Source organism: Pyricularia grisea (assembly GCF_004355905.1).
Source record: "Pyricularia grisea strain NI907 chromosome Unknown Pyricularia_grisea_NI907_Scaffold_1, whole genome shotgun sequence".
NCBI classification, from domain to species: Eukaryota; Fungi; Ascomycota; class Sordariomycetes; order Magnaporthales; family Pyriculariaceae; genus Pyricularia; species Pyricularia grisea.
Window position 1 is genome coordinate 273,485 of NW_022156716.1, and position 67,518 is coordinate 341,002.

Consider the following 67,518-nt stretch of genomic DNA (forward strand, 5'->3'; position numbering starts at 1 on the left):
TCGTTGGAGCCTTTTCCAGTATCGTTATTTAATTTTTCGGTTAATGGTTAATTTGTTATTTTAATGCGGTGGGTCTGTCCCAATGGTTTCGTATCCGATTTTTTTAAGGCGTCCGAATTTGTGAGTTCGGGTAATTTGGCGTTTTGTCGGTATAAGTTAATTGGTTGCCTTGTCCCAATAGGTATTCGATTTCCTACCGTTAGGGTTCGAATGTTTCGGGGTTTTTGCGGGTACCAGCCTGCGTCGATTTTGGAACTATTGTGGGTTATATAGTTGTCGTTATAGCAGGTGGTCCAGCTTATTATGCTGTGTTGGTCAGGCTATGTCTGGTTATAGTTGGTGGCATTAAATCCTCGTGGTTTTTCGGTTTTACCCCTGAAATCCGTGGCAAATCCTAAAATGCCGTTATAGGCTTCGGGACAGTTTCGCGCGATATATCCTGGTTTATTGCATTTAAAACATTTGCCATTTTTGGGGTTTTTACGAGGTTGTCGGTGCTAAGTTGCGTTTAGGTCTATGGGTCCGCTATGTGTGCCGTACGCGGTACTGTGTTGGCGAAGCGGTTTGGGGTGTTGGTATTTGCGTCCTGTATTGGCTTGTCGCAAGGTTGGGCCCCATGCGCTGCGTTTTTCGCGTCGTTCCAATTTTCGTTCGTATAGTCGGTTATCGATTTTAACCGTTAGCTCCATATATTTTGTTAGTGTATCGGGTCGTTTTTTTTTAACCAATTCGTTTTTAACCTCTTTTTTAAGTCCCGCATAAAAGCGTGCTATTAGGGCTTTTTTACCTTATAGTAATTTGGCGGTAATTTGTCGAAATTTACTGGTATATTTGGATGCCGATTTGGTTTGGGTAAGGCGTACCAATTTACGTTTAGCCGTACGTTCCTCGTTTGGGTTGCCGAATGCTCCCCTAAGGTATTTTTCGAAATTGTTATAATCGTCGAAAATGCGGTTGGTCTTAGCTTTACGGTTTTCTTCCTTATTATGGTCCAAATAGTTTCGTAAAATTGGCTCGAACCAGGCGAGCGCGTCGTTTTTTAAGAGCGAGGCTACGTAGGTAACCTTGTTTATATTGCTATCGAAATTGTTTTCGTTAAAGTAAAGGTATGCCCGGGTTCCTGTAAGAAATCCCTACAGGGTACCTGTGGTGCCATCGTATGGTGATGGTAGAGGGTATTTGATATGGTTTTTATTAATTCGATTAGTTTGTTCGGTTATTCGTTTTTGGAATTGTCGATTTTCGGCTTAAAGCGTCGCGACCATTTAACGTAAGGCGTTAACGTTGGCCGGAGCGTTGGTAATAGAGGGGGTTTGAGGGGTGGTTTTGTTGGAAGATATTGTTTCGGCGGTATTGTTCGGTATATTTTAAGGCAAGGTATTGAATAGGAGCAATTAAAATGTTACGATTAAGGTATCGGGGTAACCTGTTTTCATAGTAAAATACAGTGGGTTAAAGCAATTGAGCGTTTGACTGGGTAATTGGGGTTTTTAATAACTGGGGGTGAAGTTATGATCGTTTTCAAGTAAGTATTGAGGTTAACTAAAATTTAATTGCTGCTAAGCAATCCTAAAATCGAATTTATTTATATGGTAATAAGCGTAATTTATATAAATTATATTCCAAATGTGATTTTTTTTAATTTGTTTGATTTGTGATTTTTAACTGAGATTTTACAGATTATAGAGATCCATTCTTTTGGCCGTCACGTGAGGTTACGTGAGATTTCGTGGCCTTGCCCTTAGGTAATCGTTGTTCTGCCGGTCGGTATTTCTTTTGGGCGAGTGTCGTCAGGAGGGGTGTGACCCCACCTGGCCTCTCTGGTACCGGCCCAACTATCTGGTCGTAACAAAGGAGCTCACGGGGTTATTATATTAGAGGTAAAGAACCATATTATCGTTGCGCAGGAATATTCGAGGATAGCTTTATTTTATTAAATAAATAAACCGGGCCCGGACCCGGATTTGTGGGTGCGTAGGTGCGGGTTAACCTAGGCGTCCGCTGTATCAATACATCTGCAAAAATCACACTTGTGGCTTCGCGTTTATAAAACACCATGTACTGAGAAGAATAGACTGTAGCTTGCTCTATTTGTTGGTACAATAGTGATTTAGATTGCTCAAATACTCACACCCATTTCTTGCGTTGTCAATAATTATCTTGTGCAGGATGGTAGGTGTTTAATTGATAAAATACACAATCCGTAACGGGACTAAAGGCAGCCGAAAACTTTATGTGTTTTTACGTCGGCTAAAAGATCTGATGACTGCAAACAAGGCAACAATATAAATCCCTTGGTCAGCCTATAAGCAGGCGACTAAATCTCGTGATGAAACCATGGTGCTATTATTTCTATTTCATTTACACGCGGGGTTTAAAAGTAACCCCTAAACTTTGACTTCCGGTCAGGTTAACGCGGGTCACCGACATATCTTTACCACCGCGATATGTCATTCGAAGGTATATTTGATTAGTGGTGTTATCCATACAAATCATCATACATTCGAAACCATGTGTTTAGGTGGATAATATATAAAACCGGAGATCGAAGTTCAAGCGTCGATCCTATACCATGTTGGCCCAAGAGGATTCTGCGGATCTTCCCATCTTGCTCTCACCTTATATTGTGGAGGTATCTTCCCGTCGACCATCTCAGCAGTTGTGCAATCAGCATTGACTACAACCCAGAAGTTGTAGCCTACTGTCCCGTTGGCACGACGTTTTCCACTTCAAAATTCGAGCCTCTTTTCTGAGGATTATACTTTAGTGAGATATTTTGGTCCATAAATGCATTTATTATCGAAATGCCTTATCCGTCAAGTATTTCTAAATATATCCGAGTCCCTTCGTCTTGTTGCCTTTTTTAAGCAAATTGAGGTTTAGCGTCTTTTATTATAATTGAAGAAAGATAACTATAGTTTGACATAAAACCTGGCATTACTTACTTTTCTTGTCCCCAAATCCCTACGTGTACACAGTGGTTGGAAAGAAATATGCAACGTATTCTTTTACAATTGTTTGTTTCTATACGGGATATCATTAGCATTAATGGACGCCAGCTTTTGGAATAATACATGATTCCTAAGTTCTAATATGTACAAGTTTATCATAGATTAAATAAGTACTTAATAAATATACATAAAAGTGTTGCAGGAAAAATATTTGGGTGGTTTTTTTTTTTGCGATGGGTGGAAGTGTATTGGGTTACAGCGACTTCAATGTCAACATTATAGCTGCGGCTTCTAATCAGTGTATTTGCATTTTGATCCGATCCAGGTTAGTAAGATAGTTATGTCAATTTCAGTACTTGTGCCAGAGCTTAGAAGTCAACTTATGGAGGTAATAAGAAATAAATCTTCACATAACTGTTTTTTGATTATTGTATACTTGCTATATTATATAGGATTGTTATTTTATAAACAATAAAGGATTCAAATCCATTAATACATAACCATCTAGCCGCATCCTGTGCAACGAATGTCCAACCTCGTCCAGTGGATGGCTTACCACGCCAACAAAAACCATCCCAGAGTTTCTTTTTCAGGTGGGGTGAGGTTATGTGCGTTCTTGTCACATTTGGCTTTTTCATTATCAATAGAGTGGTACTCAGCGTCAGAAGCTGGGCTGAGCTCATTGGAAGTTTGAGGACCACTCCACAATGCTCTCAAACCTTCTCGCGGGGTCAAGTTTCTAATGTGGTGGGTTGATTCCAGTGCCCAGAAATGTCTAAGCGTGTATTTCTAAGTCCCTTTTGAATGGAAATACGGACGTAATATATTGGCAAAATAAAATTTGTCTTTGACGCTACACAAATTTTTACTTCTATTGCGATTGGCTAATCACTAGACCTGATAAGGTCGGATGGTAATGTCCGGCGTCTTCCAAACATGCCAGCTATCAGCCTCTTTCGGGTCACTGAAGGGAGTTAAAGCTGCAAAGCGCATTCTGATACAACGCAAAGATGATTAGTATCAACACTGAAATATCTTCAGAGGAGACAGAAAATGTCAACTCACTTATAAGTCCCCGGTGCAATGTAGCTCCCATTAGCTAACTTCCCCATCCACCAAAACCTCTTCCCGAGCTCGGTCCAAGACGAAGTTCGCTCGATGCCCGTGACCGGGAACGGTGCTACGCGCTCTCTGTCCATGGTGGCCGGGTCAAAATTGAGCGCCCTACTTGCTGATAGTGAATACGTTGCCGAGCCTACGAACCCACCGGTTGCAACGGCTGGTGGGTACGACCATTGCGATTCGTTGTAGGTGGCGTCGAAGATCTAAGTGGCGGCGTTAATGCTACAATTTTCTTCCACGAGAGACCGAGAACTTGACGCGAGGGAATTTTGTCAAACTTACGTCCCATCGGAGCTCCTTGACGCCCCATTTGAAGTTGGTTTGGATTTTGGGGAAGTCTTGAGCTCGCAGACTGACGTTGAAAGCGTAGCTGCAAGATGGCAAGGGCGGGTGTGTCAGCTTCCATTTCGCCGAATTAGGCTTCACGATGAAAACCTACGAGTTGTAAACATCTATGTTTTGGTTTTGAGGGCCGGATCTCTGCACTGGGTACGGTGAAGGGAAGATTTTGTTTTTCATCTGAGCTTTGAGGTTGAACGCAGCCCCTGAGTTGAGCATTAGTATATTGACTGGCGATTTTCTTGGATAGGACATATATATAGTTTGTATGATGTGAAGTCCAGGTGTCAAAGGTTCACTTACCATAGTAGGGAATGCCCACATTCTCCCCGTTACTGGCCTTGATCAAGACCTTGCCACTGTAAACGGGCAGCTTGGATTCATCACCGACAGTCGGTGCAACGAATGTGAACCTGCGAAACAGCGTTAGCAGATGCCAGCAGACCAATGATCAAAAATTAGAGCACAAATGTCAAACGCGGCTAGACTTACCTAGCAGTCTTAGTCTCACCAGGCTGCACAGTAAAGTTTCCCTCTGGAAAAGTCACATTCGGCACTAAAGCAAACGGCGCCACGTCAAGAACATCAGCCAACAACCCCGACGTCCTGCCCTGCATGTTGAACCCGCCCGCAGGCTGCAGCTCAAAAGTATACGTCAGCGGTTCGGCACCACGATTAGTAACCTCGACGCTTTGACTGGCCCTAAAATTGACCGTATCGTTGAGCGCAAACGCGTCAAACGACACGGCCGTCACCTGCTCCAACAACTTGGTGGCGTTGACAAGCCCGCTGCCAACCTGCGCCACCGGAGCCGCAAAGCCAAAGTCGGTCGGCGCGGCCTGGGGCTGCATCGCCTGCCACGGCAGCGTCTCGCCGCTGCTGATGATCCGCCGCGCCAACCAACGCGCGAAACCTGGGCCGTGCGTCGTGCGCCCGCCGTGCTGGCTGATGTAAAGCGCCGCAACGCCGGCGAGGTACGGTGTGGCCATTGATGTGCCGCTCAGGACTGCGTAGCGCCCATCCAAATACGTGCTATAGATGTCGTCTCCCGGAGCGGCGACGTCGGGCTTGATCTCGAGTTCGTTGGTCCCGCCCCACGAGGAGAAATAGGACGGGATCCCGCCAGCCGAGTCGCGGAACCCGACGGCCCAGTCCGGGTCTGAAGGCGGTGTGAAATCGGCTGTAACGTTGCCGCCGGCGCGAAGGGCGGCAAGGATGGCGGTGCCGGAAGGGGAGTCGACGACGGCGAGCACGGATTTGTATTGGTTGTTGTTGACGGGCGCAAAGGGCCGGTTGTCGTTGTTTTGCAGGAGGATGGCGGTGGCGTTGAAGGGTTCGAGGTTTGCCTGGACGGTGTAGTAGGAGCAGGATTGGGTGCGATGGACGAGAACGATCGAGTTGGATAGATCGGGCGTGTCGGCCGGTAGGGGGTTACAGCCGGTAAAGGGGCTGGCTGCATCCAGGGATAGGGTGACGATGGGGAGACCGGTAAAGTTCCACAGGGGGCGGTTCGAGGATGGTATGTAGGCCATTAGCGTGGTGTTGGAGGTGCCGTTGAGGGAAAAGATTGCGTGCCATGGCTTGGCGGGGACGACACTCGTGTCGACTGAAGCAACAGCAAGGACGTCTTTGCCAGACGACCCGCTACTGGCGTACAGTGGGCCATCCTCACCACTGTTACCGGCAGCGATGGTCACAACCACGCCCTTGTCAACAATACGGGAGGCAATGGTTGCCCAGGCTCCGTCAGCCCAACCCGAGGCGCGACCAATGCTGGCTGTGATAATGTCGACGCCGGCCTCGTAGGCCATGATTGTGGCGTCAACCAGGGTGTCTTCGTCGGTGCCTTCAAACTAGAAATGGAGCTGCAATGTGAGATGGGAGTTCGTAGATATATATATATATATATATGCATAAAATTCCAGAGCAACTCACAGCGCCAAAGACTTTGAAGGCCAGTATTTCGGCTTCTGGTGCGACACCGACAAAGCTATGGTGAAAGGCATGGTTAGCAATCTCCATTGTTTTCATATCCTGCATTCTCATTCACTCACAAATCACTCTTCCCTGCGATTATACCAGCCACATGAGTACCGTGACCAAGATGATCCATGGGGTCAGCATCGGGGATTTTCTCGTTCGAGCCATCATACGCATCGCCAACCAGATCGTATCCTCCGGAAACCTTGAACCCGGCCCCGAGTCCCCCACCCAGCTGCCATAAACCAGCATCAGCATTTACAACACATGAGCTCCAGGCACGGGCCGATCTCAGTATCCAAACTCACAGCAGGATGGGTATATTCAACCCCTGAATCGATAATTGCAATCCTAACCCCCTTCCCAAACACGCCCTTTTCGTGAAGCCCATCTACACCGGTCGAATAGTGCACCGACCAATTTGTAGCGGCCGCATCGTCGCTGAATGCCAAACTTGGCTGCACAGGGGCCACCTCAACCCTGCCGACTGGCCACGCCCGGGCCGCCAACCCTCTGCCGTCACGCACAATACTGTCAAGGCTGTCCGCGTCGTCCGTCTCGACGCTCAGCCCGACAAAGACGTCCGAGTCGAACGTCTTGACCACGTTGCCGCCAGTCGCCGTGATCATTTCGGTCAGCTCGGACAACGAAGCTCCCTGGCCGCACTCGACGATTACTTTTTTGCTCGTCACTATCACCGCTTCGTCCGTGTTGCGGGGCTGCAGGGGTGCGGCGCGCTCCCAGGGCCCAAGGCGGGCTTGAGCCACGCCGGCGGCGAGGAGAATGAGTGCTCCTGGTTGCATGGTTGTCAGCGGAGATGGAGGGATTCCATATTTTTTGTCTTTGTAAAGGATGTTGACGAAGACTGGACGTTCGTGTATATGTATTTGTTTGTATTGCTGCTCTCGGCGCATTAACTTGCTCATTGGGGAAATTACCGCAACGAGTGGATTTCTTCTTCCTGCCAAAGGTGGAATTTGGCACCTTGATGGACCGGGAGATTTGCTTGATTTGGGGTTACTTGCCGCCAATTGCCAAGAAATGCAACCCTCAATTCAGAAGGTCGTTCGTGGGCAGCGGGCCCGGCGCACGGTTGGGCGTTGTGAGCAAGTCGGGTGGGCTTGCATTAAAGAGAAGATATCTGCCGTCTAGCGATAAATATGACATTTCAATTCCATGTGATGACATTCCACGACCAAGTGAATGATTTGCAACGCATTTAAATCTTTGCAAATATTAAGCCTACACATCCAAGGTAAGATATGTACCAAACATCGACATGTATATTTACAGCTACCACCGCACAGGTTCGCTTATTCATCTGGCCCGATTTTGCATCGCCTGGCTTCGCACTCGAGATCGCTGGCTCATGGTCACTTCATCGTTCTATGGGCCGCTAAGTCCTGCTTCTTGATATTCACAATGGCGTCTAAGGTGAAAAACCATGACCCGTCGCCATTTGTTCAATTGAGTGTATATTAAAGCGAGATGTAAAGAGCGAGCGAATAAGTGACTTGAGACAGGTGAGTATGGTGATGAGCAAGAAAGGAAACACCCGGGTTCTTGGGCGAAAGTTGCTGCATTAGATAGATCTGCAAGAGGCTAGCTTGATCAACGTTAACATTTATCATCACAGTCAACGAGATTGAAATGTATGTTGTTCCCTTAGTGGTGTCGCCTTCCATGGAGGAATTTCATCTCCATCTGCAAAAGTAATGCAAATTGTAAGAAGCTTTCGTCCTACCCAGGGACCCTACGTATGAAGTAAATGAGAAATCGGAATCAGCCCAGATAGAGTTTTCGACGACATTTAACACGGTATAGGGTACAGATGGTGGTCACAGATAGCAGTACCTGAGTCGTGATATCGAGCCCCAGAGCATTGTGTACTTCTTGTGCATACTTCCGGTCTTTGTGTCAAAAGGCCGTCGGCTTAAAAGCTTATTATGCAGCTTCGCCAAAGAATCGATATTATCCGGAGAAACCGCTTTCGGAAACTATAACAGCACTAAGCTGGATTGAGGGGAGAATAACGCAACGGTCGACCTTCCACAGTGAAAGCAAATAGGGAACACCCAAGGATTAGTTCATGTGATACTACACGATACCGGATGACGGGAAAGCGACAATGTCAGCGGATCGGCGGCGGCTCACTACCTATGGAACTTAGGTGTCAGCTTGGAGTCCTGCCCTGCGATAATTCTTTGCTTTTACGATTTGCAACCCCAGCTTTAAACTTTTGGGCCTCAGATACCAGTTCTCTATCATTCCCGTCGGATGATTATCGCCCATGGACCCATGATATAAGTATCTAGAGTAAAAGCTCGGTCGTAATGCACGTGAGGTCTGAAATCGACCCCTAAACTTGGGATGTGGTGATTTCACCAATACATAACATATATGTCGGTACATAAGGCCACGTAAAACCACGCAAAGCCACGCCAGAGATTACATATTTTTGCACGCACAACCCCGCAAAGATTTCAACCATTGGACGCACCATTTCCAGTTCGCACCACCTTCAATTCGCATTAACTGCGCCTATATTGTTTCAATTTGCTACCTAAAAAAAAGAGGTACGCGCGCAGCTGCTCTCTCGTCGCAAATAATATAATTGCACATGGTACCAATTGCAGAGGATGCACATTACAGATGTTATTAATAATGCCGATGTGCAGGTGCCGGTGTTAATAGCTTTTAGGGTTTGCAAGTGCGGGGTTTATAGGGTATTACCTGCGTTGTACCTTATGGTAATTATACGTACTACAAAATGGACATCATTTGGTATTTATTATAGCGATTTGTATTGGTTAAATGGCCAAGGCCGAGTTTCATTTGCCGAATATTCGGTATTATTCGTATTAGTTTTGGTGATTATAAAACTCGTTTACGGGTAGGGACTGTAGGTACAATAAGCAAATGGCCAAAGTCTTCATATTTTAATTACTCCTGCCTATTTGTTAGATGTATTATTTTTCACATAAAAAAATGGGTTGCCTGGACTTATGGGTGTTTTGTATATCAAACATTCGGATTCTATATTCATTTGTTTTACTGGGGATCCCATACCAAGGACGGTGATTATTGTTCCAACGTTATATTAAAGGCGGAATATTGTAAATCTGGTACACATAATACGCTTAACCACACATAAGCTTATCGTACTACGATTAGTATATTTCAACAAATTTAGTTGAACGGATGTCGAGCTGATTTAAATATTAACACCGTTAGCCTCATTCAAAATCCTAAAGCTGCCACAGGAGGCAGAATTTTTTAATGGCCATAAGGACTGGGTTTTTAAAAGGAACCATAGAAAAGTTTCCAGAAAGTTCTTTTCCCAAACTGCTAAAAATGGGGTCTTCGATTTGACAGACATGGGCCGATGCCCTGGTCAGTGCATCATCTGATAAGAGGGGATACGTGCTAAATATAAATCAACGAAGTTCTCAGGGCTTAATATATATGTTTAGGCCATAGAGTGCCAAGCTAGCAGTGACGTATCGTTTTTTTCTTCCTAATCACAGCGATCCGTAGGGGAGAAGCGATCGAAAATTGCGTCCTAGTCGTCTCTGATAGTCTGTTTAGCTCTGTCAGGTACAGAGGCAAAAAAAAGCATGGGAAATGAGAAAGAGAACCTTTATTCGCTGACTGACTCGATGACAAGGAATGCCTGCTGTAGTTGGGCATCATTTGACAAGCTACTCAAGTTTAAATCGGCCTCGAGTATCATTCGCTCAAAGCATATTTCGATGTCCAATTTAAGCGCGACCATGTAACTTTTTTATATCGTCACCGACCTTACAATAAACGCCTGTACAAAGCTCGTCTTCCGCCTGCGGCTTTAAGATACGGACTGAAGGTGCAAAAAATAATAATTCTAGCTAAACAACTTAGAAGCTACGCGGTAGATTAATTCGTTACGAACTTTTACTTGGTGTGGCTTAATTAAAATTCTGCTCATTCCACTCCTGTTTGCTCGTTCGCTTAATATATATAGATCCCCAGCAAATTAAAATATACGTCATAATAATTGCATCCATTTCTCAGCATAGCAGCCCTTTGATTAAATATTTTCAGGTAGCCGACGCCAGTTTTATTAAGTTTTTGTCAAACCTATTAATTACATGCCACTCTATATATTAATTTATATTTTAGTCCTGAACATTGTCTAATATGATCACTTATCCGTCGATCATATTCCAATATATGGCCCCTTTTCATGTGTGTTTTAATATATAAAACAGGTTTTTAGAATAATGCGAGTTAAGCCCGTAAATATTCCCTGGCGAATTAATTAAGCCAAGGTTTATTTTTACGTCTTCAACGAAAGAAGGCTAATGCCGGCGAACACTATTGCTTGGCATATTTTATTTGACGAAAAAGCAAAGTCTGTGTTAAATAGTATGAAATTATATTTAAGAGCCTTACCTCCTCAAATAATCCCAACTCTTCCTACCTCGCTTTCAAACTTACCTATAGTTTATTTTCCTCGTATCAAATCTTTCATTCGTTCCTACTTTAACATTGTTTCAATATATTTTTAAAAATGCGCTTCTTATTAGCCTTTACCTCCCTTCTTGCCAGCAATGCTCTTGCTGCTCCCCCTCAGCAACCCGGAAACGAACCAACAAACAGAGCACTTGAGGGATGTCGCTTTTATTGTCGGCATCGCATAATTCGTGGCGAAGCCCCCAAGGTACCCGGCACTCTTTTAAGCGACTTGGCCTCATGCCTTGCTCGGTGCGAGAGAGAATATGGGTCTAAATAAGGAGGCGGTTATTTCACATCAAGCCACAGCCGGGTGAATACCGTCACAATGCGTTTTTCTTTTCTTTTTTTTTTAAAAAAAAAAAATACAAAACTCCTAACAACTGCAAAACCACATGTCTTGTTTTATAAGGATAACTTTACGGCGCATACCACACGCACGTGCAGCGCGATGTACCTATTTTGTAACAAAGAACCTGGTGACGCTCCCGCCGGATTTAAGGGCCCTGTTAATCGGGTTTAACGCCAATATCGCCGCACGTGGTGGACTGCTGGAATATAAATAGACAATTTGCGCTTCGATCTTTCCGTTATGTGCTTTGAAATTTCACATTTTTGGACTCCAAATTGTGTTTTGGTTCGATAACCTGCGCATTATGACTCCTTTTTTTTATTTGGAATTGATTGCATGTTCCGGCTCGAAATCTTCGCATTTTTATCCTTATCGTCTTGGTTTTGCCTCCCCGTAATTTTCAACTGCTACCGAAAATGCCATATCAATTCTTTGGACTGTCTAACCATATACTTACGATAAAATGACCGCTAACGTCTTACATTTGTATATAAAACGCTACACTTTTAAAATAAATTTCCACCGAAGAAACGTTGTATTCTATTTTATATCACCTTACCTGTCATTTAAAAACCAATCAGTATTCCCGACTATAACCCTGTCCGAAATTTGTTATTTTTTATATTTAAATGTTTTCAATTATAAATATTATTGTACGCGTACGTGACCTATTGTTACTTATTTAAAATTGAAAGTCTATGACATTGAAATGTGGTTATTAAATTATTCGGTAATATTGGAATGTAAAAGCTGTAATTCCAAGGTTAAAAATGGGAATTTTATAACGTGTAAATTTAATACAATTAAGATAGTAGCGTATAACCAATAACGTTTTATCTAATTTAAGTTTCAACTAATATTATGTAAACGTACTATGAAGGCGATTCATATAGAGGGTGTTTAGAATTAAAAATGGCAGATAAAATTAAATCCCTGGAATTTAATTTTCCATTAAAATATTTATCTTCGGATCTAATTGGCGATTATGTTACGTTATTTACTTATTTATTATACTCCGTAAATCCCGTGGGGTATTCAGTGCTTTTATTTAATCCAATATTAAAGGAAAACTGTGCCCGAGCTGGGCCGGCCTGGGTTAAAAGGTAACGTTGCGTACCCCCTGTTCGGCACCCCCCCTGTTCGGCACCCAAAAATAACAACACTTTTATTTTTATCCTCCAACTTCTATTATAAATATCTCGATGAATCTTTCACTTTTGGATTTACTTTTTTCTAATCTTGATTCTCCATTTTCCAATGAAGCAATATACTGAAAAACAGCTTATATCTGCAATTAACGACGTCAATAATGGCAATCCAATTGCAAAAACCTCCCGAAAATGGGGAATACCTAGGTCTACACTTCAAAGTCGACTTAAAGGTTCTCAAACTTATAAAAAAGCACAAAGCCCTTTTCAAAGGCTTTCTACGGAACAGGAAAAGCATTTGGCTGATTGGGTACTTACCCAAACAGCTTTAGGGCTTCCGCCAACGCATTAAGAATTACGCTTTTTTGCCGAACGAATTCTTCAAGCCGCCGGAGAGACAAAAGGCCTTGGAAAACGTTGGATAACTCGTTTTTTGGCTCGTTATCCAATCCTTAAAACCCAAAGGCCCCGTCGAATAGATAACGCCCGGGTTAATGGCGCTACTACGGAGGTAATTAAATCTTGGTGGCTTTATATTACGAACCCGGTTATTAACGCTATTAAACCGGAAAACCGTTGGAATATGGACGAAACCGGTATAATGGAAGGTAAAAGATCTAACGGCCTGGTATTAGGGCTTAACGGGATCCGGCCGTTGCAACGGAAAGAGCCCGGAACGCGGGGTTGGACGATTATAATCGAATGTATATCGGCTACGGGCGTTGCCCTCCCTCCCCTTGTTATATTTAAGGGAAAAAACGTACAACAACAATGGTTTCCGACGGATTTAAGCCTTTTCGATAATTGGAAATTTTACGCAACCGAAAACGGGTGGACAAATAACGAAACGGCTATCGAATGGTTAAAAAAAGTGTTTATTCCGTATACCCAACCTTTAACCCCTGAAAAGCGGTTATTAGTTTTGGATGGCCATAGATCACATATAACGGACGAATTTATACTTTTTTGCTTGTAAAATAATATTCAACTCCTATATTTACCCCCTCATTCGTTACACGTTCTCCAACCATTGGATCTATCGGTTTTTGGGCCGTTAAAAGAAGCTTATCGACGTCAACTTGGATTTGTTAGCCAATTTTGCTGTTCAACAATTATTGGAAAACGAAATTTCCTACTTTGTTATCGAAAAGCCAGATTAAAAGCATTTATAGCAAAAACCATTCAATCTGGTTGGCGTACAACGGGGTTATGGCCGGTAAACTTGGTTAAACCACTTTTAAGCCCTTTTTTGTTAGAAAATAGCAATGCCAACGTTATAAAAGATAAAAACAACGGTTTGCAAAGGGATAAAACACCGGAAAGCCCAGCCCAAAAAATTAACGACCCGTCTTTACTTATTTGGAAAACCCTTAAAACGACCCGAGATGTCCGATTTCAACTGCAAAAACTTTCCCAATCCAATAAAACCAACGCTACTTTACGTCTTTTATTTGCAAAAGTCCAAAAAAGCTTCGAAGCTAAAGATACCCTTTTGGCTAGCGCCCAGCAAAAAATTAGTTTATTGGAAGTACAATTGGAGGCAATACGGCCGGTTAAAAGGAGGAGGGTGGTTCCGGATCCAAACGAGCTTTTGGTTAACAAACAGAACATTATTGGATTGCAGGAAAAGGATATAGAAAATTTGGAACCTTTAGCTGATGAAGAAGAGGTTAATGAACCGGAGAAGCGTGAAAACGATTGTATTTTTGTCCGTTGATAATTTTATATTTAAATCAGCTTATAAAAGTAGGCATTTCGTTGTTAGATTTTCAGGGTGCCGAACAGGGGGGGTGCCGAACAGGGGGTACGCAACGTTATCGGCAAAGGCGACGTGTTGATTTTAATCGCTGGGTTAGTTGGTTGTTATTTGTATGGAGAAATCCACAGACACCAAAAAAAAGTCATCGCAGCCTATAAAAACATATAAGGAACTTATGAATAACCATGAAACCCCATTTGTTCCCATTATTTCCGGGCGCCATCAGCGCCCATGGTTAAATTAAATGCCGATCGAGATGGTATATGTAATTTAAAAACGCATATAAAGCAAACCTTGAACGAACCGGTGATATTTTGGCAAAGGTCCAAAAAGCAACAGGGAAACCTATTGTTAAATGCAAAACCTACTATACCCTTCTAAGAAAAAAAAATCCACATCATTGGATTGGACGGGGTGATTTTTGTGCGGCTGCACTAGAGCCCAGCGATGTCTCTATCATGGGGGAAGAATATCGTCTTCATTTGCCGCAAATTCTAACCATAAAAATTATACCCTGATAGTTCATTAAAGTCGCCGCATCGCATAGAGATGGATTGCATGCCCATAATTTATCATTGCTGTATTTATACTCATTTTTAAAAAAACCGCCTTTTAAACTTCTTCGTATGGAACCTAACCCACCAACAGGTGTTTTCCACAGCGTTGAGCCAGTTCCCGCCTTCGACCTAGCTGGCTTCTACTCCACCAAAAGAAAGCCAATTGGGTAAAGGCCAACTTTATAAAAAACCAACCGAGCAGTTTACATTCCAAGAACATCGCAAGTTTCATCGTTACAATGCCGAATACACCAAGGACCTCCAACATATGCCTGGCCGTAGCCTCTAAACTCCGGAGTTCAAGGCGATGGTGCAAAAAGATCAAAGGGGTTCATCGCTTGCGTTAAATTGATAATATGATCCCCGTTGGGCCAACTATGCTTGAAATACCCGAGCATGACACAAGTTGGTTGCGCGGCACCTTAACTCCTCGCCACCACCGCGAGGGAGCCAGTCCCGCGCATCTCATACAACCGTCCTTCCCCCTATGGTTTCCCAGACCTCCGCTGCCTCTGCTGACTAGTTTCCTCGACGTAGCTCTCGACCCCATGCGGTCGTCCCACCAGGCCAATCAAACCCCGTTCATCAACCACTTTGACTATTCTAGACGTAGACCGCAATTGTGCCAAATTAGTGAGGGGGTATGGATGACCCAGTAGCCCCAAAGTCCAGGCATTTCCTCACGCATGCGTCCTCAAAATCATCGCCGTCCAAATTCCTGCCATCCGAATGGCAGAATCGATTCTCCATTATAGTGCAATCGCTACATTTTTCGTGACTTTTCAGGAAATCGCAGGCACATCGTGTGGCGTCATTAAGCTCTACACTGTTGTTGTCGGGCATGGCTTTGACGCAGAGAAGGTCGTGGTGCTTGTCGGCCGTTGCAGGATTTACCCCGAAGGTCAAGAGGATGACGATTGCAGAGAATGAAAGCTGCATTATGAAAGGTTTCGAAGTGGTGGGGGTGCTTGGAATTCGCGTATCCCAACTTTTTGATAGGGTGGCGGATCAGAAAAGGTAGACTAGGTCGAATGAAAAAGCTTGAATATTGGCAGATGGTTTTTTGGAATGGTTGTAGTGTGGCTGACCTTGGGAATAGGACTTGTGGTAGGTCTGTTCACCCTTTATGTAGGTAAAAATGAAAATGTAAGGCAGAACACATGAAGCAGACAATCGCAAAACTAAACGCATTCATATTGCTCACGAAATAAAACGCAATAAAACCTTAACAAGTCTTAATTTAATCTCCTCTACTAACGATACGGAGACTTTAGAGGCTTAAATTTTGTAAAAGTGTGATCTTCATAAACACAAAGGCATAATAGATGCTTCTCATTCACAAGGTTTGCTGATTCATGGACTATGATTCAAGAAAACCTAACCTCATTTGCAACCATTTTCCTCGGCGATATAAGAGTTTTCTTTTACCAAATCGTTACCAAATCGTCTGGCAAATAGGATCCATGTAAACCCGGGCCAGATAATTGGCACAACCCAGTATTCATGTCATATTCCAGAAAATTCTGTATAAAGTGAAGGGCCGAAAGGCAAATTTTGATTTGCTCAGTTGCTTTGGTTACTCTATAGCGAAATGTGTTTCATTTCTTACTCCGTTTCTCGGTATTGTTTTGTCAAGTCGGACCACCCGATTCCGAACACCTCGCCACCCCCAACACCCCAATACTTCCGGCCACCTTAAGTAATACCACGGCCCCGTTAATAACACTTCGGATTTCGATCAATTTTTCGCGACAAATCCTTTTTGTATGTAAATTCCTTAGCCAAGAATAAAATACAATTTCGAAAGAGGTGTTAATAACGCAATTGCATCGGTTTCCGGTGGTCTTTTAATTCGTAAGGTCTTTATATTTCATAAAATACCCTTTAATAAACTCCACTGTCGATTAAAAGGCGCCCAAGCCCATATAACAGCCAAAGAACCCTTCTAGCGACTGTGTGGTACCCAAGAAGCTTATTTGGTTTCTTGGGCATTAACATAAGCAGTTTTTGGGTTTCCACCATCCCATGAAAATCCCCGTTAATTCGCCGGTCGGGTCCTCCGGATTCGGGGGGATTTCGGGCCGTTTAAAAAAGTTGAATTACCGAATTTTTGGCCCGATACCCAGTATTTAAAATATGAAAACTATAGCGGATAACCTTTTCCCTGGTTAATAGAAATACAAATGCAAAGATTAAAGAATTGTGGCAATGGTTAAATGCTTGGGAGGTCCACGTTCTTAACCGGAAACCTGCGAGAATACAAAGGAGGCTCTTGCGGCTGGTGCCTGTGCTTATCACGTGGGTCCCGGATCTTTACCCCTATACAGATAAAATATGTAACTTTCGCAATTGTTAGGCATTTTGTACTGAAAAGCAAAACCCACTGTAGAGGTATCCACCCGGTTGTGATTGAGGAAACACTTGTTGTGAGATAATCACACCCCTAAATAATATTGCTGCTACAAATTCCTACTTTCATTTTCTACTTGGTAGGTGACAATTGAACAGTGGCCGAACTACACATCCTGATCGGCTTAACCGCATGGACCACAAGTCCCACACCGTGCAGGCTGACAAAATAGTCCGTCTATCTGGGCGACATAATCCGGTTGTTGAACAGGCGGCTGAATTTCCCTGGATCTAGTTTACTATATAGCATGCATGATTATGACCGGGGCAATTTATGCGCATGAAAATCTGTGACATATTTACTCTCTATTTTCTCTCTATCAAAAAGTACCAATGGCGGGAATAGAACAAATCATCTCAAATCGGATAGTGAATCATACATTGACCATGTATTCCTTGTTCCTTTTTCTCAGGGCAGACCCCCCTTTTCCTTGTCCTTGCAAAGCTCCTTCCCGTCAAGGCTCGACGTATTCGTAGCACAGATAATTCCCTTGAATGTCGAGGACATCGGCGATTGTCACGTTGGGCAGTTTACCAAACGTTTGGATAATATGGCCCAATGTGGTCTCGTTACCAGGGTCACCAGGCGCACCATTTTGTTCACTAGATGTTTATAGATGACGGCATTGTTAGCACCTACTCCCAACGAGACCAATATCAAAGTTACAAAAAAGAACATCAGCCAAGCGTACGGGATATAGGCAGGCCTGGGGGGGAACCCAGGCACGTCATCCCTCATGACATTATTTCCGCTGATGTTGCTAGTCCGCGCCGGTCTATCCCTAGCCTGCCAGTCCCAGTAGACCTTATCCAGCCATGTATGGTGGAGATAGAACACCGGATCCCCGGGGCTGCTGACGCCGTTGCTCATCTCCCCGCCGACGCCCCCGTGGCCGCCCGTGTGAGGCACACTCTCTATGCAAGCCCACGCTTCTTTCCAGGTCGTCTTGCTGAGGCACTCGTCAACGTTTTGCTGAGAGGAGAAGGTGGAGGCGGTCTCATTGATGGCTCGGTTGATGCAGTGGTCCGTCACATCATAACCCGGCCCCAGGCTGTTGGTGTAGTTGGCAAACGGCCCGTCGACGATGCAGCCGTTGGTACCGGTTCCGTTGCCTCCGAACCCTGTCACCGGGTCCAACACCACCGAGGAGATGAACTTGCCAGCGTCGAGCTGCTCATACCAATAAGGCTGGTAGCCGGTGTAGCCGCAGTCTTCACGTAGGGCGAACTCGTGCACGTGCATCATAACGCGATGGAAGGGGAGAAATGCTGCCTGTTTGGTGATTTGGAGGTGTTTTGGGATTAGTATGGACGGGGTCTCGGTGGAAAAGGAGATTTCTGGGTCGGTACTTACAACACTGTGCGTCGCCCACGCCTGCAACTGGTGGATGGCTTGTAGCTCGTCAAATAATGTCCTTGTACCGTTGAGACCGAGAACGGCGGGCTTCGCCATCAGGCAGAGCTCCGCGTCGATGTAGGCCTTTTTCTCGGCATCGCTTAGGGTGTGCCTGTTTGCTCAGGGACGTTGAGTTTGTATTAGATTCCCACTATATCCTTTCGTGGTGGAACATCATCATGGCATCCGAACTCCATTGTTTGGTGTACGGGTGCTTGGGGCTCGGTTACCTACCATGCCCGCCTCTGACTAGGGTTTGTGCATGGCTCGCCTGCCACGGAGAGCAGTGACGAAGAGCACGCGAGGATCAGGTAGGCGATTTTGCTCAGACCCATTGGGAGCGATGACTCGACTAGCTTCTTGGCTGGTCAGATAATAAGACGAAACAAACCAAAGCTTTGCTATATCAAGGACTAGGCATTAGTTAAAAGAGCTTTTTGACATAAAACCACCAACTGCTCAAGTATGTATGAGGGTGCTGACCTAAATAAGAACGACTGTGCGCTGATACTGCACTGGAGTTGCTGGTTCCATGGAAAATGGCTGCCGTTCCTTTCTGGTTCTGATCTTGGCCTTATATATCGATTTTGCCCATTAGCACGAAAGCAAAATTGTTGTTTTGCGAACAGGCGCGAGTCAAAAATAGACACGTATAAGAAAATGTTATACACCTCAATACGAAAGTATATCACGACTAACGACCGTTTCGACTTTGTTTGGCCAAACTTTAGTTCCAAACTATATACGGCGAGGGTCAACCACCCACCATTACGGACGGCCGCGACCTATCAGGATATCAAAAATGTAAGGGTACACGGAGTTTATATCGAAACTACATAATAACTGAGCAATTGTTTTAACACCGGAAATGAATAAGATAGAAATTTCACACTAAATAGATACCATCAAAATACGTATAAGTCTAGGCACATAAAAGGTGACGTAAACCACACGACGCAATCTTGCACGCATAAAGTTCCAAAAAAAAAGATCGACCTTTGTTTACCATGGTCAACATCTGCACCATCCACCCACCCTTATCTGCAGCACTACCAACCATTTGAACCATCAACAGTTGCACGCAAGCGCTTCACCGGTTGGAAATGCATATGAATGAATCGCTTTTAAATAAAATATATTTGCGTACATTTTTGTCGGTCAAAAAGTTTGGATATCGTGCGTGAATAAATTACATGCGTTCGATCAAGCCATCGCAAAGCATGTGGCTTATCACGAAATATCGAAGTTTTTCATAATACAATAATGTCCACTCAACAGGTATTCATTATTCATTCCGGGTGTGACAGTAATTGCACCATATACTTACGTGTGAGGTACTGCGTTGCTTTTTAAAGCCTATCAGCGGCTTTTACCCACCCCGCCACCTTTAGTCGGTTCATTCGATATGATTGTAGGTTTTAGTTCGTGTTATATAATCGAACAAAAAGATTGGGAGATAGATTGGTTTGTGAGGAAACTCGCATTAGCTATACTGTACCCCAAAACCACAGATCGCGCCGGTAGCAACAGGTGATTGACCCTCGCGTGTACTCGAGCAACAACAACGTCAAATAGAAACCCACAGATCGCTACTCATTCGGAATTTGTACCCTTTATTAGTGATACTCTAGTGCCACGAGCATCATAAACAGATAGATGGATCTGCGGCTCGATCCAAAGTGCTCCAAAGTGGTTTCCTGTTTGGTTTTAGCATGCAGGCTCAGAATCCCTGTTGTTTGTTCGGATAATTTAAAGAGGCAGCTTCCAGAGAATTAGCCTACTGGTTCCTTCTCCGACATCTTTATCATGGGTAGAAGCAGCTCCGAGATGTCCACCGTCACATTTCGGGCTCGACATTTTAGCCGGCGGGTTGGTGTAACATGGATGGTCTCTTCGGGCCAGCCTAGACCAACGAAACTTGCAAGAATCACGGCACGACACACGCCGTCCAGCGCCCACCCGCATGAACTTAAGGGTTTGCAACTGCCGTGAACTGGCGCCGAATTTTCCTCAGCTTTAGCAACCGAGCATATTATCTAGCTGACTCTGATGTAGACTAGAATTTCTTGTCCACGAAACGTTAGCGGCAAATGGGTTCATGGCTAAGAAGAAACACAGCAAGACAAGGCATCCAAGAGAATATCTGTCAGTGAAATCCAAATCAGGTACCTACACTTCCAAAATGTACCCGAGCCACTCAAGCATCGACCCTGCATAATTGGTTCGTTTATACCCGCCCCCTCGGATCCTGAACAAGGGATACCCTCGCCGCCATGATTCGCGTCAAGTCCGACGCCCGCCTGGCATGCGACAGCTGTCATGGCCTCAAAACTAGATGCGTCTACGCCGGTCCAGAGTGCACTAGCACCGGCGGGCGTCGTGGAAATGGCGCCACAACCACGCCCTCTTGTCAGCGCTGCGCTCGTCTTGGCAGGCACTGCCTCACCTCCAGGACTAGAGGGGAGTCAGGCCGCCCGAGGAAGCCAGACAGGACGTCGACGCAGCCCGTCGCGGGGAGGCAATTCGTCTGGACGGCGACTGGGTCTATCCATTTGCAAAAAGAACACAGCGCCGCGCAGATCCCTCCACCAGCAGCAGCTGAAGGAGGAGTGGCGACTTTGCCGCCGCCATCGTCGCCGTTTTCTCCCTCTGCTGCCTCCAGGCCAAGCCTGTCAACCGTCCAGCCGTCCGACCATGTCCTGGCTTCGCTGAGCACCGCGGATAGGACGCTTTTGGGACTGATTTTAGACAAGCGCACCTTTGCGGACCATTTCGTGCTGGCGTCTTCCTTTGCCGACGGCATGATCGAGGGCATGGTGCGCGGGCTGGGCATGGGCCTGCCGCAGCAGGGGCAGCCGTCGCCGCTCGTCGGTCTGCAGCTGTCGTGCGCCGCCAAGGTTGCCGATCTGCTACTCCTCTGCCGCAGGAACACGATAGACGGCGACCCATCGGGTGACGGCTACTACTGCTACTACTCCAAAAGCGCGGCAGCGGTCAACATCCTCCGCCAGACTTGGACCGAGCAGGCGCGCGTCGTCGGCGAGGCCGAGGCCCTCGTCGCCATCTACCTAGGCATCGGCGTCGTGACCTTTGACCTTATGGACGCGGGCCGCAGCGCCCACTCGGTCGCCCGCTTCGCCATCGGCGTCGTGCGCCGCGCTGCAAAACTACACCTGCAGCGCCGCCGGCAGACGTTCAGCCCGGGCGTCGACCGCGACCTGGTCCCGCTCGCGTACCTCGACACGTGCAACTGCCTCGTGCGCAGGATGGTGCCGGCCGCTAGGCTGGAGGTGGGTGGTCCGCCGGGTGTGGATAGGTATATAGGTGTCTGTGGGTCGCTTTTGCCGGTGCTGTATGACATCTGCGAGCTGAGTCGGGATATGTGTGCGTTGCAGCTCGCCAAGAACACGGCGGGGAAGGGTGATTTGGGCAGCGGGTGTCGGCTCGGCAGGTTGGTGCAGCAGTGCGCGCTGCAGCAGCGGCAGGAGAGGCTGCAGCGGGTGCTGGAGGATTGGCAGCCTGTGGTGCCGGGCGATTTCGTGACTGCTTACACGTCAGCTGAGCGGGGGATCATGCATGCCCAGGCCCGCATCCATAAGCTGACTGCGACGCTGATCCTCCACCGACTGGCGGTAACGTTTGACCAGGACGGAGGGTGCGATGGCCGCGGCGCGCGTCTGGCGGGCGAGTTGTTGAGCTTCATGACGGAGCTGTACTCGGTAGTCGGTCGGAATCCCAAGGAGGAGCGGGCCGGCGTGGGGACGTTTGACTACCGGCTTTCCCTGTCACTGTTGGTGGCTGCCGCGGAGCTGACATCGGCCGGGGACAGGCGCTGTTGCCTAGAGGACATGTTTCCACTCGTCGTATCGAGGCTGTATCCCGAGGTTGATAGGATGTTGCGTGAGTTTCTGGGATACGTGTGGGCCAGTAGGGATGATGGCTTTGGTGGTTGCTGGTTGGACTTGGCTGGGTTGGATGATGCGCCGGCGTTTGTGCTCTTTTGAGTTTGGGCTGGCTGGTGGGTGCCCAGGTGCTTTTCTTGGCGTTGCATTGTTTATGATACTTTTCGTTTGCAAGCGTGATACTGCTGCATAAAACTGCCTACTCACTATACTCGCTATACTAAATATACCCGCTATACTCATCCAATGAACGCTGATATACTAAGGTGCGCTTGTTTCTCAAATCAAATCAGTACTACCAAGATAGGCCCAACAGAGACGACGTCATTCGGTTCTGCTTACCCGGATTCGAGTCTCAGTCCTTTCCCAACTTGGAGATCAACCCGAGCTAGAAAATTTCCTTCCACTTATACCCTAGCGTTAACATGCAGCGCTCGGTCACTAGGGTGCCAAGACGGGGCCTAGATAACGTGTGTACCCGATATCTGAAAGATAGAGAATCAATATTGATCCGGATTCAAACGTTGTTTCTTTTTTTTCAGTCCTTTCACTTTTAGCTACAGCAGCTTTTTCCCTGACAGTCTGGATCTTCCGTGGAATCTGATCCCGCCATTGTGCCCTGTCTTCGCCACCAAACAAAAGCTCGCAATAGACCCGAACCAATAGAAATAGTCATAATGCAATCCAAAATGCCCCGACTATGCAGCCTCCTCGCTTGGATGGTCACTTTGACCTCCGCTACCTCCACCGACTGGACAACCATCCGCTGCCCACCACCAGGCTCCGGCATCAACACCTTACCAACACCAACCTACGGCGATGAGCCTGGCGTGTTCATAGTCTGCACGGAAACGCACATCAACGCCCCCGCGTCCGCAATATACAACGCCCTGCTTGACTTTCAGGCCTATTCGACCTGGAGCAGCTTCGTCATCGACATCGACCCCGCAACCCCGCTGGAAGACGTGCAACTCGGCCTGACGATGCGCTTCACCACGCAGGGGATCGTGCCAGGCGTCAACACGACCAGCATCGAGATCGTTACCGCGATGGAGGACAGGTGGGGTGACGGTTATATGCTGGCGGCTTGGCGGTCGGACGACGAGATGGGAGGGACAGTGCTGAGGGCGGAACATCCGACGCTGATGCTTGATGGTGGGGACGGGACGGTGATTGCCATCTCGTGGGAGATATACTATGCGGGACCGGGAATTCCGGCGTTGCTGCCGTTGAAGGAGAACATACAAAACATGTTTGAGCAGCAAGGGTTAGATTTAAAAGCGTATGTAGAGGGGAAGGTGGAAAGGGCTTGAAGTTGGTGACGGGGATAAAAGTGCGATTGGGGCTTTCGGAATTTACTGAGCGCCAAAGAGTAAACAATGATGAAATATGGTTTTTGTTTGTTTGTTTTCAAATCAATAAAATGTGTTTGAAGATGCTTGAAATTTGGTGCAAATTCCCCCGCTAATGTCGACACTTTATCGAACCGCGTACACCGACGCGTCATCCTTCGCAATTATGGAAAACCCATTTACAAAACAAACTTTCGGTCGGCTCTCTTTGCACCGGTAAAAAGTTGCATCGAAGGCCACGAATCCTTGCGGATGGCTGGTTTCCTCCATCGAAACATTTCAACTAATAATCTTATAATTAACGAGGATACTGACAGCCTATTCTGGCCCTACTTTTTAATTAATTTGGATCTCGGCGTGCGAAAGCCACGAATGGGGGTCTCTGGAGCAAAGGGTAAAACCGGCACGCGCGCTTTCATGGCCAATGGTACCCTTCTTCGCGAGCAGCATTCTTTTATGGATGATCTTGAGTCATTCTTTTGGGTCCTGTTTTGGATATGTGACCAGTATGACGGACCAGATACAGGCAAAGTCATAAGTGAGTTTAACCAGTGGAACTATATCAGCATGGATTGTTGGCAAAGGAAAAGAAGGGGCAAGTGCCTTATGAGGGACTTTATTAAATTCGTAGAGGAGAATTTTACGCCATATTACCAAAATCCCCTTCTCTTGAGATGCAAAGTTTAAAAAGTATCTCGAGGAGGGATGCACAACGAAAACCCAACTCGCGCCGTTAAAGTTCCGTTTCGATATTTTCGAGAATATTATGGTTGGTAAACAGGTTTATCCTTATAATTCGGCCATTGGGGATATCGGTACTCCTGCATAAAGAATAGAAGCTCGCGGAAAACAAGCCAAAAACGGATTGGATATTAAAAATAGGTTTATTAAATTCATTTGTTACCACCGGTACCTGGCCAAAATATCTATTTCACAATTTGGAAAAAGCCTGGCAAGTTAACAATCGTCCAACCATCATACTCCTGCGTATAGGCATAAACATCCTGTTCCCCTTTCAAAATTTGCTTTTTCATTTTCTTTTTCTTTTTATTTTTTTATTTTTTCTTTTTTTTCTTTTTTTGAAAAGAGGAGCAAAGTCGGCAGTTTTGTAGCTTTAGGCGAGGCCGAGGCCTACAAATATATGCGCGGCAGTACCGAGGGCGCTGAATCGCCAAGCTTTCCCACTTTTACCAGAATTAAAAAAATGCCTATAATATTTAAATATTTTGCTATTTTCGGCTGCATAACGTACCTATTAATATACTCTTGAATAATGCAATATATACCCACAATAATAGGGCTGTAATAAAATAATTCTTTACATTAATTTGCAGTGGATCTTTACTTTTTATGCACAGATAGGTTTTGGGCTTATTATTTATTTGTATGGTTATATTGGTACTTTTTAACGAACTTGCTTCTTTTCTATCTTCTCCTTTCTTTTTCAAAAAAACAAAACAAAAAACAAAAAAGAAACCTTTGTTGTTTATTTCATTTCATTTCGTTCCTCGCTCCAAATGCACGCCTTAACTTTCGTCATTATTTTATTTACCGCTTCGGCCGGTCTGGTTTCGGCCAGTAGTGGAGGACGTCTTTCTAGGCAAAAGAAGAATTTACATTCGTATGGAGAAAATAAACTCATGGACAATGGTGTGCGGACGGTTCCGAAAATACAACTCGGATTGCCCACATTCAACGTTTTGAACAAACTACGAGGCAAAAATAATAACGAAAAGGACTCCAACAACTGTTCTACATTTGAGTACGACGGGCATGCACAAGAAACGCCGGAAAGAAGTTGCTGCTTTGAAAAAACCGTAGATGGCAAACCGGTAAGGGACGGAATTCATTGCTGCCACCTACCTGATGCCACAAAGTTCCTTGTCCCAGGCCAGTTGCCTTGTTCGAGTCGTTTTTTCTCTGATCCAGTTAATCATTGGCTCTTCAGGGGCTGCAACGAAGGCTGGATCGAGTTGAAAAAATGCAGTGGCGTCCCTGTGCGTTTTTCATACTAGCACCGAAGAGGAGAAATGCCGTCGCAGTAAACTGGCAAGAAAAGGTCTTTAAAATTATAAGTGGGTGTGGTTATGTCACAACAAGATTTCATTAAATCACAACGTAGTGGATACCGTTACAGTGCGTTTTTGTACAGTACAAAATACCTAACAACTACAAAATCCCATATCTTACCTGTACAGGGGTAACGTTAAGGCGCATACACAACGTAGTGCAACGCGGCTAATTTATTTTGTAAATAGAACTATTTCCAACCCACTTGTCATATAGAAAGGCGGCTGTTGTGTTTTGGGCATTATTTGTGCGTTGTTCGTGGTTGGAAAAAAAGAGTTTTGCAAAGGTCATTATACCGGGATTCGGATCTGTGTTTATTGCAACGATTTTTAATCGTGACTCCTGTACGAATATAATATATGGCTTCGCAGTTGTTAGGTACTTTGTACTCAAAAACAAAACGCCCTGTAGAGTATCCACCCGGCTGTGATTTAGTGAGATCTTATTGTGATATAATCACACCTTTACTATTATCCTTTTACGCCCATTGGTGATTTGGGTTAACAACTTACGAAAAGCGGTTTTCCCAAATGGTGGAAGGTGGGAAAGAGAGGAGATAAAACTGTATGCTCAGATGAAGTCAATCATGCGGGAAGCCCGTGGGGATCCAGAGGCGTCGAGCGATAGCCTAGAAGCTTCGTGCGGGTCGTGACTTCTATATCGCTTATGGCTCATTTTCCCAAGCAAATAAAGGCGGAAGTTGTAACAGTCCATCGCTTGCACCTGAGCCAGGTTGTCAAGCACGTATGGCACCGAGCTGAACACCGTTTCCGATTATCCTTGGGACCTTGAACCACAATAATCATGTGGCAATATGGACAAGATTGCCAACATAAGGGAGCTGGAAGATAAGTAAGTGTGCAGTAAGTAGCAACAGGCGCGCGTCGCTCTCAAGGGTATTGTCGTCGGGGCTGTTGCTGACCGCCCCACCACATTCGTTTGATGTGCACACGTTCCCCAGCGGCCATCGCAGTGGCGGCTGCAAAGGCAGAAGGGTCGCCTAGTGATGGGTTACTCTGGGGACGGGGTAGCGGCTTGGGGAGTCTGGACCGGCCCGCTCGTCAATCACTTCGACCTCGTTTCGTCCTTGCATGCGCCCCGCCCGACCAATCGCAGCCCGCGCATCAATCAGTTCGAGTCGAACTGATGGTGGCATAGTACCAGAGCTGAGAGTATGAAACACCGGCTTTGAGAAGCTTGCCAGAGTAAGGATCGAATGGGCTGGAAGCGAACTACGTTCCCATGAGGTGCCGAACCTGTTGGCGGACACATATCCCAATCCAGACCCGGACGATAAATGGTTCACTAGCTATGTTACTGCCAGTCTCAAATGTCTTGTCCAAGATCCGTCTGGGCTAGCGGAATGTGTTGCGTTGAACAAGGAGAGCAAAACCTCATCTATGAGCGAGCTACTCTTCCAAAGCCTGATCGAGTTGTTTTATAGTGGAGAAGCAGGCCCCCGACTGGAGGCTGCTTCTGCTGGCATGATGGCCTTGGAAGAGCCTGGGCCTTTCGGATGCAATACCAGACTCGGTTAACCCAAGCAAATCCGCAAATCCGCAAACACGCCTTCTAGACCCCCCCACAGAGGAGGGGCGAGCCAGACCTGCCGGGAGAGGCCCTCCAAGAGCCATATGAGCCGGCGCCAGGGTGCTGCCCAAATCTCGAAACAACACCGAGCCTCCGCCTTCGCCCACGACTGAGCCCGTATCTATTCCTAACGAGGAAAAGATCTGGGGCTGGGGTACTATTATAACATCTAAGAAAAACAAGAAAAAAAAAAGCGGCCAATAATGGAGGAGGATAAAATCAGGTAACCACACGTGATTGCCAAAATACAACATCGAGTAATCTTTCGAAATCAGGACTAACGCCAAAAACAAATTACGTTTAGTAATTTGTAAAGATTAAAAGGGATTACATTTGGGCCAAAGGCTATATAAGCAAACTCACTACCGCGTGAATAAATTTACTTTTAAGATTATTTAGTAGCAATTAAAACATGATTTTGCAGCCAATTACACCATTTATATATTAAACCTGCTTTTATAACCGATTCGCACCTATTGAAATACTTACTGTTTTATTATTTATTTATTTTATAAATTATTTAATGCAGGGTATTGTTAAAATCGGATTTAACGTAGGCGTTAATTTGTACCGGTTATATAATCGCTAAGTTTTGGTCCCAATATTATAAAAGTTGGTCAAGATATAAACTCGTTTCGACTATAAATTATATAAAACAATTTATTATTTTATTTATTCGGTTATTAAATACGCTATATTACGTAGTATAAAAGCTGAGTTTTATATATATATTAAATACTGGTAAATAATAACCCTAACGTGCAAAAAAGTTAACTGCTTGTAAAATAAAAAACACACAAGTAAAATCGAGAAATTCAAATTTTACTAACAAACCAACCTTTGCAAACAAATTAAACTAACCCATATTCCAATTCGACCAATTTGATTATTAAAAATATAAATTAAATTTCTGTTAATTATTTTATTAACTGCCATATTTAAAATATACACTGTTTATTTTGACAATTTGTATTTGATTAATTTTATCGCAGTATCGGTCGTTGAATTGGCGAAATCACCTTCACAAACGACGAAAATCGACAAATTATACTCAGATTTGAACCAGAGTGATTTTTGTTTGGACCCACAGCTATAAATAAAGCCACGAATTGATCCACGGCTCAATTAATGGAGCTCGCGGTTCAGGGACGAGCCCTGAGATTATCGCCGGCCCCCTGCACAGCCCCCAGTTAGGTTGCATCAAATACCCTTCCATTCAGGGATTAGAGTGTACGTAGTAGAAGGTACCGATGGTGGATCAAGATTTGATGGGCTTTACGTGGCGGCTGGGGTGGGAGTCCAAGCCACGGATAATCCGAGCCCACGTTACCTTTCCTTCGGATTATCCGCGGTATGGCTAGAGGAAAAGACATTGAATGTCAGTCTCTCATAAATATTGTCTTGCTCTCTTTCCATGGCACCCTTCCACCTAGCTGTGTTCAGTACTGGCATGATACCGCATAGCCCGTGATTTGTCACAGCCAATCTGTGGTGTTCCAACTCAGCCAACTCTGGCGGAAAAGAAACGGTGCTTACAGTGTTTGTACAGTACGTCTACTAGACTGGTACTGTGCACTTATTTCACCACACGACACCATCAAAATGGCGGACGCAGCCAAGACCACGTTAGTCAAGCACCTTTCGCTCTCTTTAATCTCGTGCACCTGCTGATATGGAATTAGTGCCCGCGGCTGGCTGGCGTTGGCCGGCGCGGCGGTGGCGCTTTTCTGCACCGTCGGCTTTCTCAACGCGTTTGGCGTCTTCCAGGAATACTATTCGACGTTTCTCGACCGTAATCCTTCTGATATATCATGGATAGGGTCGCTGTCTATTTTCCTGCTCTACTCCATCTCGCCCTTTGGCGGCCTGCTTGTCGACCGGGTCGGGCCCACGCTACCCCTGTGCGCGGGCAGCGCGGGTCTGCTGCTGGCCCTGTTTATGACCTCGCTGTGCACGCAGTACTGGCAGCTCATGCTGGCCCAGGCCCTGCTCCTGGGTGCCAGCGCGTCGCTAGTCTTTTGCCCGCCGCTAGGAGTGGTGCTGCGCCACATGCCGCACCGCCGGGGCCTGGCCATGGGCCTAACCATTGGCGGCTCCTCCATCGGCGGCATCGTGTGGCCCATTATGCTGCAGCGCCTACTCAACAATTCGGCCCTGGGTTTCGGTTGGACCATTCGTGCCGTCGCCTTCACCATGATGCCCCTACTGGCGTTCGCCTGCCTCGCCGTCAGGGAGCCGCCCAAGAAGCCTGCGTCGGAGCCGCCCACCAGCGCGGCCGTCAAGGCCGACAACCGAGTCCCCGTTTCCGACAACTCGGACACGGCAGAGCCCGTCCCCGAAAAGGAGGTCCCGAGCAAGACGGCGTTCCTCAAGCAGATGACCTACATACTCCTCTGCTCGGGGCTCTCCTTGGCCTACCTGGGACTCTTCACCCCGCTCTTCTACGTATCAAAGTACGCCATCGCCCAGGGCCAGTCGAAATCGACGGCTTTCTACCTCCTGTCGGCCGTGAACGCGTCCTCGTTCTTTGGCCGGGTGCTGCCGGGCTACATAGCCGACACGTTTGGCCACTACAACCTGCTAATCCTCTCCACCCTCTTGTCGGGCGTCGTTGGCTTCACCTGGACTCAGGCCAGCAGCTTGCCAGGGCTGACCGTATGGGCCTTGGCCTATGGCTTCACCTCGGGCGCCGTCATGAGCCTGCAGAACGCGTGCGCCAGCAAGATGGCGCCCCCGCAGGTGCAGGGCCTCGCCGTCGGCGTGCTGATGGGCGTCCTCTCCATCTCGTAAGTTTTGCCTCGGCCTTGAAGACGTATTGGACAAGGCCGCTAACCCCGAACTACAAAATAGTGCGCTTATCGGCACGCCCATCAGCGGGCAGATCCTCACCCACTCGGGGTACGTCGCCTTGTCCGCCTGGACCGGTGCTACCCTGGTCGCGGGAGGTGTAGTGATTGGTGTCGCGAGGCTACTGAAGTATCCTAAGCTCATGACTGCTTTCTAATCAAGTCGAGGTGGCCAAATTACCTCGTCCAACGGGGATTGAAAGGGTGTGGAAATATGGATTGATAATAGCTGGGACTAACTGGAGAAAGATGCGAGCCGAGGGAGCTCTCCGATACTGTGGCTGTGGAAACTTACAATAATCAGGATCGATAATTGCGTAGCTGTACTAACATGGGTTGAAAAGCTGTTTGACAAGAGTCCAACCTTTATTTTACTTTCATTTAACCTTTTTGTTAATAGGACTTATTAATTGATCAATCGATCTGTAGGCCTAGGTCTCGTATGCTTGCATTCCCTTTTTTACATGTTCAAAAACTATGTTTGCAATCAAAGATCGTGCTTTTATTTCAAATCCTCTTCTTGGTGAATCACGTCAGTTACTCCAAAAAGTGTTGGTTTATATAACTCACGTCACGTGAGCTGGCATGTGCGCGGAAGCACGTTCACGCGCTCCACCACCTGCACCCATTTATATGGTTAGTTACGTAGAAGATAAATAGACAATTAATTTCAACCATTGTATTTATCGGTTTTTGGGCCATTGAACAAAACGTATCGACGTTAGCTTAAATTCGTTAGATAATTTTGCAATTCGACGGTTATCGTGCAAAGGAACTTTTTATTTTATTATTAAGAAGGCCGATCCAAAGTATTTACAGCAGAAAATTGTCCAATTTGTGTGGCGTATTTTGGGGTTATGGCCGGTTAATTTGGTTAATTTAAGTAATTCGTTTTTAAATCCTTCTTTATTGGAAAATAGCAATGCAAACGTCAATAACGCCCAAAATAATGTTACGTGAAAATTTGATAACACCTAGATAATAGCGTACAGCCCCGGAGGGCTGGGTTTTACTAAACCTTAGGCTAGCGTTACGTAAACGCTATAGGGATGCCGCCTGTAAAAGGGGCTCCTTAGATTTAAGGGTTGCAGGTGAATCCTGAATCCCTTAAAATTAATCTATAATGTTGATAGGAATAGAGTGATCGCTGCGATCGGTAAAAACAATATAACAAATAAACGGTATTCTCATGCATTTTATTTATCGTTCTATAACTATCTACAATCCTGCAGAGATCCGTTAAAATCTCTACTACGTATTCTAAGATTACGTGTCGCCACACGTAATCTACCCACACGTATATTTGCCCGCGAACAAATACAGGCTATTTTTTATATTAATTGCAAATATACGCACCCCCTAAACCCGTAAATAATTATTAATAAATAAATAAAAAAAAATAACGCGTTTGGGAAATTATAAAATTTTTTAACGTTACAAACGAATATTTTATTTTAACCGTTTTTTAATAAATAGGGGGGATTTTATTATTTTTTAATAATAATAAAATAACCCTTTATTTACGTAAACGTTTAATTTATTATAAATAACCAATTATAATACGAAAATTTAATGGGAATTTTATATTATAATAATTACCGATCCTTTTTTAATCCGTTTATAAATAAACCGTTTTTTTTTGGTTCGTAATTTTTTCGTTTTAATTTTCCGATTTACGTTTTATTAAATTTATCGTAAATAGGCCATTTATTTTTAACAATTATTTAATAAATATATCGTCGTTAATATAAATTAAAAAATAATTAAACCATTATTTTTTGGTTTGGCGGTTTGTACCGCTAATAATTTTACGCCCGCCGGTTTTGCCCGGTACCCTTTATTTTCGGGCCGTTTTAAGGCCTTTATACCCACCGTTACCGCCGCCGTTACCCCCGCCCCTACCGTTACCGTTATTATTACCGCTACCCTTACCGTTATTACCTTTACCGGTACCCGTAAAAGTAAAAAATCTTTTACCGTTACGCCCGTTAATCGGATTATTAAAATTAAAAATAAATATACGTATTCTTTTTTCCCGTTTATTTTTCGTTTAATCGTTTAAAATTAATAATTTATATATAATACGCGTTTTTATTATTACCGCCCCCCGCCCCCGCCCCGCCGCCGGCGTAATCCGGCCGAAATTTTATTTGGATTATTTACGTTTTATTTTCGCGGGCAAATAAAGGTCCGGTAATTTCGCGGTTTACCGCGAAACGAACCCGTTTTTTGGGCGGTATTATAAATACGTTTCCGGGTATTTTTACGAAAAAATTCCCGTTTTCGCCCGTTTTTTTACCGTCCATTTTTTAACGGTTATCGTTAAAAACGATAAAATTGTAAATTATAATATTTACCGTTTTTTTTTTTTATTTAATATTAACGTATATTTTAAATAATTATTAAATAACGCCCCGTCGTTAAAGGGATATTGGAAATTTAGGAAAAGGAAAAAAAGGTAATGGCGTAACCGTAGCGGTTATATCGGCCGAAAAAAAGAAAAAAAGGCCAAACGGGCCGTTTTACGGTTTGTAAAAATTTTATTTTAATTTATTGGCTATTTTTTACGGGTTTTTTTCGGGGGTTAAAAAATCGTTATTTTTCGTATTTTTTTTAAAAGGTAAATATTAATTTATACGTTATATTTTATTTATATTATACCCTATATTATAACTTTTTTTCGCATTTTTTTATTAATTACGTTATATTTAACCTTTTATACGTATCCGTAATTTATTCGTTAATATTAAATTTTTTAACGCGTTATTCGGGTGTTTTTTCGTTATAGCGTTTATAAGGTTATTTAATTTATTAATTTATCGGATTTTTTAAATTTTACGTTTTTCGTACAATTATTTAATCGCCATAATATTAATTATTAATTTTTTTTTTATAATAATTTTAAATTATATTAAATAATCGTATAATAATTTGGAATTTGTATAAATTACGAAATTTAAAGGCGGTAGGCCGTTACGTTTACAAATTGTTCGGAACGTACGCGTTAATATAAAGCCTATATTTAACCCGTTTATTATACCGTAAATTTCGCTAATTAAAACGTTACGCATTACGCGTTTGCATTTAGTGGAAAACCAATATATAATATTGCCCTATATTTCGAAATTATTTTCGTTTTTGTAACTAATTTCGTTACTATACAAAATTACGTAACCTATTTGTAAATTTAAATTTTTCAGGTTAGCGAACGATCCGTTTACAAATATATATAATTTCGCTATTTTTATAAATAATAAAATATATTTTAATTTTTTTTACTGGTTTTTAATTTGTTATTATAATCGTTTGTTAAACGCCTCGATTTTTATATTTAACGGGTTAACCGTTTGCGCGGCCATTAAAAAATCGAATATAACCTCGGGCTGGCAGGTAATAAAAATATATACGCCCCTGGCCCGTTAGGCCACATATTATTATTTGCGATTTGGCGTTTACACGTTTATTAATTTTAAACGATTTATTTATTCCTTTTATTGTATTAATATATCGCCGTTTCGCAATATTATTTTATAACCGTTAAAATTTTTAACGTTTCCCGCTTGCAATATTTTTTGCGGTTTCGCTAATAGCCCTATTTTTTAAAGTTTTATTTTTTCGTACGTAATAAATTCGGAATCCCCCAAATTTAACGTATCGTTTATTTGCAAACTTATTAGCCTAAACGGACCGTTTTTCGTAATTAAAAAATAAATATTATATTTAAACGTTATATAATTTAATTATTTTTTATAATAACGTTAATAAATATTAAATTAATATAATCCTAATTTTATTAACCCGTATAACGGTTTATTAACTTTAAAGTAAATTTCCGGCGGGTATTTATATAATAATTTTTTCGGGATTTTTACTAATACGTTTTTAACGAATTGGTTTTTAAATTGGGTATACGTTTGGCTAATATCCCTAATTATAAGGACGTAACCAAATTACACTATTATAATAAATACGATTGTTAAAATTAATCGTTGATTATACCGTATAATCGTTAACGTTTGGGTTAATAGGCTTTTTTTTTCGCTATTATTATACCCTTAAATAATAAAACGTAATTTTTCGTACGGGTAATCTGTTATTTTTTTAATTTTCCGTATTATTTTAATATTAAAAATCCGGTTATATATATTATTTCCGTATATTGGTTTAAATATTCCTACGTTTAACAAAATATTTATTTCCGTTACATTTAATTGTTCGAATAAAACCCCTGGTATTATTATTTTCCTTTCGGCCCTATATTTAATAATTAATTTTTTGGATTGGGTTTTTTTAATTAATATAAACGTTTCGTCGTAATATATTTTGGGCCGTTTTTGCCTGGTATTACGCCGTTAATTTTTTAAATTAATCGCTATATAAATTGTAAAATTATTTTTAAAGGTAATTTATTATAGGGTAATAGGTGTTTTTACAAAGGGATTTGGCGTTAATTTAAAAGGTTTTTTCGGGGGTTTTAATGCCGTTTTTGGGCGCCTTTTCCGCCGTAATTAAACCTTTTTTAAATACGTAAATTCGGCCTAATTACCCTATATATCGTTCGGCTATTTTTAATATTTATAATAGGGTTTAACGTACGTATTTTTAAAATCGGAATCGCCGTTAAATAACGCCATTCGTATTATATTTTCGGTAATAAAAATAATTTTATAAAGGCCATTTTAATTGCCTTTTTTACGGTATATTAATATTTTATTATTTAACGCTAATATACGCGGTAATTTATCCCTTATATTAGGCCCGTTTTTAGCAATTAACGCGTCGTTTAGTTTTTTTTTTACAGTAATTTTTCGGAATTTAATTATAATTTTATTTATTATTTCCGCGCGTTTTATTTGGGTAAATATTAGGGGTAAATTTATAATTATTTTTGGTATAGTTCCAAAAATTAATAATATAAGTATTAGCCCGTTTAATCCGGCGGTATTATTAACCGTTTTTACCGCTGTTTAAAAGGCAGTTTTTTATAAATAATCGTTACCGTATTTTGCCCGGATAATTTTATACGCCCTTTTTAAAAATATATAAAAACGTTCGATTTTACCTATAATCCAATACGTTTTTATAAAAATTTAATAATATATAATTTTTAAAAGGCGTGTTTTTGCGTAAAATTTAATTGTACGGAAATTGGGCCCTGGGTTAAACGTTAATACGTTTGGCGGATTTAAATAAATATTAATCCAACATTATTTTAACGCTTTTTATATTTTTTTGGTTAATATATTAACCAAAAATTGGGCAAATTAAAATATAATATTCGTATCAATTATATAAAATATTGGCCGTTTATTTAAATATATAATATTAACGATAATTTCGTAATTAAAATTAATATCCTTTTTTAAAATAGATTTAAAACGTTGCGGTAATTTTCCTTTTTTTTGGTAAAAATGGCACATTTTATTAATTATTTAAATTATTTTAAAATCCGCGTTTTTGTTTATACGTTATAATAGGCGTTAAATTTTGTTAATAAAAAGGTATTTAAAACGTTTGTAAATTCGCCGCAGCTTTTTTTCCGTTAGGAACGTTCCCGCAATTTTAAAATCGGTAAAAAATATAATTTTTTACGCGGTATTATTTAAATAGAATTAGGGGTATTTCTTTTTCCATTTTACAGGTATTCGTTTACCGTTACCGTAAATAATTTCGTTTCGGACGTTATTATAATAAATTTACAATTTATCCATATTTTTTAACGATATTAAAAACGGTATATTTATTTTTATAATATAAAACGTAATTATTTTTATAGGGGTAAATATATTGGTAATTTTTATCGATATTATTACGCCGTTTTAATTAAAACGTATACGTATTTTTCCAATACGTTATTAATTTATATATAGGTTTGGTTTATATCGTTACAATATTACGAATTATTTAAATTTTGCCGTTAAATATTTAACCGCGTTAATATTTGGTAAAAAACCTTCCCATTTTATATTAATTTGTATAAATATATAATTTAGGCGATTAATTAATTATTTTATGTTTTGTTTTTATATAACGTTAAACTTATATTTAAAAAATTCGTTTGCTAAAAATTTTACATTTTATATTATTATATAATGGTTAATTGTAATGGGTTTTTCGTTTATAAATTTTATTAAATAGCCTTTTAATATTTTTAAATTACTATTGCCCAAATTTTCGTTAAATCCCTCCGCGGTTTGTAAAAACGTTTTATAATTTCGTATATTTTGGCTATAATTTTTTTATCCGCGTTTCCAACGTTTTTTTTTAACGCGTTATTTTTTTTTGGTATATTTTTATAATTTGCAATTTTTTTTTTGCAAATATAATACCCTCCTTTTTTTTATACCCTTTTTTTTAGGGTTTAATCCTTAATTTCGTTCGAATTTTTAAACCCAATTATTTGCGGTATAATGGCCGTTTATTTCGAACTATTATTTGGTATTTACGATTAATTAAATATTAGCCGCTAGCCTGTGGTTTATTTTAAATAATTATAAACCGGTATAATTAATTGTAAAATTTTTCGTACGACTTTTTCTTCGTATTTACAAATGTTAATTTTAACTTTGGTATTCCTTATATAACCCGTATATTATTATTAACAAATTGGTATTTAAATTAATAATTTAATTTTATAATTTTTTAATACCGTTATAATTTATCGAAAAAAAATTTCAAAATTTATTTTGGGGTTTTATTTATATTTTCGGGCTTATTTTTTACAAAATAAAACGTAATTAAATTCCAATTTAAATGGTATTATTAACGGATAAAATCGGTATTAAACCTTTTTTTTAAACGTAAATATATATTTTTAAAAATTTTATTCCTATTTATATATATCCGGAAATAATCGTTAATTTTTCCCTTTAAAATTTACGGAAATACGGCGTATATTTGGGAAATTTCGATTTACATTATTTGGCAAATATTTATAAAATTAAATATTTTTTTATCCAAAAAATCGTATAGATTTTTTAAATAATTATTATCCTTTTCCCAAATTTGTAAAAAAGTTTTTAACGTAATAAACGGAAACGTTTAATTAAATATTTAAATGGGTAATAAACGTTTATATATAATAATATTTTATACCGTAGTAAAACGGTTATACGTTTAAAAAATCTCGTACGTAATTAATTGTTTTTTTTAAACATTTACCCGTTTATTCCAGGGTTTTTTTTTATATTTTTCGTTAAACGGCCTTATATTACCAAACGGTTATTCCCCGGGAACGGTAAATAAATAATAGGTATAATCGTATTATATATTGGATAATAGCCGTAATTTTGGGTCGGACCCTTAAAAATTTATTTTGGACGTAGGGTATACGGGTTGTAAATTAATAAATAATGGAATACGATTTTTTATTTTTTTAATTAAAAATTCGTTAAAATTACGGTTTTGCGTGGTTGCCGTTTGCGGTTTTTTTTTTGCAATTTCTATAATATTTATTAATTTTCGGCCTATTTTTCCGTATTTTCGACCTGGTATTATAATTTTATAACTTTGTAAATAATTTTTTAAAACTCGTATAAACCCTTTATTATATTTATTAAAAATTTTTTTTTTCCAACCTTTAAATTTTTCGATATAATATTCCAATAACCGGTTACCTTTTTTAAATATTATAAATTTTTCGAAATCGCAAATTACCTTAATAATCCATACGTTTTTTTACGCAATTATTATTTGGTTTGGATATTTGGATAAATTTTCCAACCCGGTTTTTAATATTTTTATATTAATTTTTTTTTAATTATTGGAACGGATTTCCAATTTTTTAAATATACGATTTAAAAGTTCGTTTTCGTTAAAACTTTTAAATATTTTCGGTATTGTAAATAATATAGGCGGTATATTTGGATTTATCGCATTAATATCCGATATAGCGCCGTTTTTCGTTTAAAATAGCGGTTCGGAATAAAAATTTGGTTAACGGTATAGCCCGGGTGGTAAAAGTTCCAAAAAGTTTAAATTATAATAATTTAACCGGTATTTTTAAAAATTTACGTAATAGTAATTTATAAATTTTAAACGTATTGGTATACGGTATTTGTAATTATTATAATATTTTTCGTTATTAACCCCAAATACAACGTTGGTTAAAAAAATTAACAATTTAAATACCTTTATTTAGTTTATTTATATTGCCTATATTAACAATATTGATTAATATTAATAGGAATAAAGTGATCGCTGCGATCGGTAAAAATAATATAACAAATAAACGGTATTTTCATGTATTTTATTTATCGTTTTGTAACTATTTACAATCCTGCAGAGATCCGTTAAAATCTCTGCTACGTGTTCTAAGATCACGTGTCGCCACACGTGATTTACCCACACGCATGTCTGCCCGCGAACAAACATATAGTCCTATTACGAAATGCTGCTAATATTGTCGTGATTATTATACGTTATTTTATTCGCCCTATTATTAATTCATATTATTAGCGTGTGCCTGACCCTAGCCAGTATCCCGGCTATGACAAATAACAGTGTGACCAAAAAGAAAACAACGGAAATAATACCCAAAAATGTATAACTGGTCTTTGATTATTTGAAAAACACAGGTTAGGACCCGAGATATCCGACTTCAACTGCAAGAAATTTCCCGGTCCAGCGAAAGCAACGCCATTTTACGGCTTTTGCAAAAGCCCAAAAAAGCTTCGAAACCAAAAATACCCTCTTGGCTAGCGCCCAGCAAAAAATCAGGTTATTAACCTTACAGTTGGGAATAATACGGCCGACTTAAAGGAAAAGTTCCGAATCCAAACGAGCTTTTGGTTAGCAAGTAGAACGTGGTTGGATTTCAAGAAAATGATATAGAAGATTTGGAAGTTTTAGGTGATGAAGAAAAGGTTAATAAACCGGAACAGCCTGAAAACGACTGTATTTTTGTGCGTTGATAGTTTTATATTCAAATCAGTTTACAAAAGCATACATTTCGTTGTTGGATATTTAGGGGTGGCCATCAGGGGGTACGCAACGTTAAGGATAGTTGACGTTTGTGCTCAAGGGCCACAGTATGACCCTAGCCGGGCAAATATCTGATCCCAGCTGCAATATGTATCGTTGGTGACGAACAAGTCGTCCAAGTGCTTATCGAAGCCATCCCACGGGTTGCCCGTCTCCGAACTGCCTTCACCTATTGATGATTGGTTTTCATCCGTAATGGCACCACGCATTCCGGGCCATGCGGCGGGTCCAATTTGTTGTTGCTCGTTTGCACCCCCCGCAGACGTCTGGACATTGGCCATTGTTGGCCTGCTGCTGCCGACAATCTGGCCCCCTCGGCTGTCCACGGTCGCCAAGTCACCATTCACGCGGTACTTTGCGAAAACACCCCTCATCGCGCGCACCAGGTCGGCGGCGACGGTGCACTCCTCCCCCGCGGCCGCCAGCAGGCGGTATGCGTGGACCAGCATGCCGTCCAGATCGTTCTCCCCTCCCGCTTCGGGATGCTGCCTTGGGTGCACGCCCGAGCTCTTCCGTAAGCTGCACTCGAATGCCAGGATGGCGCAGGCGCAAAACAGGTGGTTAACCACGATGCCCAGGCGATGTATTGGCGAAGCTGGGCAGCTGTGATGACCAGGGTGGTGGAGGATCTGCCGGCGGAAGGGCTCCGAAGGCCGTATCCGCAGCGAATGCTCGAGCAGTGAGGTGGAGATTTCCAGCACCATCTGGGCGGAGCGCACGCAAATCTCTCTAGACAGTCGGTATGTGGTGCCTTGGCGGCCATCCGAGTCTTTGTAGAGGAGGAACGGCCGCAGCAGGCGAGCCCTGCGCGAGTGAAAGCCCAAGTGAAGGGAAGCGCGCTGCAGGCATAGGAACCGCGGGGAGCCCTCCGGGATCGGCGAGGTCAGGACGAGGGGAGGCGGCATGCTCTCGATGGCCTTTTTGAAGAGCTCGTCGGACGCGAGGACACGTTCGTTGTAGGCCGTGTCGGCAATACTGTCATCGGGGCTCTGGGAATCTACAACCAGGCGACAGATTTCGGCAAGGCGGATGACTTGCAGGAAGCAGCTTGCCTGCGTTGGGACGTGGGGCGGCAGGGCCAGGATCTCCGAGTCGATGGCAAGATCGCTGTCATTGAGGTTGCGAGGTAACGCGACCCTGATCTGCCGCGGATGGACGGTGTAGGTGCCATCAAAGGGTCCGCCATTAAGGCCCTAAATTTTACGAGAAATTAATAAAGAATCAAGATTGGTTTTTAAGAAAAGGAAAACATATCGGCTGTATTTACCAGCATCCAGTCTGTGGCTGTGACGTGCCACCAAAGCCTTCTCTTCAGCTCTCGCCTGGCGGTGGTGTCCGTCGACTCGCAGCCGCGGCTGTCGACCAGGTGGATTCCCAGTTCGCGGCAGGCCGTGACCGAGCATGTGTGCAGAGTGTAAAACCGAGTTGAGGGACCGTCCATGTTGTATGTCAGATAGGCAAGGATGGCGCAGGCCTGGGCGCCCTCCAGCGATCGCGAGCCTTGCCTCTGGGCCTCTTCGAACGCGTACAAAGCAGACGTCTTCCAAATAAGCGATGCGCTGGTGGCTTCCCCCTCCGTGTCGAACCGGTGTTGGCTGGGCACCCCTCCGTCCCAGAAAAAGGCGCAAGCGGCGCAGATGCTGAGGATAAGGGCGACCTGGGCCGGGTCGACATGGTTGATATTCCTGGCGTGCAGCGCGGGATAAACGTTATCGATGACGGATATGGTCGAGGCGATATGCACGATGGGCATTAGGTGGTAGGTGTTTTCGACAAAGTCATGCACCATGGCTATGGCGTCTTTTTGTGGCATTAACCACACCGGATCAGGAGCCCCGGTGGCGAAGGAATGCTGGCAGCTCTCGGCCACGCGTATATCCAGGGGCTGGTAGCCGGACCTGGTGCTGGCGCTGGAGCTCCTGTCATACGCCTTGTCGAGAAAGTTGGCCGTCTGGCGGCCTTCCCTCTCCAGCCCGGACAGCGGCACCTGGGGCGTGAGGTCACCGTGGGCCCCGTCGGAATTGCCGCTGACCCTCACCGCGGAAGTGCTCCGGAAGACGGCCTGCTCGAGCGCTGCGAGGCGTGCCAAGATAGCGGTACCCAGCCTGTCGTGTCCCGCGCTTTCGGCCGACGAGGCGGCCGGAGAAGGGGCGGACGAAGGCGACATGATGCTGCAGGCCAGACCGCGGGTGCGGCAGCTCCCGCAGGGGGTTCCCCTGTCGCACTTGATCTTTCTGGAGCGACATAAATCACAGGAGGTCTGTGGCTGCCGTCGGGAGGGTTGCTGCGGCGCCGAAGCGCTTTCAGCCCTGCTACGTTTCATTGCCGAAAATGACTCTGTTGCGATGGATAATGTTATCTCCCTCAAAAAGGGCCCTATTGACGGATAATCCGGATTTTCTCTCATACTGGTTCAAGAGAAAAGCGTTGGACGAGGATGTTCGTTGCGGATTTTCCGCCTTGGCCTAAGGTCCAAAACGTAATTCTATCAAAGTTAAAGCATCGAAAGAGGGGCTAGGGCCTCAACCTTAATTATATTAAAATTTACAAGGTACAAAAGGGAGGGGCGCACGGCCAAAAGCGGGTCCACTCCTTCGCCTACTATAGTGGGTAAGGGTAAAAATTCATTCCCCTGTACAGTGTCCGCTGGTGTGGGCTTTGTGCGCATTGTTGACTTTGGTAATTATTTTGACCAAAAAAATAATTTAGCGAAAATAAACAAGTTGTCCTCGGATTTGAACCAGAGTGATTTTTGTGTGGACCCATAGGTACATGGTAAAACCACAATTAAGCCATGGCTCATTTATGGAGCTCTCGGTTTAGGGATAAGCCCTGAGATTAGCGCTCGGTCAACTTTGCAACGCAAGGGGTTTAGTCTGAGAACTGAAACTAATGTGGAAAGCGATTCGCAAAATACCCTCCAAGCAAAGCAGGAAATAGTAATTGCGGTAAATTTTGTCGTTTCACGACTAAAAGCAAACATCCAAGCTAATAAGCAGACCTACCTACTCTGGTAACTGCCCTTTTATTCGTACCCCCTGTCAGGTGCCTTGTTCTCGCACTTTCCATAAAACTATACTATTTTCGGTGACAAACATAAATTATTTAAACAAAGGTACTTCTGGCTTTCGATCATAAATGATCTTTTATCCCAAACCGCCAAACGACTCACTTTTGCACGTACTTATGTGTATTGGACCCCAAATCAATGGGCTTCCGTTCTTTGGTTGGACGAAAAGTGGGTATTACTTGGAACGCATATAAAAACGTATGTAACCAGGTTATTCGACGAAACCCTCGATCCAAGGTTGGATATTTTGGGGAACCAACTTGGGGCAAAACCGACAGGAATACGTATTGTAGTCGAATAGCCCCTATTATTTGGAGATGCCTACAGGATGCAAAATTGCAATAAAACCGTTGGCTTTTATGCAGAATAACGCTCCAGGTTATAAGTCCGGCAGTACCTAAAAATATATGGATATATTGGGTATTATAAGGCTAATATGGCCGCCCGTTTCTCTGAACCTAAATCCCATTGCAAATGCGTGGGATCGGATAAAGGATTATATCCGCAAATAATATGGTCTTTAAAAAATTACGGAGGCGAATCAAGGAAGTTTGGGAAACATTCACTGTTGAATTGTTGCAGGAATAACTGGCTATTATGCAGCAAAGGCTATTGGCTGTACTTTAAACTAACGGGACGCAGATTCCGTTGTAGGGGTTGTTTGGTGTCATTATTTTTGTAAATAGTTTCAATTTTATAGTCGATTTTATCAAGTCCCGTTGTTTTCTTTATCACGAAATCGCTACCAAATTTAGTTTAGATGTAAACTTTGGTACCCACGATAAACACGTCAAGGGGCACTATTCTTACCCCTAACATCCAAGTAGTTCTCCATAGGTCCACACGGTACAAAGCTTAGTGCTAATGAGATGCGGGCCGTGAACCTTTTCTCATCGAGATGATGTTATAAAAATGAATGGTACACGCGATGCTGCGGAAGGTGTGGGCCAGGGTTCAGTGGCGTAACAGCCGGCATATAGTAGACCCTGGACATTAATGAACCACCAGCAAAAAGTGGGTATACAGCGCTTCTCTTTCTTGAGGTGAGAACGATGATTGCGTAGTTATTAGACTGTCTCACCGAGCTTGCAGATGCGGGTTCGAGACGCGTTCCCCGCTTCGCCAACGTGATGAAGAGGCGTATTGGGCAGGCCCATGGCATCAACTACAATAAATTCCGCATTTGAACTGTATTGGCGGGTCCGTGATGAAAAGGCATAAAACTTTGCAATGGATCACCGTGGCATCCTAATGGGGCAGGCCTGACTAAAGCGTCTAGGCCTCACGTTTCCGCCAGCGTCAAGCGCTTCTCTCCCGCATCGTGGGCCGCTGCGCCGACTTTGCAGCAGAAGCCGTGGTACATTGTCCTTTGAAGAGACAGAGACGTCGGGCAGCGGCAGGGGCTGCTGCCTACGGGCCTACGATGGGAGAAGGTATAAAGACTATGGAGAGCTTGACTTGATCCACGGGTTTGCCATTTTTCCCTTATTCATCTATACCATTACCCTGTGTACCAGTATCATCATGACTGTCAGGCCACTACCTTTTCTCACGGGGCCAGCCCCAAGCCCTGATACGGCGGCTGGCTTCAAGCCCAGCCCGCCCACAGGCAACCTGGTTTCCGTTTCCCCCCTGTCCAGGGCCCAGATGGCGCTGTGGTTCGACTACCTGCAGCACCCAACCTCTACACACTACTTCTTGACCCTCAAGGTTGAGCTGGACAAGCAGCCTCTCAGCCTGGACAAGATTATACAAGGTATGCACACTCGCCTCCCAACAAATGTGCACATGCTGACCGGCTACAGTTATCCGGGGCTTGGGCAAGCAACATGCCATGCTGCGCACAACCTTCCACGTCGATACAGATACAGATGACATGTCAAAGTCGTACATGGCCGTCCACGATGATTCGTGGGACCAGGAGATCCACGTCCTGATGAACGACGCTCAGCTTTATGAAGCGCTACGGCGGCCATTCCAGCTGTCCTCGGATTCGCCCGTCCGCTGGGTTGTCCAGATGAAGCTTCAGCCTGGCAGCGCTCAGAGCACCTACACTGTCTTCGCGGCGGGTCATCATATCGGCGTGGACGGGGCGTCCATGAGCGTGCTGTCGAACCAGCTCCTGGAGGCCGTGGCATCTGAGGTTGAGGACCAGGCCGACCACAGTGGCCTCCACTATGGGGACTATGTCCAAAGACAGGCAAGTTCATGTGAGCCCCAGACACCTTGTTGCTAATATGCTAACTTTGTTTGCAGGAAGGATATCTGCGCAGTTCATCAGGTGCGGCGGCTGGCAAGTTCTGGCTCTCGCAATTGCAACACACTCAGCCGTTCCGGTGGCGGATGGAGCCGCCAGAAGAGATCAGCACCCCAAACTACCGTCAGCTAGACACCTGGAACTTTTTCCCAACCGCTCAAATCCAGGAATGGGGCAACCTATACAAGACGTCCTGGTTTCGCGTGGCTACGTCCATAGTGGGGCTTGTCACTGCGGCCATGGCTGAGCCCCAAGCCCACCACGACCATGCTCTAATGGTGGCGTTTGGTGCCAGGCCCAAAGGCTTTGAAAACAACGTTTCACACATGGCCAACACAATGCCCGTCAAGTTTCCCCTGTCGTCGCTGCTGCGGGACGACGCCACCTTTTCGGACGCGGTCAAAGCCATGGGCCGCAACGTTTCCACGGCCAAAAAGTATGAAAACTTGCCATTCATGTGGCTCATGGAGCAGGCAAACCGGCAGATGGACCCCAAGCTGCTGGACTTTAAAGTGGCCATAACATACTCGCCTAAACTTGCCAACAAAAGCTGCGAGCTGTTTCCCGTGGAGGGTATATGGGACCTGTTCTTTTGCTTCCTCGAGCAGGAGGACGGCGTGACCCTGGGAGTCATCAGCAACCCGCGCGTTTTCGGCGCGAAAGCTCTCGGCCAGCTGCAAAGCTTGTTCAACGAGATTTTTGCGCTGTCAAAGGCCAGCCCAAGCTTTAAGCTGACCGACTTGGCTTTTTTGCAAAACAGGACGCCCTCTCGGTTCATCTCCGGCCCGGCCCTGAACGACGTCGAAAGCATCAGCAAGTCGAGGGTTTACCGGCTGATCAAGGCCAGAGCAGCGAGCCAGCCCGACCTTGTCGCTCTGATGTCGGCGGAAAAAAGTGTTCAAATGACGTACCGCGAACTCGCAGCTCAGAGCAGCCAAGTAGCCCACTTTCTCCAAAAAAACCGTCTTGGCAAGGGCGATGCAGTCCTTGTCCACCTGGAACGCGGCTTCGCCCAGATCGTATGGATCCTCGGCGTCATGGAGGCGGGTGCCTGCTATGTAGCCCTCGACAAGACCTGGCCCGCAGCCAGGAAGGAAGCCATCCTAAGGGCGGCCAAAGGAAAGCTGTTGGTCACGGACGACGAGAAAATGGACTTTGAGAAACAAGACACGACCGTCGTGTTCCTTGCGCAGTCCGCGGCCGAGATAGCCAGCATGCCCGAGAGCACTTGCGAATGCGAGGTTGCAGATGACGATCTGGCCTATGTCGTCTTCACATCGGGGTCCACAGGCCAACCCAAGGGCGTCATGGTCGAGCACTCCAACCTGAGCCACTACGTCACCGCGACGCGCAGCTTTGTCAAGATCGGACCCCATTCTCGCGTGCTGCAGCTCGCGTCCTTTGCCTTTGACGCCATAGTGCTCGAATACGCGGTCACCCTCGCCCATGGCGGTACCCTGTGCTTTGCCAACCACCCAGAGGTGCTGGTAGGCGAGTACCTGGCCGACGTCCTCGACAGCAACCAGGTCAACTTCTTCCACTGCACACCTTCGGTCTTGTCGACCCTTCCGGCAGGGAGGCGGCTGCCCTCGCTGAGAACCGTTTCCGTGGGAGGTGAGGCCTCGCCGCCTGGCCTGCTCGACCAGTGGAGGAAGAGAGTGGAACTGCTGCACGCGTACGGCCCGACCGAATGCACTGTGATCTGCACACTGGAAAGGATTTCCGAAGACGAATCGACCCAAACCGCCATCGACGCCACCGTCATCGGCAAGGCGCTGCCCAACTCGGACATTCGCATATGTGAGGAAGGCAAGCTGGAGCCCCTTGCACCCAACCAAGTCGGCGAGATTTGCGTCGCCGGACCGCAGGTCACCCGTGGGTACGTGGGCCAGGAAGAGCTCACGGCCACCAAGTTCCACAACATCACTCTCGCCGACGGCTACCCGACCCGGCTCTATCGCACTGGCGACAAGGGTTTCATTGACGATGACGGCAAGCTGCACATTCAGGGCCGGATCGGAAACCGCGAGATCAAGGTCCGGGGATACCGACTGGACCTGTACGAGGTGGAGAAGAACGTGATGGCTTTCGACCCCGAAGTCACCCAAGTGTCGATCCAGCAAGTTGGAGAGTCCTTGGTGGCACTCGTGGTGCCCGCCTCGGTCGACTGCGACCGCATCCGCAGCAAATTGCTGAAGGACATGCCCCGTTATGCAGTGCCCACCCGTTTCATCCGAATCGCGAGCCTGCCGCTGAACATGAACGGAAAAATCGATCACGCCCAGGCCAGCAGTCTTGCGGCAGAGCTGGTGATGCAAGATGCCACCCCTACCCCTACTGCTGTACGAGCTGTCGGCGTGACGGAGGAGAACCTGAGTCTCAAGACAAACGAAAATGGCCTGGAAAGACAGGAGATGCTTCGCAGGCACCTCACAGCTGAGGTCACAGACTTGTGGGCCAAACTTCTGGGTTCTTCTCGGCAGTTCGACCCCGAAGTCGGATTCTTCGATGCTGGCGGCCACAGCCTCTTGTTAACCCAGCTTCACAAGATGATCAAGGAGCGTTTCGGCACGGGGTCGCGACCCAGCCTCTTGGACATCTTTAGCATGAGCTCGATCCGGAAACAGGTCGACTGCCTTTTGGGGATTGTGGACCAGGATGCCATGCTCGGATCGGAGCCCACTGTTAGCAGCTCTCGGTCGCAATTCAGACGGTCGGCAGAAACCCCCTCTTCTCCCATCAGCGCTCCAAGCAGCGCTCCTGTCGACACCGACAAGGACCTATACGCCATCGTGGGCATGTCGTGCCGGTTCCCCGGCGCCACCACCGCCGAGCAGCTGTGGAACGTGCTCATGGAGCAGCGCGATACCATCACCACTTTTGCACCCGCCGAAAACCTCGGCTTCGCCCTCGAGGAGAACAGCGTGTTCGTGCCGCGCTACGGCATGATCGACGCGCTCAAGGACTTCAAGCCGTCGGCGTACTTCATGTCCGACACCGAGGCCCAGACCACTGACCCCCAGAAGCGCGTCTTCCTGGACGTGGCCGCCGACGCCCTGGCCGACGCGGGCACCTCGGCCAACCCCGGAAACCCGCTGGACCCTGTGGGCGTGTTCGTCGGCGCGGCCGCCAACACTTTCCTCTCCTCGTGTGACAACCCGGGGAGCAAGCCGCCCGGCGACGAGGAGCCGCAGTCCTTTGCCAACCACTACCAGCAGCTGCTCGACTGCCCCATCGGCACCTTTGCCTCGTTCAAGCTTAACCTGACCGGACCGGTGGTGACGCTCAACACGGCATGCTCGTCGTCGCTCGTCGCGCTGCACCTGGCCTGCGCCTCGCTCTCGCACGGCGACTGCAACACCGCCGTGGTGGGCGGCGTGTCCATGGCCTACCCGCAGGAGGGCGGCTACGTCACCGCCCGGCCGGGCGGCGACTCGTCGGCCGTCTTTTCCCCCTCGGGCGTCTGCCACCCGCTCGACTCGCGCGCCGACGGCTGCGTACCAGCCGACGGCGTGGCCGCGCTGGTGATCAAGCGTCTGGGCGACGCCCGCGCCGAGGGCTGCAGGGTGTACGCGGTGATCGAGGGTATAGCAGTCGGTGCCGATGGGTCCGTCGACAAGGCTGGGCTGGGCGTGCCCAGCTCCTCAGGCCAGAGCCGCACCGTCGAGGCGGCGCTGCGCAAGGCGGGACCCCAGGCGCTGAACCGCCTGCGCTACGTCGAGATGCACGGCTCCGGCACCCCGTGGGGCGACGCGCTCGAGGTGCAAGGGCTCAAGATGGCATTTGACCGCCTCCACAAGACTGGTGCCGCAGAGCAGCCCGGCATGGTCCGGGCCCAGACAGAAGCGGACAGGATTTACCTGGGCTCCAACAAGGGCAATTACGGCAACACTGAGGCGGCCTCGGGACTGCTGAGCCTGATCAAGGCGTCCATGGCCCTTAACCTGGGCGTCGTGCCACCGCTGCCGAACCTGGCCGAGCCCAACCCCAAGTGCGAGTTTGAAGAGAGCAAGTTCGAGCCGCTCGGGAAGCAGCTGGCCCTCGCGCCGGGGGACCGAGTAGGTGTCACCAGTCTAGGTTATGGCGGCAGCAATGCGCACGTGGTCTTGGCCTCGGCGCAGCTTTTCGGGGTGGAGCAGAAGGCTTTCTTTTGAGCAGGGCGGACTCGGAGCTATATTTTACTGTAGTTTTTTTTTTTTTTTTTTAGTTTTTTTTTTTTTGTTTTTACTCTGTAGATTTCGTGTTAAAATGATTGATTATTCTAACGCGGTTTATCAATACCCTGGCTACTATTCGATCCAATTCCATCTTTCTTTTCAACGCGCGTGTTACGATCAAGGTATCGGGGTAACCTGTTCTTATGGTAAAATACAGTGGGTTGAAGCAACTGAGCGTCTTAACTGGTAACTGGGTATTTTCAATAATTGGGGTGAAATTATGATCGGTCTCAAATAAATATTGAGGTTAACTAAAATTTGATTGTTGCTAAACAATCCTAAAATCGAATTTATCTACATGGTAATAAGCGTGTTTTATATAGGCTATGTTCCAAATATAATCATTTTTATATAAATAATTATGATTACCCTAGGGTAATTACCGCTGGTCTAATCACCTCCTTGGCAGTGATCGTGGTCACTTTTATTTTGGTAATCGGGTTAGGGTTCCTTATTTTATCGTCACGTGACCCTCGTGTTTTCCCTCTCTTGTTCTTGGTCCGTAATTCCTGATAGTTCTGACCTGGGTTTCCGACACCTCCTCCGTCCCTGCCCAATCGTGTCGGTCCCAACCCTGGTCGTAACAGCGCGGTTCTTCGACCAGTAAAAAGGGAATTATCAAATCGGTAAATACAAATTATTTTTGCAGTAGATAAATTTCGATCCAATACCAAAATAAACATTCGGAAAACCGCATTACTTGGGGTTGTACCTTGTGGGCCCCCTTAAAGATGGGGTTGCAATATTATGATTTTTTGACAAAATCGTGGGCCAAAATCTTTCTTGAAAATGGAGCTTGTAAGTACTTTAAACCATATAAACCGGCAACTACAACGTTATATATAGCAGAATTATAATATATGACAAGCCATTATATTATTAATTGTTACGATATTTTATGCATATGTGTCTAATAAATAAATTTAATATATTATTTACATAATAATTTAGGTAAAATTTAGTTTTGGTAATATCGGTTGAGTAAAATTCACCTTTCGCTTGATATTGACAATAATAGCTTCGGATTATAAACAAAAATGGAATTTCAAAAGGCAATTCATGCATGTGACAATGGTCTGTTGAGGGTATTTGGGATTCTCGACGCTTTCTATCCTTCCACGGGATCGGACGGGGACCAGGTGGTCGATGTGTGTTTGGGGGTGATTTGGGAGCGTGTGCACATGGCTGAGTGAACAGTCTTTTATGGTGCTGGATGACACTTTTACTATCACTTTGTGATCTATTACCAGACTAGATATAGGCAGTCCAGTTGCAGGTAGAAAGATTGTCATATAGCACAATGATACCCAGGTACCTAGCTAGGTAGGGTGAGGAAAACGATGGACTCCACTCGAACCAACCACCGCTTCTCCTTTTTGCAAGATAACCGCCTGTGCTTTGCACAAGATGGCAGACTCAAGCAGCATTGGGATGTGGATGACATACTCAGCTTTGAATCGTACGATTTGTCTCGTCACACGAACAGAAAAGGGTATGGTTCCGGGAAGATTCAGAGGAGCACCGCTCTTTCATTTTGGCATGCTGGAGTCCTCTTCATGTGGCGGCATTCACCGGCAAAGCCGAAATCCTCGTGAGGCTGTTGTGCGCAGGTTTTGATCCAAATGAGATCTGTCACGGATTTTGCCACTGCCACCATACAGGAATAAGTGATGAGCACCGTCCTGCGGCCTACGTTCCTCGAAGCATGTTAGACTTTTGAGTGAGCTGGCCTGCCTAGCAGTTTCGAACTGCCTGCCCGAGACTATACGATTCCTTCTCGAAGTCGGAGCAGAGTTGGATCTGGCCAGGGCTATCCGGCGGTGCATCTCTTATCGTTTATTTCATTTGCAAGACGGCTCAGGTACAGCCACACTTCACGTTTTTCCTCGACCCCCACATTGCCAAGGACACCCTCTAGTTGAGGCATGCATTCGAATTGTTGATGCATAACCGCTGTCGCGATCCATTTGGGGTTGATTATGGATCCGAGGAGCCCATGTATAATCAGGGCATCACCAACGAGTACGCCAGGTGGACTATCAGGACAAGGTGGAGTTAGACGCCGTCAGAATGCATGGCCTGAGTGCATGGCCTGAGTCTGACCCTGGAAACGGCGTTCGACGAAACACTTTTGCCTGATATAATATATCGATATGCCACAAATATTTCCCCGGCGGAATTTAGTTCAATCATCCCCCAGGCTGGGGCTGCTAATGCGGAAAACGTAATCTGTTGGAACGCATGGAAGATCCTGACTGTGCGATGAGGCACGAGCATTGCTCGGCAGGGCTCGCAAAACTCATACGCCTTTCTCGACTCAAACGCATGCTTGACTTCAAACCATCAGCCGTGGGATGAGCAGGACCGCGCAATATTCGAAAGGAACTTTATAGGCTTAGCTCTCTAAGCATCCGGTATGTTCTTGACACGCCCGCGCGTGAATAGACTATTCTCCGTTGGCTCCATCAAGGGGGTCATTTATTGCTAAAGGTCTCGCCCATACTTCCTTCACATATCCGTGTGATTAAACTAGAGCATCTGGTCTTTTCATGGTCTCCTGAGGTCCTGTGGAGCGAACTCATTCGGACAAAAAGTACCAAAACATGTCGGCCATAATCAAGACAAGCCACGCCCTAATCCGGGCAGTGTGCCGGTCAAGCCTCGGTTTCAAATCCGTTGCTAGTTTAGACGCTAACCCGAAGCCTCTCATGTTTTTGTGCTACGGATGCGTTTTTCCTACCTGCTTCATCTCCTTCAGCCCAGAGACTATACAGTCGGCGCTGCCGCTGCACCAAATTCTCGTAAGGTGGGTTTGCCCACCACAAAAGCTTGAAGTTTGCCATTTACGCGGCCGATGGTCATGGAGACCCCAAACTAGACTGCTTGATTGCCACGACCGTCTTCCACGCCTGCTTGGGCTTCTTTGGGACCCAAAACTGGCAGACATCGTGATCAAACCACCGACCAAACTACCTCGTCAGTGGACAGAACAAGATCCGGCGGGGCAACCCATTCGTGGTGTTATTTTGTGGCCTTCGCAGCCTCTCACTGCAATGAAGGAAACAGCTCGAGGGCTGACAAAACACTTTAGCGTTAATAGAACGTTCGAGAGAAGGTCGGAGGTTTCTGTGCTTCCTCTCTTGGACTAACTAGACGAAGGGTGTGCGTTGTGTCGACAAGTGATGCCAGGTACTAAGCAAACCTGATTAATTCTCTTTTATTTCTATTTAAACATGCCCACAAATCTTGTACAGTATTGACGCAAAAACACTAACCATGCCAAAAACTACAAAGCCATTCTTCTACGGCTTGATGCTGCTCTTCTTTTTTTTTGAGTCTGTCAATCTAGAAGATGGCGTTACTGGCACAGGTAAAAGGCCCCTTGATCTCGTTCTCGGCATTGTCAAACACCTGGTGCAACCCGGTGGCGGCCGACCACAACCCGGCCGAGTTCATAAACAATGCCAGCACGATGATGAACACGTTGACGACAAACAGGCAGATCTTGCGCCAGCCGCTAAACAAAGTCCCCTCGTGCCAGTTCATGTGGAACCAAAAGACGGCCGAGATTCCAAAGGTGAACCAAGCGATAAAGGTCGCCGACGAGATGGCCAGGATGGAGCTGAAGATGGGGATGGCGTTGGCAACGACAAAGGCCAGCACCCAAAACAAGGTGGCGCATCCAACCCACATGGCCCAGCTCTTAGCCGTCCGCGCCGTCAGCTCGCTCGTCGCTCCGACCCTCTTCATGGCGACCACGTAGATGTACTTGATGGCCGTGTGGCCAAACACGGCGCCCGTGGCCAGCACACACGGCAGCGCGATGCCGTAGGCCACCTTGGCGGCGACGCGCGGCGCCGAGCCCAGGGACGGGCTGGTCGTGTACTCGCCCGCCAGGCAGTAGATGGCCACGCCGGCGACCAGGTACATGGGGATGGCGATGGCCTGCAGGGTGATGAGGGCGGGGACGAAGTCTCGGCTCGGGTTGCGCATCTCGGCCATGTTGCTCACAAAGGCGATGTTGCCGGCGTAGGCATAGCAGACGTTGAGGCAGGCGGCCACGCCCTCGCGGAAGTTTGGGTTGCCGACCACCTTGATCAGGGCCTTCTCCCTGGTCCAGCCCGACGGGGCGGCTTGCGGGTTTCCGATGCCCAGGCTGATGATGACGATCAGGACGGCGGCGACGATGGACACGGTGGAGGGGATGCCGATGTGGGCGATGAACTTGAAGGTTCGGGGCAGGCACAGTAGCCAACAGCCGAGGGCGGCAATGCCGATGAAGCCGGCGGTGCAGACGCCGTGGTTGGATAGGGTGTTGAGGGCGACGCTGATGGTGACGATGGTGGAGGCGCACGTCAGGCACATCTTGGTGACCAGGCTGACGCCCATGATGACCTCTAGCGGCCTTCCACCCACGATGCGCGCCATGTCGACGGCGTTGACGACGTGCGGGTGCCGCCTGTAGAACTGAAGCAGCTCGTAGGCGGTGTAGGTGGACAGCAGGCCGATGCCGATGATGGCGACCACGGCCGGCGCGATCCCCAGCGTCTCCACCACGCTTGGAAGCGCCAGGATTCCCAGACCGATCTGGTTCGTGATGAGTATCAGAGCTGTGTTCCACCGCCCGACCGTCCTGTAGTTCTTGCCGCCCTCGCTAAAGATGTTTTCACCAGTCGCCCGGTCCACCGACGGGTCTGCGGCGGGCGGCGTGCGCGGAGGAGTCTTCTTCTCGCGGTACACGTCGCTGCTGTTGTTGCTGTCATAACCGCCGTTGCTGCCGGCCGCGGCATGAATCTGCTTCTCAGACTCGGGCGTCGTCGTCCCCCCTCCAGCCGTCACTGCTGCCGTGTTGCCCATGGGCGGCTGTCCCGTATATGTCTCCATTGTGACGGCGCCTTGTGTCTTTTGACTTTTCCTTCTGTTGATGGCCTTTTCTCAGGAGGGGCGCAGTAGCTATGCTGTTCTCTTCGTCTCTCCGACTAGCGTTTGCTGGCAGGCGTAAAAGTCGGATGGAGGGACGGCAGGTGGAACAGTGCCGGTTCTTTGTTTTTGTTTTGGCTGTCCTCTTTCCCCCAACTCCTTTCAACCCCTTTATTGTTGCAGGGGGAACAAACAACACAACCAAAGACCCGAGGTGTGGCCAAAAGTCTGGGACCTGTTTTGCCAACCGCCACTGGTCAACGAGGAAAAAAAACCCCCACCGCAAGGGTCCTTTCTTATCTCGACAGCTTGCGTGGTAATTTCCGGGGTTGACGCGGGGCGGTATTTGCACTACTGTATGTACTTGACTGGACCGGAGATGATGAGAATGGGGTTGGGGACTTGCTTTTCTTTGTTTTCTGTGGGCGGGCAAGGCGGGCTCTAGCGGCTCTGCCTGATTGTCTCAAGGGGGGGGGGGGGGGGGGGGGTTTTTTCTGGAGAAATCATCAAACAGAGAGAAAAAAAAAAACCTTCTCAAGCCCCATATACTTTTACCCATCCGAGTTTGCGGTTTTCCTTGACTCTGTTGGACGACCGAAGGGTGGAGCTTGATATCCATCTCTTTCGTAACGTTTTCTGTAATGCGGCTCCATACAGTACCGTTAGGGCAAAGTCTCACGTCATTTATTAGTGTCGCGTGCCATATTTTCTTCTTTTGGTTTTTCTTGGGATGATTTGCAATGCACGGATACGTAAGAAATTTCGAGGTAGCGGTCTCGGCGCTGTCATGGAAACACCAGAAAAATGCCCTTTGGTGCGCCAGCGGCGGCCAAGCCAACCCGATTCAAGGCAGCTTGGCAACAAATGTAGAAGAGATAACACGCGCCCACACGTCGCCCTGTCATCTTGGGGTTAAGTATACTTGGTTTGGCCGGTATTACCTTATTATCAAACAACGTCCGACCGAAACATCAACCGGATCTTGCGAACAAGTGGGCAAATAAAAAAAAATTCATGCTGGTCCATTCTCCGTTTTCTCTCGGCAGTCGTCACTGTGGTTCCACAGGCCGGTGGTGGATTGGCCGACCACTGGGCGGTCGGCTCTCGGCACCGCCCGGCACCTTTCATCTTGGCGCGGCTGGGGTGTTGAGTCGATCGAGTCGACATTTCCGAGGAGCAACCCTGTTTTTTGCATATAGACTTTTTTTTTTCTTAGTTGCGCGTGATTCCTATCTATTTCTTTCTTCTTTTTTTTCTTCATGGCAAATCCCCTTGATTGCATCTTTCCAAGGCCCCATGGTTCCGCGATATCGCAGCTTACGCACTCTCGGATGGTCCGTACAGTTGGCAAACAACAGGGCGGGAGATAGGAACACGATCCCGCTTCTGCTCATGCCATGAAATATCCGTTGTTGACGTATTGCCTTAGTGCCGCTTCTGCCGGCGATCTCGTGAGAAAAGATTGCGAATGAGCAGGTTCAAGGCAAAGGTGCAAAATCAAAACCGCTGTGGCAATGATAAGTACTGTAATTTATCTACAAAGTACCGGTGGGAATCGCGTCGGGCACATTTTTTCGGGCCCTGGACGGCTTGTAGCGCTGCAAGTCAATTGCCGGCTGGGGGAGTCGGACGAGTAGTCCGAGCTCCGACCCATGCGCGCGCGCCTTTGGGGCCATCAAGGTCGCGGGACGCAGCAAAAGACATGGGGCCGGCCGGCAGCAGGGACCGTGAGTGAATAAGCGGGCCAGAGAAGCGTGCAAGTCGACGCGCTCCGGCCAGGGCGAGACCAGAAAAGGACGGGTGCGGCAAATTCACAGCTCTTGAGTGATGGGCGGCGGTGTGTTGGTATTCCTTTCGGCTAAATAGACTCACTCCCACGACATTGTTCATAATTTGAGTTGCAAAAAATGGCATCATCCGGGACTCGACTTTTGACTGGTGGAAGTTTGTCCAGTGTTTCGGAGCGTACAAGCGAAGTAACTAGGAATCATCCTGGCCCATTCCCTGGGTCAAATACGCGGAAAGTCTCCGCTCGGTGTGCGCCCTGACAACATACGAAGCCCTTGATCAGCTTTCTTCCCAATTGTAGTCGTCCCGGGAGAAAGGAACGGAATGAGAAGAAAAGAAAAAAAAAAAACAAGCACTTTCAACCATTTGCATATTGAAACGGGTGCATATAGCAATTTCGCAGAGCGGCAGTGATCGCCAAGAGTACCGGCTGTCCTTTTAGGCTATTCTCAAAAAACATGGAGTATTGCATGCACGAGTCCGGGGTGCATACAACTCGAGCGGCAATTGCGGTGCATTACGTCCCGATGCGGCGACGACGATTCGTTTATTATTCCCTGGGTCCTAGATAGGAATTAAGCAAGCTGTCTTGGTAGCATCCTCAGGTGAAAAGATTGAAAAACTTGCATCGTCATTAATGCAATAATGGCAAGGGTTTTGAGGATGCCTGCGACATTATCAGCGCCCCCAGCCATGTTAAGAGTACCAACAGCGCAGTAATTGGGGGAAAATTTCAAGCTTAAGGGAATATACCCGAGACGCTCATGACCACAAGACTCCACATTAACCAAATTCCATCATGTCGAAGCCGGGGATAAGTGGCAAAGACCGAGCCTATAGCTGCCTGTCTTGTAGAGGCAGACTAGACTAGAATTGTCCAGTCCATATAGAGGTAATTTATCTGAGCGATTTTATGTTCCGTCCCCTCCTCAGATGGAAAGATGTAAGTGATGGTACCGGTACCACATCGCATCGCACCGAAATGATGCCTCGAATGCATCCTTTCATCAATTGATGTCAATCTCCCGGAAATAAGCATTTGCCAATGAAGTTCCAAGACCAACTGCCGCCTCGGCATGCAGATGTGAATGCCCTGGCCAAGGCCCGCCTCATTGCTTGTTATAAACCGTTGCATATCAAAATCGACAGTTATGCTATACCTAGTAAATTGCCTTGAGTAATCTGCTATGAAGCTGTTATGCGCAGATATCAGCGATAAAAAAAAAAATAAAAAATACCTTTTATATGATACACGAAAGTACATCATGGAGCTAGATGGAATTGTCAGGGGCAATTTGGATATTTCATTTCTCTGGCGAGATAACCTGCGAACCCCCCAATCCAAACCAATTGGTTCTGTGGGAAATCAATCCAGCACATTACAATAGGGAGAGGATCGAAACAGCGAGATTTCAGGGGCTTTCGGGTATTTACGACAGAACGCATTAAGCCTTTTCTGACATTTCTTTTCGCCATCGGAAGCTTCCGAGGTTCCCTAATAGGTGCAAGTAAAGAGACAATGTATCCATACCAGCCAGCATACCAACAACCATTTTTTTTGGAACCGGGTCTAGATTAATACCCCCCAGATATTGGTACTATATTCCCTCCCGGTTATTTATGCTCCTGGTGATGACCCCATCGCCACAATCCTCAGCTTACAAAAAGGGCTCGACTGCACCAAGGCCATTCCTCGTTCGGGACCCTTCTTTTTTCCTCCTCCTCACCTCTCGCTATCCCGACAAGGTCTCTCAATCACTTTTGTTCCCTTCTTTACCAGAAAGACCACCCCCAAAACAAAAGTCGTTGCTACTACTCTCTCCCCCACCACGACGACAGAAAGCATCTACACAATGGTCTCCTTCACCACCTTCCTCGTCGCCGCCACGGCCGCCCTCGTCGCGGCCAACCCGGTCCCTCCTTCAATGGACGAGATGCGGGAGATGTACATGAAGTCGCGTGACCTCGAGGCCCGCAGCGGAACGCCCAGCGCCACCGGCACGCACGACGGCTTCTACTTCTCCTGGTGGACCGACAACGGTGCCCAGGCCACGTACACCAACAACGCTGGAGGATCCTACAGCGTCCAGTGGTCCGGTAACGGCAACCTCGTCGGTGGCAAGGGGTGGAACCCGGGGAGTGCTCGGTATGTTTTTTTTTTTTTTCTCTCTCTTCTCTTCTGTCTTCCCCTTTGCATTTACCAACGACAGATTATTGATGCATAAAAACAGAAACGTCACCTACACTGCCGACTACCGCCCCAACGGCAACTCGTACCTGTCCGTGTACGGCTGGACGCGCAACCCGCTCGTCGAGTACTACGTGGTGGAGAACTTTGGCACGTACGACCCTTCGTCGCAGGCCTCGCGCAAGGGCACCATCAACGTCGACGGCGCGACGTACCAGGTAGCCCAGTCGACCCGCACCAACCAGCCGTCCATCGACGGCACCCGCACCTTTCAGCAGTACTGGTCCGTCCGCCAGCAGAAGCGGAGCTCGGGCACCGTCGACATGAAGAAGCACTTTGACGCCTGGGCCTCGATGGGCATGAAGCTCGGCACCCACGACTACCAGATCCTCGCCACCGAGGGTTACTTTAGCAGCGGCTCGTCGACCGTCACCATTCAGCGGTGAACAAGAAAAAAAATGGAGGTTTGTTGGTTTTGGCCGCAAAAAGGGTGGGGGGGTTGGCGGGGATGTCTGTTATGGGCAACAAAACTCGCATTCTTGTCATTCTTTTAGTCAGTTTTATACATGATGACATTTTCTATAGCCATGCCCAGTTTTAACGAAGCAAATTGGTATTCTTGCACACACTTAAAGTGATTGAAGAATAATCTTTAGGCGAACTCCTGTGCTGCAACGGACTGTGGATGTATTAGCTTGAGACTGATCACTGTATGCTTGAATGAGTTATGCTTAAACTTGGTGGACCAAAGTTATCCGTTGGATGATACCTTTGGCCCGACGATGTGAGGGTCAAGAGGAGTCTCAGACCACAAGACGAGCACCAGAAGGCGATGACAGTTCCTCTTGAGAAAATGACCATGATTGTCAAAAGGCCAAGCATGGTGTGGTAAGAGTGTGCATCTGCTCCGGGAACCATGTTCACGATCACCCACAGCTACCTAGGCGATTCCACGACTTGCGCCCTCCCAGACTTGCCCAGTGGGAGATATCAAGCGATCATATGATGCAGAAACTCATGGCCATATTTCAGTTCCCACCATATAACATCGTGTTCAGAACAATCGGCACAGAGCGAAGCAGGGCGGATAATAAGAAGTATCATTCCTGTCTTCTACAAAAGACAGGCATGACAAGAAATTCAGGTATCTAGGCCAAACTCCAACGCAAAATGCTCACATCACTAAGCAAGACACTCCCCCAACCACAGTAAATCCTCACAAGAACACAGCTCCCATCACCAAATCAGACGACAGCAGCAGGCTGGGGGTTGTTGCCAACGGTCTTGTACAGCTCTCTAAGCTGAAAGGCCTCGTGGCCGCCCTCGGGGACCTCGCCGACGACCCTGGCGGGCCTCCCCGCCACTATGCTGAAGCTGGGCACGACCGTGTTGGGGGCGATGACGGCACCGTCCAGCACGCGAACGTAGTCCTTGATGACGACCAGGTCGCCCACCACAGCGTCGTGGCCAATGTGGACGTAGCTTCCGACCGAGGCGGCCGAGACGACGGTCCGCTCGCCGACGAAGACGTGATCGCCGATGCGGAGGGGGATGTGGGTGAATATGCTGCGGGGGAAGTGGGGAGGGGGGATTGTCAACAGGGGCCATGTTTGTAGAAGAAGGGACGGGGAGGGAGTGAGAACAACGAGAAGAAGAAGAAAAAAAAGACGGGTCACGCAAGTCCACTCACCCTTTATGAAGCCTCGACGGCGGTTTAAGGCACGAACCCCGACTCAAAAAGCAGTACCGGCCGATAGCAACAGCCGTCTTGCTTTCGGACGACGACGACGACGAGCCCGAAGTGGACGTACGAGTCAAGTCGCCTCGGATCATGACCTCTGGCTGAATGACGGTCTTGCCACCCAGCATAATATTCTGGGTACCGACGAGGACGGCCTTGCGGGACACCTTGTTGCCCGTGTCCTATTTTTTTGTAGCCCGGTTGCGCAAAGCGTCAGCTGCATGACCTGCGCGGTGGCGGCTGGGACGGCGCGGAAAAAAAAAACAGGGCGGGAAGGAATGTGATGAGCAAAAAAAGTCAGGAACTGACCGTCTCAATGTACTCTCCACGAGGCGGGCGGCGAGACATTGTGAGGGAGGCGCCGAAGGGCCGCAGGTCTGTCAGTCTATCGTTTGCTCAAAAATTTGATCGTCTATCTTGCGGGTGTGGTCTTGTTCTTGGGTCATCGTCGCCCATGACCGCCCGCTTTCGGTTTGGTTGCGAACGCGCGGGTTGCTGGCCGAGTGGAGCTAGATCTTCTGAAGGAGGGGCGCGAGCTCACGTGACTTACAAGGCTCTAAATCACGTGAAGGCTCGGCTTGTCGGGTACTTTCCTGCTTGCCACGGTTTGCCATTGAGCGATGCTGGGAGATGTCATGTCTTGGATTTGTTGCGATGGCCTATACCTAACATACTGACTACAACATACCTACGTGACATCGAGGTCAATCCTACTGTATGAGTCGGTACGAAAAAAAAGAAAAAAAAAAAAAAAAAAAAAAAAAAAAAAAAAAAAAAAAAAAATTGTTGAGCCCTGACTTGCCCATTAGCCTACAAAGCAAACAATGGCACGCAAGGGAAGCCAGTGAAACAAATGAATGTACGTGCACTGAAACAAAGACATGATGAAGCAAACAGTCGAGCCCCAAAATTAGATGCCGTCCCTTCTTCATTCTTTTGTCAACATCATGATCCCTTGGGTCCTTTTACCAGCTTGCACAAGATAATTGTTTGTCAAGAAGCAAAACCACATCTCGTCAACGGATTGACAGCGCCGATCGGGTCTAGACAAATTACGACTGGAAAAAAACGAGAGACTAAAAAACCGGAATCTGCCGCCGATGGAAATTGCACTAGAATAATCAAAGAAGCGCAAATGGAAAAGTCCGGAAATCCAACAAGCAGACAGAATATCATTGCGCTCATCGTGGCGATCAGAGCGTGTTGTGTCTGAGCGCGCATTCCCAAATCTTGAAATAGCAACCAATCTGCGCTTTGGATGCGGGCCGACCCCTCTTCCAAGTTGCTGGCAGCAACAAGCAACGGTTGGTAAGTGTTAAAATTGCTTGGCGTTTTTTTTTTTTTTTTTTTTTTTTTTTTTTTTTTTTCGAAATTTGTTTTCCTATCAAGTCGTAGGAGACATGACGCGGCCTGAGAGCACCTACAAAAACGTAAGTCCGCCAATCGCCAAAAAAGCCGCCCAAGGAGTCAAATAGATTGTGCCGAGATACCATTTGACCCGGTCCCTGCATGGACGAGGTGGCAGCGTTTTCCATGGAGGTTTGCTTTCACGAACTGTAAACCAAGTTAGAACCTATCGTCCGCAAATGATTAAGGACTGGCTTCTTTGCGAATAGTCTACCTATGTAATGTATCTAATACTACACTATAGACATCCCACGCAGTCGGAACGCGGGGCCTATTTGTTTCCAAGAAAATTAAAGTATTAAGCAAGCGAGAATAATGTTGCAAAAACCCCTCACCACCAAACGTAATTCCTTGGTTTTGCCAACAACCAAGTGGGGACGACGATACGTGGGGGAGATTAGATTCTGAAGCATGGAAATGATGTAAATAAAAAATGGTTCTTTTGGCCCTGTGAAGGCAAAACTGTCTTGACTGTCAAACTTGTTTTCTTGGATGAACTAAAAGAACGTTTGTTCATTTCGACGTCGAGATTAACGACGTGGAGAAAAAGGACCCTGTAAACCCATCACTACCGTCTTTGGACACGGGTCCGATCCAAGAGGGGTCTGGAACCATTTCGCTCGCGTCTCGAATCTCTTGGGTTGTATAAATGACGGAGATTAAGTAAAATATTCCCTGGCTTGTGCTGCAAATCCTGTCCAGAATAGACACCTGAGTGGAGTGATTTTTTATCTTATTTTATTCTATCTCCAGGATTATTTTATTGTAGCTATCATTTGTTCGTGTGCTATTTTCACCTGTGGCCAAATCAATACTTGTTGACACTTTTGCAGCTTCCATTCTGTTGCGACTTTGCTGACATCAGTTCATTGGCCAAAATAGGCACCAACCTTACCTTGGGTATCGTCATGGATGTCAGTTTTTCGCCCCACATCCCTTACTTTAATCTTGTCGTCAAAAGTCTTTCCCTTTTTGTCTCTAGACCCGGGAGTTGAGGTTGCGTCAAGGGAAAGGGAGGATGCGTCCCAGTGGCAGTGGCACCAAAAACACACAGCAAGGCGCCATCGACCCGTCCTTGCATGGTGTCGGTGGAGAAATAGATCAAGAATGTACCTACGATAACCTGCAGTGGTACAGTGAAGAAAGGCGTATCTGCATCTTGTTTACCGTGAAAGCCCCAGTGGTGGCGAAGCTTGTGGAATTCCGATTTAGCCAAAGTCGAGAACAATCGGTGCTTGTAGCGCCCATAACTAAGGGAGGTAGGTAGGCTTGGCGCGTACCTAGGTACCTTAGGTATGCAGGTACCTTACTTAGGTACCTACCTAGTATTCTACAGAGCCCATTTTACTTAGGGTAAGGTAGGTGCTCACCTACACCCCCGCCATCTGACCATCCTTGAATTGGCAAGGGCGCTACCAAATGAGCAATGGTGAAACAGGCCAGTGAAATGGGGATTATGCCTGTAGGTTGGCCATTACTTTTCTAAACTTGAATGAGATCTCGGCGCTGGTGCGATTTTGGGAATCTTTTGCTTGAAACCTCCGATGATCCAATTAGTCTGGCAGGGATTTTTGTTTTTATTTGTACATATTTTCCCAGTACCCATTTTGCGCGGTTTTCATGTTCGTCTTGTATTTTGTAGGTCTGCATTCAGACAAATGGTTTCCACCCCTTGCCTTGTCTGTTACCCCATACAAAATCTCTTTGCCACGGTATCCAAGATTTGTCTTCTTTTTGATGGGACCAGAGATTGGATGACAGGTGGAACGGGTAGAACTGACTTTGTTATTCATCAGAAATATGGGACGAACGAAAAAGAAATTCGGTACTGTATCAAGCAGGGTATTCAGAACTAGTGGAACTAACGACCTGAGTCTGGCGTCGACGAATTCACCGAGATCGATCACATCCCAGGTATCGAGATACTGTGTAGTCATTTTACAGTAGGGATTTTTCCCATTCCAGTTAACCTCATAGTCAACTAGGTAGGTTGTCTGCATTACGTCGCTTCGAGGTGTTGGTGCTCGCTAAAAATGCCAACCCTCGCCCAGACTCGTCGCCAACGACGACAAGAAGGAACATCAATCACGGGGGAGTCCAGGTAAACCAGGGTTATTTTTCACAAGGTGAAGGGAGAAAGAGAGAGGGGATTTCCCAGACGGAGGCCAGGCCGCCAACCAGATGGCGTCTTGGCGAAAAAGTGTCTGTCGTCCGCCTCTGCCAATTTCCCCTGCATGAGACGCCTAAATCCCCACCCCGGGCGCCGATCCCTCAATTCATATGCGTGAAACGTGGAGCTCCTCCCCGAGATGTGGATGCAACCTTGTCAGCCCTTAATTAGGGGGAGCGGCAAGGCACTGCTGATCCTAGTTCCTGGCGTCGGTGGCTGCGTTTGATGGGGTCCTTTTTTTTTTTTTTTTAATGGTTTTTTTTTTTTTTTTTTTACTCTCTATCTCCTTGTCGTTGCCGGATTTGCAAGCTGCCACCGACGAAATATGCCTCCGCCGGAAAAGGTGAATTAACACCTTCTACGCCTCCCGCATCGCCAGAAGCAACAAGTTCCAACTCCAGATGGCGACATTGTAATAACCACTAACAAAATAAAAAGCAGCTCGATTATAAGCAACATCAAGGTCTCACCATGAAATCGTATCAGAAATAATTACAGCTTATCCCACCATGGTTTCTGGTTATATCAGCCAGGCTGACCTCATTTATTCATCACGCGTTGTAGATTGATTGGAGAATCCAGTGCATGTCAGGCACAAAATTAGCGCCCTAGTCTCCCAATCCCAGCTTGCCCAGTACAAACAGTATTTACCGCACCACTGGACGCCTCCAAGGGGTACCTGCAGCCGCATTTAGTACCTGAGTTGCTAAAGGTAGGTAACAGCATACTTGCACCGTCCAGGTCAGGGACCTCGACGCTAGGAAATTGGAACGGATCCAGGCGCAGAGTGTCCACAAGTTCGGGAAAGTGAACCAAACCCGCTGAATCATCGTTGGTCTGCATGTTTGCCAAGTTTACCAGCTCCACTGGGCAACCAAGTGGAACGAGCACAATCCTAGAGACAGGGGGCCCGGCCAACAACACTACCCTACCACGGCTTTCCGTCCCTTGGCTGGGGTATGGTAGGGCAAACGCAACGTCAGGGCTCTTTTAGAATAAAGATGGCTGTTCACGCCCCCAACCATGGCGATCTTTTCGGTATGTTGGATTTTCTTCTTTCTCTACCTACTCACTGCACGGCCTCGACTGCCACCATTCACTCCTTTGTGTGTGTTTTTTTTTTCGCCAACAACTAGAACGACAAACCTTTATCGCGCAGAGCGCTGGAATCACTCCTTTATCCAAGCTCGAAGCTTCGTTTACCAGGAGAAGGACAGAAGAAAAGAACGCAAGAATCTAGACGCTCATTTCCCTCTATCCGACTATCTCATCCTTCGTTTCTTCTGGGTCGTTTTTGTTTTTCTCTCCCTTGTGGACGGCAAAAAAACAAATAAACCAACTACTCTCCCTCATAACAACTGTCCCTGAGACACAGTCGAGAGCCCGCCTCCCCCAAGAGAGTCGCTTTCCAAGATGCAGTTCAGCACCAAGACCATCTTCGCCGTGGCCCTGCTGGCCACGCAGGCCATCGCCAGGCCTGCCGACGGCCACCGCGTCCGCAGGCACGCCAAGGGCCGCTTTGTCAAGTGCACGCGTCCCACTCCCACCCCGGAGCCCGTCACTGCCGTCGAGCCTGTGTCGACCTCTTCGCCGCCGCCTCCTCCGCCGCCGACCTCAACTGTCGAGGCCGTCGTGGTTACTCCCACTCCCACCCCGACCCCGACCCCGACACCAACCCCGACTCCGGAGCCGCAGCCCGAGCCTTCGGTCGAGGTCAAGGTCGTCACAGTCCAGCAGGAGCCGGCCCCAACGCCCGCAGTGCAGATTCTGCAGCAGCACGTTCCATCGGCCAAGCCTGCCACAACGACCCAGCAGGCCCAGCAGCAGGCCGACGACTACTCCAGCAGCAGCAGCGATCTCAGCTCGGATATCCAGGCCGGTCTGAACAGCCACAACGCTGCCCGCTCCGCCCTCGGCCTACCCCCGCTCAAGTACAACCAGGCTCTGGCCACCGAGGCCGCCGGCTACGCCCAGCAGCTCGTTGGAATTGGCTCGCTGCAGCACGCCCAGAACCGTAACGGCCACGGCGAGAACCTGTACTGGCAGTCCAACAGCGTCACCCCTTGCACCAACGCCGCCAACGCCTGGGCCAACGAGAAGGACCTGTATGGCGGACAGCCCGTCGGCCAGGGTAACTTTGGCGCGTACGGTCACTACAGTAAGTTTCTTCTATTTTCTTTTCGTGTATGGTAGTTTCTGTGTGACACCAACCAGCCTCGCTATCTATGGTTGCGCTGGTCCATTTTTCCGTCTTGATACGAGGGCTGGATGTTTTGCGCAACGTTGTGCGACAAGATGGCTGGGCGCCACCTCGGGATGATTGCATTCGCTGACTCGATATTTCATCTCAGCTCAAATGATCTGGAAGACCACCACTGAGGTCGGCTTCGGCACGGCCAGCGATAACAATGGCGGCGTCTATGTTGTCGCCCGTTACAACCCCGCTGGCAACATGTAAGTTCATCCGAATGCTTATGCACGCTTCACTTCACCTTCATCCAATGATTTCCTTTTCCAGGAGATGGAACTGCGAATCATCGGATGAGGGGCTGGGGTGCGAAGCAGGCAAGATCCAGATCGTAGTCAGTGGCTAACCAGGTTTCTTACCGATTATAGGGTTGGCCAGACGCCCACTTCGGCCTAAGCAAAGCTAGCACCTGCTAGCTTGGCCACCCATAACAACGTGCATTCTGGCCCATTTGGTGGCTGATGCTTCTTTTGTTTTGTTCGTTTCTTCTTCACACTTCTTTCAAACAGACGGCATCGTCTTTTTTTTTTTTTTTTTTTTTTTTTTTTTTTTTTTTTTTTTTTTCCAATTACTTTTTTTTTCCCTTGGGCTTGGGTTTATCGGTTTCCATCCAATGCCGAGGGGAATTCTTGTTTCCCCTTCTTTTGTTTTGTCAAGGCAAAGAAAAAGAATATGTTTGGTTTCCGCTGTATGCGACAGGATTGAGACCGACTGGAGCTAAGCACAAAAAAAAAACCTAAACCAATCAACCGACCAAAACAAAAGAAATAACCAAAACCAAGAGGAAAAAAAAAGCCAAAGCCTCGGCGCCAATCGCGCCAATCTCCCAGCTTCCGCTACTACCCCTTTTTTCTTTTGTCCCCATTTTACCCACCCCCTCCTTGGTTTTGCTCACTTGGAAATTGCGCCGAGTGTATCACGAACACCAGTCTAGCAAATTAACGGCGTCAACGCATTGCTGACGACGGTTTTCTTCGAGACGGTCAATTTTCTTTGGAATCGGCGTGGCCGGGCATCATGGGACAAGGAATTGTTTTGGACCCAGCTGTGAAGCAGGAGAAAAATTTCTATTCCTCTGTACATATTTTTGACTCTTCTCTTCTTCCCCTCCTTTTCTACCATACTTTTCTCTCGATTTCCTTTACAATATAACGAGAGTTGAAGTTTTTTGTCCATTTGGTTCGGAGGGGCAAACATGCGGCGTTTTGATGTCTTTTTCTTTCTTTCTTGCATTGCTGTATGTAAAATACAAGCCTAGGTACCTTTATGGATTACAAAACCACATGACTGTTATTTGCATCCAGATTGGTTCTCGTGAAAAAAATCACCCCTCTCTCCCTTTTGCAACGTAATCAATCGTGGTCAAGTGCTTATTTTCGTAGTAAAAAGACTTGGTCGGCGATTACGACGCCGGCGGTGCATTCGCGTTCTGCACAGCCCGCGGGGGTCTCCGCCGTAACATTCAACGCACCATCCTCGCCGGAGACGGCAGTAGGAATTCATCCGTTCTGTGGAGAAATTGTTCTGCACGGATTCACCGACGGCGTAAAAAAAAAAAAAAAACGCGGGGATGGGGGATCATCCTAGGCTTATCGCACTTATCCTCTCCCAGTTGTTTACCGATTATCGTTAAACCTCTGTTCGCCTCCACACTAGCCTACCTTGGGCACCTTGCTACCGTGCCTACTTTGCCTAACTTTCCTACCAAGCTACCTACCCACTCAAGATCATTAATATCGGGTGCGCTGTCTGCCGAGCCACTGGCGCTGACTTGTACTCGTAGTAATGTTTCCATGCTGAGGCCAGAGGTTAACTCTGCTCAACATTATTGGCGGTCTCGTTTTCGGAGTTGGTTGGTAAAAAAAAAAAAAAAAAAAAAAAAAAATCAAGAAAGGGTGTGCTGGTTCTGGGCGGAATCTTGCGTGTGACCATCTCCAAAAACTTCACATTGTAGCGACCAGCGAGCGAATAAAAAAAGAAAAGTGGATGGCCAATCTCTTCCAAGGTTGGCACTTAGTTTGGTTGAACATGATTCAGCTTGGGCGCTTGTCATATGTGTGCCTACGTGTTCCTTGCTCCCCGCCAGCGCAAGGCAATCGCGACACTGAATGACTGACTTATTTGGGTTTTAGAGCTAAATTACTTGGTAAGTAGTTATTGTTAGAGTTTGTCGTTGCATTCCTGCCACTCCAAATGACGATTCTTCGTGTCTGTAATAGGCTAATTTTTGGTGGTTCTTTTTCGAGGATTCTCTTTTTCGGCTGTT

The 67,518-nt window shown here is 46.3% G+C and overlaps 16 protein-coding genes across 16 annotated transcripts; 7 read left to right on the forward strand and 9 right to left on the reverse strand.

Annotated features, from left to right (window-relative positions):
- Positions 1 to 3,842: 3,842 nt before the first annotated feature.
- Positions 3,843 to 7,318, reverse strand: PgNI_00059 (uncharacterized protein; the record flags this gene model as incomplete). Its single annotated transcript, XM_031120143.1, has 9 exons — positions 3,843 to 3,945; positions 4,017 to 4,276; positions 4,356 to 4,443; positions 4,513 to 4,618; positions 4,716 to 4,825; positions 4,905 to 6,265; positions 6,348 to 6,402; positions 6,467 to 6,627; positions 6,701 to 7,318. The coding sequence occupies 9 exons, from the start codon at positions 7,316 to 7,318 to the stop codon at positions 3,843 to 3,845; spliced, it is 2,862 nt and encodes a 953-aa protein (XP_030986637.1).
- Positions 7,319 to 15,329: 8,011 nt separating this feature from the next.
- Positions 15,330 to 15,638, reverse strand: PgNI_00060 (uncharacterized protein; the record flags this gene model as incomplete). The annotated part of the gene is made up of 1 exon (XM_031120144.1): positions 15,330 to 15,638. One exon carries the CDS (start codon positions 15,636 to 15,638, stop codon positions 15,330 to 15,332), a length of 309 nt encoding a protein of 102 aa, XP_030987669.1.
- A 1,925-nt stretch (positions 15,639 to 17,563) lies between these two features.
- On the reverse strand, positions 17,564 to 18,839 carry PgNI_00061 (uncharacterized protein; the record flags this gene model as incomplete). The annotated part of the gene is made up of 4 exons (XM_031120145.1): positions 17,564 to 17,711; positions 17,801 to 18,381; positions 18,463 to 18,616; positions 18,739 to 18,839. The coding sequence occupies 4 exons, from the start codon at positions 18,837 to 18,839 to the stop codon at positions 17,564 to 17,566; spliced, it is 984 nt and encodes a 327-aa protein (XP_030987668.1).
- A 1,938-nt stretch (positions 18,840 to 20,777) lies between these two features.
- Positions 20,778 to 22,508, forward strand: PgNI_00062 (uncharacterized protein; the record flags this gene model as incomplete). The annotated part of the gene is made up of 1 exon (XM_031120146.1): positions 20,778 to 22,508. One exon carries the CDS (start codon positions 20,778 to 20,780, stop codon positions 22,506 to 22,508), a length of 1,731 nt encoding a protein of 576 aa, XP_030986381.1.
- Positions 22,509 to 23,095: 587 nt separating this feature from the next.
- Positions 23,096 to 23,719, forward strand: PgNI_00063 (uncharacterized protein; the record flags this gene model as incomplete). The annotated part of the gene is made up of 1 exon (XM_031120147.1): positions 23,096 to 23,719. One exon carries the CDS (start codon positions 23,096 to 23,098, stop codon positions 23,717 to 23,719), a length of 624 nt encoding a protein of 207 aa, XP_030987670.1.
- A 144-nt stretch (positions 23,720 to 23,863) lies between these two features.
- On the forward strand, positions 23,864 to 26,630 carry PgNI_00064 (uncharacterized protein; the record flags this gene model as incomplete). Its single annotated transcript, XM_031120148.1, has 4 exons — positions 23,864 to 24,161; positions 24,285 to 24,413; positions 26,311 to 26,368; positions 26,561 to 26,630. Coding segments are annotated over 4 exons (555 nt in total), but the record flags the coding sequence as incomplete, so codon positions are not given.
- Positions 26,631 to 29,020: 2,390 nt separating this feature from the next.
- On the forward strand, positions 29,021 to 30,526 carry PgNI_00065 (uncharacterized protein; the record flags this gene model as incomplete). Its single annotated transcript, XM_031120149.1, has 3 exons — positions 29,021 to 29,043; positions 29,101 to 30,204; positions 30,269 to 30,526. The coding sequence occupies 3 exons, from the start codon at positions 29,021 to 29,023 to the stop codon at positions 30,420 to 30,422; spliced, it is 1,281 nt and encodes a 426-aa protein (XP_030986382.1). The 3' UTR covers positions 30,423 to 30,526.
- On the reverse strand, positions 29,260 to 29,880 carry PgNI_00066 (uncharacterized protein; the record flags this gene model as incomplete). Its single annotated transcript, XM_031120150.1, has 2 exons — positions 29,260 to 29,785; positions 29,864 to 29,880. The coding sequence occupies 2 exons, from the start codon at positions 29,878 to 29,880 to the stop codon at positions 29,260 to 29,262; spliced, it is 543 nt and encodes a 180-aa protein (XP_030987671.1).
- An 8,755-nt stretch (positions 30,527 to 39,281) lies between the features above and the next one.
- Positions 39,282 to 41,569, reverse strand: PgNI_00067 (uncharacterized protein; the record flags this gene model as incomplete). The annotated part of the gene is made up of 2 exons (XM_031120151.1): positions 39,282 to 40,439; positions 40,514 to 41,569. The coding sequence occupies 2 exons, from the start codon at positions 41,567 to 41,569 to the stop codon at positions 39,282 to 39,284; spliced, it is 2,214 nt and encodes a 737-aa protein (XP_030986385.1).
- Positions 41,570 to 43,383: 1,814 nt separating this feature from the next.
- On the reverse strand, positions 43,384 to 43,679 carry PgNI_00068 (uncharacterized protein; the record flags this gene model as incomplete). Its single annotated transcript, XM_031120152.1, has 2 exons — positions 43,384 to 43,504; positions 43,603 to 43,679. The coding sequence occupies 2 exons, from the start codon at positions 43,677 to 43,679 to the stop codon at positions 43,384 to 43,386; spliced, it is 198 nt and encodes a 65-aa protein (XP_030987667.1).
- Positions 43,680 to 43,840: 161 nt separating this feature from the next.
- On the forward strand, positions 43,841 to 48,727 carry PgNI_00069 (uncharacterized protein; the record flags this gene model as incomplete). Its single annotated transcript, XM_031120153.1, has 3 exons — positions 43,841 to 44,072; positions 44,122 to 44,504; positions 44,573 to 48,727. The coding sequence occupies 3 exons, from the start codon at positions 43,841 to 43,843 to the stop codon at positions 48,725 to 48,727; spliced, it is 4,770 nt and encodes a 1,589-aa protein (XP_030987666.1).
- Positions 48,728 to 52,135: 3,408 nt separating this feature from the next.
- On the reverse strand, positions 52,136 to 53,674 carry PgNI_00070 (uncharacterized protein; the record flags this gene model as incomplete). Its single annotated transcript, XM_031120154.1, has 1 exon — positions 52,136 to 53,674. One exon carries the CDS (start codon positions 53,672 to 53,674, stop codon positions 52,136 to 52,138), a length of 1,539 nt encoding a protein of 512 aa, XP_030986284.1.
- A 1,048-nt stretch (positions 53,675 to 54,722) lies between these two features.
- Positions 54,723 to 55,104, reverse strand: PgNI_00071 (uncharacterized protein; the record flags this gene model as incomplete). The annotated part of the gene is made up of 2 exons (XM_031120155.1): positions 54,723 to 54,892; positions 55,032 to 55,104. The coding sequence occupies 2 exons, from the start codon at positions 55,102 to 55,104 to the stop codon at positions 54,723 to 54,725; spliced, it is 243 nt and encodes an 80-aa protein (XP_030986285.1).
- A 2,015-nt stretch (positions 55,105 to 57,119) lies between these two features.
- On the forward strand, positions 57,120 to 58,426 carry PgNI_00072 (uncharacterized protein). Its single transcript, XM_031120156.1, has 2 exons — positions 57,120 to 57,644; positions 57,730 to 58,426. Exons 1-2 carry the CDS (start codon positions 57,352 to 57,354, stop codon positions 58,130 to 58,132), a joined length of 696 nt encoding a protein of 231 aa, XP_030986099.1. The 5' UTR covers positions 57,120 to 57,351; the 3' UTR covers positions 58,133 to 58,426.
- A 344-nt stretch (positions 58,427 to 58,770) lies between these two features.
- PgNI_00073 (uncharacterized protein) lies at positions 58,771 to 59,883 on the reverse strand. Its single transcript, XM_031120157.1, has 3 exons — positions 59,737 to 59,883; positions 59,377 to 59,609; positions 58,771 to 59,252 (listed from the first exon to the last, which is right to left on the reverse strand). Exons 1-3 carry the CDS (start codon positions 59,773 to 59,775, stop codon positions 58,931 to 58,933), a joined length of 594 nt encoding a protein of 197 aa, XP_030986100.1. The 5' UTR covers positions 59,776 to 59,883; the 3' UTR covers positions 58,771 to 58,930.
- A 3,397-nt stretch (positions 59,884 to 63,280) lies between these two features.
- Positions 63,281 to 65,770, forward strand: PgNI_00074 (uncharacterized protein). The gene is made up of 3 exons (XM_031120158.1): positions 63,281 to 65,162; positions 65,356 to 65,458; positions 65,621 to 65,770. The coding sequence occupies exons 1-3, from the start codon at positions 64,418 to 64,420 to the stop codon at positions 65,646 to 65,648; spliced, it is 876 nt and encodes a 291-aa protein (XP_030986101.1). The 5' UTR covers positions 63,281 to 64,417; the 3' UTR covers positions 65,649 to 65,770.
- Positions 65,771 to 67,518: the final 1,748 nt, after the last annotated feature.

What these genes read in the sequence shown, in the direction of transcription:
- PgNI_00072 (XM_031120156.1), top strand. Translation starts at nt 57,352, where the DNA reads ATGGTCTCCTTCACCACCTTCCTCGTCGCCGCCACGGCCGCCCTCGTC. An exon ending in TGGAACCCGGGGAGTGCTCG is followed by an intron (nt 57,645 to 57,729) that starts GTATGTTTTTTT and finishes GCATAAAAACAG; the next exon opens with AAACGTCACCTACACTGCCG.
- PgNI_00073 (XM_031120157.1), bottom strand. Translation starts at nt 59,775, where the DNA reads ATGTCTCGCCGCCCGCCTCGTGGAGAGTACATTGAGACG. An exon ending in GTGGAGAGTACATTGAGACG is followed by an intron (nt 59,610 to 59,736) that starts GTCAGTTCCTGA and finishes ACAAAAAAATAG; the next exon opens with GACACGGGCAACAAGGTGTC. An exon ending in CCGTCGAGGCTTCATAAAGG is followed by an intron (nt 59,253 to 59,376) that starts GTGAGTGGACTT and finishes CTTCCCCCGCAG; the next exon opens with CATATTCACCCACATCCCCC.
- PgNI_00074 (XM_031120158.1), top strand. Translation starts at nt 64,418, where the DNA reads ATGCAGTTCAGCACCAAGACCATCTTCGCCGTGGCCCTGCTGGCCACG. An exon ending in TGGCGCGTACGGTCACTACA is followed by an intron (nt 65,163 to 65,355) that starts GTAAGTTTCTTC and finishes ATTTCATCTCAG; the next exon opens with CTCAAATGATCTGGAAGACC. An exon ending in TACAACCCCGCTGGCAACAT is followed by an intron (nt 65,459 to 65,620) that starts GTAAGTTCATCC and finishes TACCGATTATAG; the next exon opens with GGTTGGCCAGACGCCCACTT.